This window comes from Macaca fascicularis, chromosome 12, assembly GCF_037993035.2.
Source record: "Macaca fascicularis isolate 582-1 chromosome 12, T2T-MFA8v1.1".
Classification (NCBI taxonomy): Eukaryota; Metazoa; Chordata; class Mammalia; order Primates; family Cercopithecidae; genus Macaca; species Macaca fascicularis.
Window position 1 is genome coordinate 83,776,007 of NC_088386.1, and position 72,089 is coordinate 83,848,095.

Below are 72,089 nucleotides of genomic sequence, written 5' to 3' on the forward strand. Positions count from 1 at the left end.
TTACAATATAGTGTAATAAAAATACCCTTAGAAGTATGCAGGAATGAGACAAGCACAGAAGTATCCTTAAGGAAGACTTCAGGACTCCAAAAAAAGTTACATGAATAAGGACGATGTGTTACAAAATGGCACGGATTATATTTATTAGCATTAAGTATTTATGGAGTTTGGAAGTTCAAAAATGATGTGGAGGACATAACTTAGAAACATACAACTTGATTTCTGCTGTCAGAAAATATAAAACAAAGGTATGAAGGGCCCAATATTTATAAAACTCTTAGAAAATAATAAAGTTCTAATTCTTGTGAGGTAGTATACAAAATTAGTACCTCCAAAAAGGAAGCAGTTAGTGTGCGCTGCAATAATAGTAGCTTCATAGAGAAGACAGGAATTGAGAGGAGTTTTAGAAAGAGAAAGGCAACTGAGGATGATAGGCCCATCAAGGCAAGAGGGAAGGAAGCACAAAAGGAAATCCTCCATGATAAGAATGAGAAGGAAGGTTGGAGCTGAGGCTGTGACACTGGGGCAATAGTGGCAGTATAAAATATATAAGGACAGATTTTGAAAGCAGAGAGGCAGTTGCAGTAGACACATTTAAATCAATGCTGTTTTTTTTTAAATGAGTACACTGATAGTTAAAAGTCTACTTGAATATAACTGCATAGCTAATATATAATATTAATGACAGAATCAAAGAAACTGGAAGAAAGTTTCAGTAATCCAGGGTGAGATGGCATGTCTAGTGACAATAGTTTGAACAAAAAAAAAGGGTTAAATCCAAATGTGTACAGTAAATATGTGCATTTTTTGTATATTAGTTATATTTTAATAAAGCTTTTGAAAAAGAATTGTAAATAATAGCCCTCAGTATCCAATGAATTGTTCTCTCTCCTTTGTTTCTTTGTCTAAAAATTCTGTAAGGTTTAGCTTTAAAGGAAATAATGACTACAGGAAATAAAACAATTGGAAAAATGAGGTGATGAAGGTAGAGGAAGACTGAACTAAAATAAAGAATCTTTGTCTGAACCATGGATTCGCAAATCTAACTGCATTTTGGAAGTATAAGGAGATTCTTAAAGATAGTGATTCTCTCAGCCAAACCCAGAGAAGCTTATATATTGACCAACCAGAGGCCCACTGCTGGTGTGTTATAAAACTTCCCGATGACTCTAATGTGCATCCAGGGCTGAGAATTAGTTATCTGGACTTACCTATGACTGTCTTCACCTGGAGTCCCTTGATACTCAAGCTTTCGTGAGGTACGCAGCTTGTCAGTAGATATTCATAAATGGTGAGCACTGGCTTTACAACCTTTCCTCTTTTGAAATATGCACTAATTAATGATTTTCAAACCTCCTTTCTTTCTTACATAAAATTAATATAACCATAAACTTCACAGTGAATCAATTCATGAGACTGGCAAAATCTACCAAGTATTTCTTGCCACTGGTGATAGTTTTCACAATTTTAGATATGAAATGTTTTGGAATAAAATTACAGTTTCTTCTAAGGAACCATGTTTGTCCTTTTCTTTCTGAATAAGAAAAATAAGAGTATAAGGAGAAAGAGGAAGAGCTATTCTTTTTTCATCTCACCCTGTTGATACATTTTCAATATTAAACAAACGTTTCTTGAAAGAAGGAAAAATTAATGATTTCATCAGGATGTATTCATGTCTATCCTTGTCCCTCTGCCTCTTCAAACAGTGCAACATATTTTCCTGATGAGTAAAACTTTCAGTGATGGTATCATGTGATTGGAAAACAATATGAGAACAAGATCTCAACCAAGGCTCTGAAATTCATGATGGGAAATGTGCAAAAAACATCCTACTCAGAAATGCAGTACCAAACATAGATGGCATTGTACTTAAATTAGAAATTCTCTCATGATACTTGGAATATACTTGTAATTATGTAAATTTACAAGGACATGTTTATTCACATTTTTCTGGAATGTTAAAAATTGGAATTCATTTTGAACCGGGCAATGGTAGGAGTGATTAATACTCATTAACCAATACTCTCCTTTGCCTTAAAGTGACTGGGTTGTGTTCCAATTAAATGTTTTTGGTCAAATTCTCTTTTTATCTACTCGGCAAAAAACAAACAAACAAACAAACAAAAAAAATTTTCAAAGACAAGGAAATGGTGGTTTTATAAAAATACAAATATGATTAGGTCATTGCTCTGCGTAAAACCATTCTGTGGCTTTGTATTGCTCTTGCTCTAAATTGCAATTATCTTAAACTAGCCTATAAGGCCCTTCTGACCTCTCTTATTTCATCTTACGCCACTTTCCCCTTTGCTTTCTGTATTTTAGCTATGCTGCTCTTTTTTCGCTTTCTCAGATGCCAAAGTCCGCTCCAGCCTCAGAACTTGAGCCTGCCAGTACCTCTCCTGGATTTCCCTGTACCCTCAGTTAACTTATCCTATTTAGGGAAGACTTAGCTGACCTGACAGATTACGGTAGGTACCTATATTGTCTACTGTCTGAGATCATTCCTTAATGGTGCCTCACTATGTACAATTGTATATTTTGTGTCATTATTTGATTTGAGACTCTCACCCATATTTGTGTTTAAGCATCCTGATAACAGGGATCTCACATGCTTATTGTTATATTCCTAACATTTAGCCCAGCGTCTGATACATGGTAAGCACAGAAATAATAACTTGAGGGTTGGACAGGGTTGTAAGAGTTGAGTGGGAGGTATTTTTTCCCTCTGAGACTCCAAATTCATGGCATAAAAGCAATATTGATTAAATTTAGCATTTGTGATAGTTTGGGTATTACAAGCCTGAGGTTTCTACACATCAAGAGGGCCGTGAAAGTAGTGGGGACTCTCAGGCTCCATTATTTGGAAAAGCCCAAGGGAAAGTACACTTATCCTAAAAAACACTGCACAGAATGTTTACGATATCAAATCTTTTGGATTGTAACCAATAATAATATATCAGCACCCTTGAAGTCATGCTCATCAGAGGCCTTGATTGGTTCTGGTTTACATCTGATTAATACCAAATGGGAAAAATGTAATCTAAGAAAAGCAGTTTAGAAGACAAAGTCCATTATAACAAGATCAACTAAGGAGAAAAACAATAGACGGGGTCTGTGGAGGTAATCAGGAGGTTCTGGCAATAAGAGAGTGGTAAGAACAGTAGCTCTTAAATCTCAGCTCTACCACTCTCAGCTATATAAATTTGGACATGTTTTTAAAACTTAATAAGCTCCAGTTTCTGATCTGTAAAATGGGGACTAAGAACATTCACTTTATATATGTAAAGTGCCTAACACAGTGTAATGTCAGAGAGAAGGCACTATAATGAGTGGCTAATGTGGGTAACAATAGTAGAATTAATAACACTATTGGATAGACACAGTCAAGAGTCTTTTTACTAAGATATCTTCAATGATAGCTGTAAACAGCATTTTGTGTATGCATTAGTATCTCTTCTCATATGTTTAAACAGATAGCAAATATGGTTCAGTGAGGGAATTGTGACACTTTTAATTGACTGAATCTCATGTCTTTAGTAAGAATTAAATAATAATTCTTACTTATTAAGAATTATTAGGTGAATAATAATCTTATTAAGAATTATTATATAAGTTATTACTTATATCAATTAAATGATAAATTAATTTATACCATTTTTCTTACATTCAAATTACTGTTGTCCTATGAAGTTTTGTCTGTAAGGAAGCAAATCTAAGCAAATTTACATATTTCACAGACTTTTCTATTGAGTTTTTAAAATTTGATAAAGTTATAAGTGCCATTGGTCTATCTGTTGTCTGATATGTGGCAAAAATTTTAATTACTGCTGGAAGTTACAAAATATTTTTCAATTTTATTTAATAATTAGACAATAATGACATTTTCAAGTGAGTATATTTTCTATAACACTTTATGCATTTCAATTTATTTAGTAAGTGATAAAAGTACAGAGATAAATGTTAATTTATAAAACGAAAGCTTTATTAAACTACCATCAGGAAAAGAAAAACTAATACAATGGTTTTAGCATTGATACAAGGCAAAAATGATTCCCTTATTTCCTTGTCAATGCACACATATATTTCTTTATGCTTGTGAAAAGAGGGCTTTCCATGTCTCACAGATCTATTAATATTCATTTAATCCTGTGTTCAATTATCAGCTGTAATAAGGATTTTATTTTCAAGTTCTCAAAAGTGATGCCATGCATTGAACATTGAACATTTACAATGTTCAGTACGATAGGAATTATATATTTCTAATCGATACACCAATATGGACCTTAAGAATGGGCTTCAGCGTGTCCTTGAATTATCTGAAAACTGTATTCCAATGGTTGCGCATGTTTGTATTTTTATAAAGAGAATATTAGGATTTTAAAGAGTCTCTTCCTATGGTATTTTAAAGTAATTCTCATTTGAGACGCTTGTAGCTGAGAAGACAAATTATTATGCACTTATGACTCTAACACCCTAGAGGACACTGACAAAAACTATAAGTAAATGAGTGTATAAATATGGCTTGTTAATAATGAAAAAGCAGCTACATTTACTTTATACTCATTTATTCATTAAACATCTATTAAGAATACAACATAGTAGACTCATGTCTACATGCTGAACATGAAGTTGCAAAGAAAAAAAGGGATGAAAATGCTACTATCGTGCTGCTATCTTCTAGAAGTGGAGACAGACAGTAAACAAAATTAATAAAGTAAATATATCATATATTAGGAATAGATTAGTGCTAAAGAGACAAATTAAACAGAATATCAACCTAGAAACTGTTTGGGATGGCAGTGGAAGGGGTTAGAACTTTAGACTCAATGGCCAGGGAGGATCTCACTGAGGCAAGGCTACCTGAAAAATGAAGAAAGTGTTTTAAAGCAAATTATTAGATATCTGAAGTATAAATCAGAAAAAGATAAAGAAGTCGAAGGTGTATACATGAATATACTCAATTTATATTGCTGCCATGACAAAGTACCAGAAATTTAGCTGTTTTAAAAATGACAGATGTGTTATCTTACAGTTCTGTATTTCAGAAGTCTATCAACAGTCTCACTTGGCTACAATGAAGGTGTCAGCAGGGCCACATTCTTTTGTGAAGGCCCTAGGGAAAATCCATTTCTTTGCATTTTCCCCCTGATTCTTAGAAGCAGTATATATTACTTGGCTCATGGTCCTCTTCCTCCATCTTCAAATTCAGCAATGAGTTTGCATATCTTCATGTCTTTCTTCTACTGGCACATTTCTTTGACCAGAGCCCAGAAAGGTTCTCTACTTTTAGAGACTTGTGATTATGTCGCATAATCTAGGATAATCTCTTCATTTTAGAGTACTTACCTTAATCACATCTACAAAGGCCCTTTTGCCATAGCTTTTTATGAAATAGGAGCAGAGTTCTGATTCTGACAATTTTGCCAGTATTTTTGTTTCTTTTTGAAATGGATTTATGGAAGTCTTCACTCTTCCACTCAAGGAGTGTCCACGTTGCTGCTGTCTGGAGTATGGAATAGAAGGAGTCATTGATGGAGGGAGCCTACAATCAGGTGGCAAATGCAGTGCTTCTAATGGAGAACAGTGATGCCTTGGATCAGGTAGTTGATAAGTTGTAAAAGGGAGAATTGGAGGGACTTGTGCTACCCTTCTCATAGACTTACTCTATACATCTTATAGCACTTATTTTCTATCTCATTCAATCAAAGATATAAGAGAAAGACATAAAATGTTTATGCTTTCACTTTACCAATATGACTAATTCGAGGAATAACAAGGTCCAAATCTTATGAATGTATCCAAATGTTAATAGCTACTTTTAACTCAGTTGATAAACAATAGAAACTTATATTAGCAGCATGTCCGCATGTAAACCGATCCAGATTTTTATTCGGATTTCTCTTTACCTGGACATGGGCTTTCAGTTATTGTATAATACCCAGGCACTTGTTATATTCACACCTTTCTCTCCTCGGTTCAGTTGCACACACAGTGTAGACGATTATCAGCCTCTCTGTAATCCTCAGTCTTTCTGGACTAGGGAAGCCCTGCTTTACATAATCAGCTATATTTATTTTGTTCTTCATGTCCTCTAAAAGTGAAATGAATTTTGACTCAGCTTGAGTCAAAGCATTACTGACAAAAACATTGTCAAATAGATTTCTAAATATAGAGTGACCAACTGAGGGATTTTCCACTCTAGAAACACATTTTGGTACACATTCCCTTGGAAACATATTCTCAAACACTAATATATTATTTTTTAAAACCAATGCCTATTCAAGTATCATGTCATCTGTTCCATTCTCTATATTGTAAACCTTAAACACTGATGACCTCACTCAATATTAAAGACTGACACAATATAGAGAGCAGAAATAATATTAGAATGATTGTATATTTCACTACTTTTCTTCTAATTTGGGATAAAGTTGACCAATACAAGTTTTAGTGGAATTGTACATTTTTTGAATGTATGGAGAAGTCTGTTCTAAGTCAAATCTATAAATGTTCTATATACAAATTATTGTAATAAAACCTATAAGATAATTTGAATAAAAGTTGAGTAAACAATTGTTTTATCTTGTATGACTTTACATTTATCTCTGATCATGACTAGATTTCTTTGCATTAAACAAATGATTTTGACCTTACAATTGAAGACTTTTCTTCAGACAATAGATGTTAAATGAGTTATTTGTTGTAGTATAATTTTTAAAACATAATAGTTATAAATTTAATAACCTAATGCCAGTGTTTAGTAGTATATTCATTCCATTTTATAATTTGGATAAAATATTTATCCAAATATTACAGTACGTTGCTATTCTGGAATGTTCACTGAGTGAGCAGTAGAAAGGTAAAAGCTGAGAGAACAGCTGACACATGGGGCCTAAAGTTCAACCAGAGCTGTGGTGGTAGAAGCCCTACCCAAGAAACTACCCCAAAGAGCCAACATACCAAGAAGTTTTTCTTCATTTTTATACCTTGTGTGTGTCTATGCTCGACCTGACCTTTGCGTCTTCCCCATCACTCATGTCTTTGGTTAAGTTTGGAGTCCCATAGCTGGTGTCTCTCCAGGAAATCCATGAATGCTTCTACCTAATACTTCTAGAACTCAACAGAATCCAAGAGTTAAAAAAAAAAAAAAAAAAAATCTTCCCACTTCTTTCTACTATAGATTATGTCTAAATCTATCACTTATGATATCCAGTCACTTAAAACGAAAGGGAATTTATTTGTAAAGCAGTGGCATATAGTGTGCTTGTCCATTCACTTCTTTTCTCCTCAGAACAAAGGAAGAGTATTTCATAAATTTTTATCATAGTTTTGTGGATAATTTTGTTAACTAATAATCATTATTAGTATGTTGGCAGGTAACATTTTGGGGATTAACTTGTGTGACTAAACATTACCAGGCCCTTAATCATCTTCTCAGAGAAGGCATCGTATGAAGAGCAGTAGTATGTTCTAAGCTGCTATCTCCTACATGAGCAGAAGAAAATTTTCCAATCATTTCTCCTTTGCTCAGTATTACATACTAATCATCACTGGCCTGTTCTTCATTTATTCTTTGTTAGAAGATCATTACTTATGGACAACTTGTCTCTCTTACTCTCTCTCTCTCTCTCTGTGTGTACGTGTGTGTGTGTGTATGTGCGTATGTGTGTGAGCTTTCTGCAAATTTCCTTGTCCTTACTATTTATCTCGGTGGAGCTTTGGTACTTAGTTAATCTAACACTCATAAACTGGTTAACAAGGGGATTTTTAATTGGCTTTGTTCTTCCTTATGCATTTCCCCTACTCCCTTGAATTTTTATAATCTTTATATAGAATATTTCAAATGTTTCTCCCAACATAGGAGACTTTTATACGTTATTACTGCTCTAAATGACCTCTGAGATACTAGAAGGCAGCTATCCAGAGGTAGCTTGGAGACAAGTTAGGCTCTTTTACAACAAAAATACTTAAACGTGGACAATTGCAGGAACTTGCCCAAGTTTTGACAATGTGTTAAGGGCAGTAGCAGGCATTGCCCTTACATCTACTTTAAAGCAATTCAGAGTTTATTAGATGACATGCCACTCAAATAACATTTACTCCAATGCCTACTCTTTAGTTAATGTACCAATTTAAAACTGTGCCAACGAACAGCAGGAAAGCATGCAAAATGTCCTCCAACAAAAGCCAGGTCCACTATGGTATGCATATGCACACTGCATGCATGAAGTGTAAAGGAAATGAGAGCAGTGTCAGTGTAACAGACATGATTGTCATAAAACCTATTTAACAAAGGAAGGTATTCCTAGAACTTTGACAAACTGAAAAGTGAAATCAAGAATAATAGCTACCAAACGTAATAAACCACTTACAGAAATGATTCACCCTAAAAGAACAGAGGGAAAATAGGTAAAGAAAAAACTTCCATCAGAGTAACTAAAGCAGTCTCAGTTATCACCAGCTTTAGCCTAACCATAACAAAAGAACAATGCTGTAGCTTAATCAATTCTAGAAGTGGATAGAGTGTATAATCAGTAGCAGTTATATTGCAACCTATCTGAAGAAAAAAAAATGTTACAATAAGAAGGTTCATCAGAACAGTACTATTATTTGTTTGTACTAAACTTTCTCATTAAAATTCATTACTTTGGCCTCATTCTTTTCCACATAGACTTCTTTATGAACATATCTGCTATGTTCTTTAACAGCATAAGATACTGGGAAGAAGGATCTGGTATAAAGAAGCCAGAGATTGTATGATCTATTATTTTAACCCGTGTCCATAAGAAACGTAAGTCTGTATATCATGAACAAAAATTTTTTCTTCTAACAAAGAATAAATGAAGAACATTAAAGAAGAATCTTCTATTCTGAGGCACAAACAATATATAAAGTTTATTTGTTGCCTGGATAAAATATACCTAATGACTGGTCACCTCTCCCTGATATTTCCATATTCACTGTACCTGTTCACCTCATTGCCAAGTTGGCCTTTCAGATGCTTTATTACTGGGAGCACAGTGATTTGAGGGGTAAGAGGGATCATCTAGTATTCTGGTGGCTACAAAAAAAGGTCCTATTATAAGTTAATAGGCATTTTGCTTAATATATTTTTGAATTTTTCTAGCATTAATAACTTTACATCAGTTTTCTTGCAACTCTGAGGTATAGCCCATGAAATGTATTCCACTCTGCATATCCCCACATGTAAAGTCCTACACTGTACCCTTTCAGCTCCTCATAAATGTTTCCATAAAACTGCTGCAGAGTTTTCTCAAGTCAAGAAGTCATGAAATGGATGTAAGAAATTTTTAAGTGCGAGGAAAAAAAAAAAAAAGCATAAAAAAGAAAAAAGAAAGCTGACTCTATTTATTTGTGTCTCTTAAATGCTCTCAAAACTCTTAAACTCTTTCCTTTGGCTTCCTTCTCCCTCATACAGGCTTTATTAACATGCTTTATTAACATGCTTGCCACCTTATTTGAGATGGTAAGTTCCTGGAAGATAAGAATTCAGTATTAATTTTCCTTCTTTTTCTATATTCTGAGATAATGCCTGACATATAATAGCTACAAAATAAATGCTTAATGTTGAGAAAATAAATGAATGAATCTAAGTTCCTGAGAGAATAAAACAATCCACTCTTACTTGCAGAGTTCATTATGCTTACAGAATCTCTGAATAATTGTTATCAATAACAAATTGAATGCCTATTAAATATAATCCTATTTATATAATGAGCAGTTATACTCTCATTCTCTCTGAACTAAAAACACTGTTTTTTATTAGCAAGTGTTGAAGCTTGAAATAACATTTGTGGTAATTTATTAATGAAGATACTAAAGGAGGAAGTATCTTCATTATTTTTATGCATAAATTTAAAAGATATGGGGAGAAGGGAGAAAATACAGATATTTTTCTTCTTGCATTGGATTGCTCCAGAGTTCTGATTCAAAATGCAGGAGTAATAAATTGGAAGTTGGCCTTGTATGGTTGATCAGAAATGTCTTGAAATTTTAAACAGCTTGCTTCATAATTAAGGAATATCGATGGTCTTTTCTTCTATTACTCTTGGACATTAGACACAGTATAATCCAATGTTGATCATTTATTGCAACATCTGCGTAATTACATAAGAGGAAACAGTCATTGTTGGACATAATAGTACTACATTATAGTACATTAAAATTGCAGACTATTGAAATTTAGCAGGTGTTTTCCCAGTAGATGTTTGTGATAAGAAAAAGATAATTTCTCTCACATTCAAGTAGGCTAATGCAATAATTAAGAAGATAGTAGTTTAAAAATGTATAAAGCTCCCATTCAGTCAAACTGCATCCTTGACTATGACTCCATAATCATGTCTTAATGGGTTTTGCTGAATGGCTGGATATCAGCTATCTGTGGTTTTCATAATTAATATTGTCTGACCATTAAGGACTTCCCAGTATTTTCATACTGCCTATCAACCTGCTTCTTGTCTTTTTTGTTGTAAAGTGACCAGACTATTCTGAGTATCATGTGTCCATCCTCCCTTTACATTCTACAGAAGGTATAAATGTTCTTTAAAAGTAAACATTCAGGAAAAGTCCTAGAGGAACTGATTGCTGGATCATTTCACTTACATTGAAAAAGTTTTACTACATCTAACAAAATAGCCATTTGAAGCTACCACAATATCAGTCCTCCTAGCTGCCTTTATGATGTACTTTTAAAGAATTTCACCACCATATTTTACATCATTGAGGGAAAATAACATGTTACAATTATTATTTTCTACTCCTTCTAGTCCAGGATCAATATTTTTACCATGACATTCTTGTATCCACCTCCCAGGTATTTTTGAAAATGTAATATAATATTTTAGTGACTTCTGTCTTTAGTAATAATCATGATAATAATAATAATAATAATATAATATCTCCAAAGCAGATATCCAAGAAAGCTCATGTTGATATAATTGAAACTGGTTTGATTTTTAAAGCAAGTTTCCATCTGGCCTAAATCTCTACAGTATCAGATAGTTGGCAGTCGTTTCCCCTACCTGTTTGGCTCAGCTTAAAAATCCAACATCAAAGCCTCAGCTGGAACAGCAGGTGGGAAAGTACAGTCTGGCATCTGTAGGTTTAGCCAACTCCAAATGCCAATGTGAACCCAAGGCCACAGTGCTCTGTTCAGATATGTCACCTACCAAACTTTAAAATTCACAACACATTTTAAATTTAGTAAATCACTACTGAGAAAGAAAAGGTTAGCCCTTATTCCAGGGCAAACTGAAATAGCTCAATTTAAATATTTCTGGTGGCTCTATTCAATTTGTCAAACACTTACTCCACATATACTTTGTGCAATATAATATGGTAGTTATAAAAGCGGTGGAGGTGGCAGGAACACAAAGCAGGAAAACAGAACAAAGCAAAGCACAAACCCTGACTTCAAGGTGCTTTCAATACAGTAGTTTCCTTGGTAGATACAGTAATAAAATACTTTATACAAAGTATAATTTGTATAATTTTCTTATTATTTGACTTTGTTGTTTGTTAGTTGAAGGCAAAATATACTAAACTATAGTGAAGTTTCACAAAAACAATAAGTAATCATAAATGATAGCTGGCTGATGGTAAGCTTTATGAATGAGGTGGCGTTTTAAGAAAAGGTAGAAATCAAGAAATCGAAAGAAGGTAAAAATAACACAGAGTAAGAAGTATAAAGCAGGACCATGAAAAATATGTGAAGGGAACATCAAGGTGTCCAGATTGGCAGGAGTGCAGGAGTGCAGCATCCATGGAAAAGAATAATGAGAAATGAATCTGGAGAAGCAGGTGGAGGAATCCAGATCACTGAGTGCCTTAAATTCAGCCTGACAAGTTTGAACTGTAGGCAATGAAGAGTTATTAGCTGTTTCTGTTTTGTTTGTCTTTAGCGGGTGGGTTAAATTATCAGGGTTCTATTTTAGAAAGAATAACTTCACAGTCTTGCACAGGGTGGAATAAATGGGAACGGAAGGAAAACAGGAGGCCATTACTCTATCCTGTGCAGAAACAAGCCCTGAATTGAAATGATGGTCGTAAAAACAGGAAGGGAACTAATGTGAATAAAATTATTTCCTTTTTTCAAACCTTGAAAGAAAATCTTTTCACATTTACATGTGCAACTATTACCTTGTCATATTTTAACAATGAAACTGAGTCACTAACATTCACTGCAGTAATTTATCTTGCAGTGCACTGAAATAGTTTGCTTGCAATGTGAAATTTTATTTTTTATGTAGTCTTTTGATATGTAAAAATGTTCTGAATTTTAAAAAATATTGGAACTTAAGAATGTATTTGGTGGCCAAGCATATTCATACTCAAGGTTTTATGTTTGTTATCTTTCAAATGTATTTTTAAGGACCAGCTTTTTATCCAAAACTAGTAGCTGAAAGGATACAATAACAGAGGCCATATGTAAGTGGGATAGAAAACTACTAGTAAAGAAGAAACTAAATACTGGAGGCAACGCTAACTTAAATGATGGACTGGAGTGCTAGTGTAAACTTGTTAGGAAATTGAGGCCTAAAGATGAAGGCTAGCTATCTGAAGTATAGAACTCAATGAGGTAGAGAGGAGTGCTTCATTCATTCATTTATTCATTTATTCACTATCATCTCATGACTTTGCCATGGCCTGTGCAAGGTATTTAGCACAAAGAAAAGTGACTTTAATATATTTGTGATCAGATGTATTAATTCTCTAACATAAAGATTTTGAAATGTTTTAATATTAGAGTATTTGGGGAGTTTTATTTATTTGATTTTTGTTTTTGGAGGTGGAGTCTCACTTTGTTGCCCAGGCTGGATTGCAGTGGTGCGATCCTGGTTCACTGCAACCTCCGTCTCCCAGGTTCAATGGATTCTCCTACCTCAGCCTTCCATGTAGCTGGGATTATAAGCATGCGCCACCACATCCAGCTAATTTTTGGCTTTTGAAGAGACGGGTTTTCACCATGTTGGCCAGGCTGGTCTCGAACTCCTGACTTTAAATGACCCACCCTCGTCAGCCTCCCAAATTGCTAGGATTAGAGGTGCAAGTCACCATGCCCAGCCTAATATTAGAGTATTTATAAAACATAAGAAAATGCATCAATTCAAAACAATCTTCCAAGTAATTATTTTCACTTATAAATCTATACAATGAATATATAAACAATGGTATGCCTTAGAATAGTCTTTAAAGTAGCAAACACTTGGGTAACATGTAAATTTCTAATTATTTTAGTTATATACATGCTATTTTCATATTAATTACACCCTTAAAAATCACTTTATGCTGGTCTATTTATCAATATCATAAAATATTTAATAATATATTAGTTTTATGTTATAAATATAACATTGTTTATGTTATAAACAATAGTATATTATTAATTATTTAAGACAGGCCTAAATTTTCAAGTATGATGTCTATATATTTTGTCTCTACTGTATGTATATATTTATATTTTTAAAATCTCATACATGGATATATGTATGTGTATATATATAAAGTGTGTGTATAAAACACATATATACATATATATAACATATATGTGTAAAACACATATATACATGTGTATATGTAAAACATATGTGTAAAACACATACAGGGTGTGTGTATATATATACATATGCTATGTATGTATTGTAAAATACATTAAAGTGACCTTTAGAATCTTAACAGAAGTTTTTTCTGAATGAGTGGTTTTAGAGTGATTTTTGTTTACTCTATATTTTCTAAATATAATTTTGCAACTAGAAAAATAAATACCGATTTTAACATTGTAAGTTTAAATAACTTCCTATTTTAAGGGATATTTGAACATGTAAAATTTTTGAAATTAAATAATGTGGGCATTCCTTTAGACCAATTTACATTTCACCAAAGAGTGAAAAGAAAGTCCGCAATACCTATTCTTACTCTGGCCTGTTTTACAGTGGGGGAAATCCATATCACATGTATAGAACAAATACAAATGAAATGAGAACATAACCATAATACATATATGACTGTCATGAAATCCATTTCTATCAATGTACCTGGGGGAAAATGGGGTACCCAAAATTTTAACAAGATAAAGAATGAAATCTATTACGATAACAATCAAATACAATAAACTACCTGTGGAGAGCACCCATTTTAAGGAACAATGGATAAAACACTTGGTTTGGTCAGATTTATCAGAGAGGCTATAGCATACTCATGAAAATATAGTTAAGTGATCTCCAGATATAATCTAATCTTAATAATAAATAAGGATATCTCATAGTTCATTCTATAAATAGATGGAGTTTAACATTGCTATAAGAGAATTTGCCCTATTAGAAATACTTTTCCAATATCATCTGCTCTTAGAGGGTCTTTTTCTTTTTCTTTTTTTTTCTTAATTTTTGAAATGGAGTCTCGCTCTGTTGCCCAGGCAGGAGTGCAGTGGCGCAAGCGATCTCGACTCACTGCCAGCTCCGTCCCCCAGGTTCACGCCATTCTACTGCCTCAGCCTCCTGAGTAGCTGGGACTACAGGCGCCCCCCACCACGCTCGGCTAATTTTTTGTATTTTTAGTAGAGACGGGGTTTCACTGTGTTAGCCAGGATGGTCTTGATCTCCTGACCTTGTGATCAGCCTGCCCTGGCCTCCCAAAGTGCTGGGATTACACGCGTGAGCCACCGCACCCGGCCGAGGACCTTTTAACTAAAATATTAAAGGCAAAAAATAGCATCCATGCTGAATCTCCTATTTTACAAAATACATTTCATTAACAATGTTTTATTACTTTTTTTTCTTTTTTGATATGGAGTATTGCTCTGTCGCTCAGGCTGGAACACAATAGTGCGTTCTCGGCCCACTGCAACCTCTGCCTCCCGGGATCAAGGGATTATCCTGCCTCAGCCTCCTGAGTAGCTGAGATTACAGGCGCGCACCACCACGCCTGGCTAATTTTTGAATTTTTGGTAGAGACGGGGTTTCACCATGTTGGCCAGGCTGGTCTCCAACTCTGACCTCGTGATCCACCCGCCTCAGCCTCCCAAAGTGCTGGAATTACAGGTGTGAGCCACCGCGCCCAGTCTCTTTTTAAAAACTTGTTCTTTTCAGAGAATTGTAGGGTTATATGTAGTTATAAGAAATAATACAGAGCATGAGCATACTCTATAGCCTTCATACAGTGTTCCCCAGTGGCAACATCTTGCATAACTATAGTACCATATCACAAGCAGGAAATTAACATTACTAAAACCCACTGAATAGATTCCACTTGTTTTATATACAATCGTTTCTGGGCACATATATATTTAGTTCTATGTAATTTTTCGCATGTGTATATTTGTGTACAGCACCATTACAGTTAAGATACAGGACAGTTTCATCAGAGGGCTCCCTCGGGTTACACTGTTATAGCCACAGTCACCTTCTTCCTCTCTTGATTCTGACCTCTGTCAAGCACTGGTCTCTGTTCCATTTCTATAATATTGGCATTTCAGGAATACTATGTAAATGTAATTTTACAGCATGTTACTTTTGAGACTGGCTCTTTTCACTCAGCATAATTCCTTTGAGATCCATCAAAGGTGTCATGGTGATCAATAGTTTGTCCTTTTGCTGAGTAATATTCAATGGTAGCAGATACAGTGATTTCTCCCATTTCATTAACCTTTTTCAAAACTGTTTTTAACTATTCTAGTTTCTTTGCTTTTCTATATAAATTTTATAATGATTAAATCTATGCCTATGTCTAAATAAAACTCACTAGGATTTTAATAAGGAATGCATTAAGCCTACAGACCAATTTTGGGTGAAGTGACATGTTTAATATGTTCCAATCCATGAATACAGGATGTCTCTTATTATGTCATTTATTTAGATTTTTAAAAATTTCTATCATTATCATTTTTAAATTTTACCATGAGGATTCTTTACATATTTTATTAGACTTGTATCTAAGTTTTCATTTTCAGTGGAGCAATTGTAAATGTTTCACACATACTCATAACCAGTATATAGAAGTGGATTGACTTTGTATGTTGATCTGGTAACATGCACTCTTGCTTAACTCACTTATTAGTTCAAGGAGGCTGGTATTTGTTTGTGTTTTCTTTTTGTAGATTTATTAGGATTATTTGCATAGACAATTATTCATCTATACATAAAGATGGTTATATTTCTCCCTTTTCAATGTGTATGCCTTTTTTTGTGCTCTGTTTTATTATTTTTTAATGTTTGATATTGTGGATAGGTAAGTAACAATACCAATATTTCTAACAATAATATCTGCAAAATTTAATTTCCTGTTAGAAAACACAATGATCAATTTGAATAAAATGAATTATGTAAAGGAAATAATAGTGTAAACATTCTCTAAACTGTTTTATTTTATAATCACCTAAAATCAGTACCCAAAATAACATTAGTAACATTGGGAATGGAATGGAGTTCAGTTAGCAGGTCCTGCTAAACTGTGGCAAGTGTGTATATATAAAAAAAAAAAAACCTTTCTTCTCTCAGTGACATTTAATTCCTTAGAAACAAATCCAAATAAATATATCTAGTACTTGAATCTATTAAGACTTATAATCTTAATAAAGAGGATTTTATTTTGATCACTTCAAATAGAAGTGAATATTACTGAAAATTAATTATAATCAAGAATTTGGATCTATTACAAAACTAAAACTCTACAAATTCTTATTTTTAAATGACTAAATGAGAAAAATAAATATTACAAAAAGTTTCAGTCTGTCTTAAAACATAATCTTCAAAAACGAAATTTAATATAATCCCAACTTTACCTTATATTAGGGAACTCATATATTGCCAAAAACTTGGAATCAGGGCTTCATACAGTGGATTTATTATTAATATGTACAGGAGAGCAAGTTCCAAAATGTGGTAGATAAAATATTCATCAACAGAGATGTTCTAAAGGAAAGATTTTCATTAATTAATTTAGTTTGTAATAGATATATAAATCATTTTTCTTAGGATTATTTCTACTACTTTATTAAATTATCTACACAAACCTGCACTACTGAAAACTGTTTAACTTTCTTATAAACTTCCAAGCTACAAGAGGCCTTTACAGTGAATTAATGTCATAATTTTATGTTATTGAGAACTGTTTATTTTGTTTCTATAGAGCTGTATGCCCAATATATTATTCTAAAGTAAACTGCCATCATTAAGGGATTATTTTGAACTACTTTTTCAGTTGTCCCTTCATTCTAATCATTCCTCTGCTATTTAATTAATATTCCAAAAATCAAATTCCCAAATTCCTCTTACCAGAACATTTGCTGCATTTTCTCTTTATACTAATGAAAAGTTAGTTAATGCATCTCTGTTCCAAACAGTATCACACCAATCTTCATGTGAAACTGTCCATGTTATTGTCTTAGCAATAATCAGTTGAGTCATCTTTTAATAAAGTCATATCAAAAAAGTTGACTCAGTTGAATGCAACCCCTGGCTTATATCTCTTTTGGAATGTCTTTGTATTTACATAGTCATTCCTAAATTTGCTAACTCCGGAACACACTGTTTTTGAATTTTTTTTTTTTTTTTTTTTTTTTTTTGAGATGGAGTCTCACCCTGTCGCCCAGGCTGGAGTGCAATGGCAAGATCTCGACTCACTGTAACCTCCACCTCCCAAATTCAAACGATTCTCCTGCCTCAGCCTCCCAAGTAGCTGGGATTACAGGCACTTGCCACTATGCTCAGCTAATTTTTATATTTTTAGTAGAGATGGGGTTTCACCATGTTGGCCAGGCTGCTCTTGAACTCCTGACCTTGTGATCCGCCCCCCTTGGCCTCCCAAAGGACTAGGATTACAGGCATGAGCCACCACGCCCAGCTTTCTGGCTTTTTATGACTAACCAAATCACCATTTGGAATTCTAAAATATAACAAATATTAAAAGCAAAATGAATTTTCCTTTTATACATATGTTTGAGCTTCAAAATTTTTCTTCTAGGGTTTACAAAATTTCACTTTCTGCTTACATACCTCTCAACAAAGAATTAATAAAGCATTGGTGAGACATATTAAAGACATAACAAGGTATAAAGTATTACTAACATTGTTATGAGGCAAAATGCACTTTACTTAAACTGATGTTCTTCAGTTACTTAAAGAAAACTCCTTTAATCATTCTAATACGTTTTGAATTTTATTTACAGATCACATAAGATGCCTTTCCTATTAGCCAAGGAAGTAGCTGTGTTTGCATCTGAGAAATATCTAGACCTCTTAGTACGTACAGACCTAGAGCAGATCATTCCATTAAATATTCAAGAGCAAGCCTGGTAAGATTTTCAAAAATGCAGGTATTGAGACCAACTAAGTATAATGGGGATTTTGCATGAATTTGCTCAAGAAATTAAGGGTTAGGAATTAAATGATGATTAGAGCTATAAGGAAACGTGTAGATAATTCTCTCATTCTGTCATGCTAAGGAAAAAGCTATGATTTTTGCTTGGTTATTTATAAATAAAATTAGCCTAACAAAGTTCATAGAAAAATTATCTAAACATACTAGCCTAGCATTCAGCTACCTCACTTGGAACCAGATATTCAGCCACTCATAATATTCTCTGGAATTCTTGGAATCTTCAAGCTGGAAATGTGATTGGGCAGTTGAGACTATAGGTTGGAGAGGCTCTGGATTTCACAATTCCTTGAAAAATATGAAGGTGTATTATTGCCACCATGTGTAAATGCGTCAAATTTAATGCTGAGGGTAGTTTGACTCTCTTATTTGCAAGGAACAAAAATGTGTCAACTTATCTCAAATAATTTAGAAGTTGTAAGAATCAACATTGTGGTGCATACATACTAAATTCTCTTCCCAGCCAATCTATTCCAAGAACATGTGTGTCACTCCCCAAATCTTTGTTCTTCCCAAAGAATCATCAATGGTACACCTACACAAGGTAGACTAATCAAATATTTTTTCCTATGAATAAATAATTTTAAACTAAATGATAGACTGGTTTTGCACGACCTGTGTTGTATTAATGTTAGCATATAAAGGAAATTTTTATAAAATTTTGCTTTTCCCCTGCCTGGTGGCCCAACCCTTTGATGGAATGGAATATATAACAGGCCCAAGTATACCACGATAAATTCATATTTTTACATAAGTCATTTGTAACCAAAAGAATCTTAAATTACACATATGGACATGCAAATTTATAAAATACTGAACAATCAAAGCTGAACAACATGAACTAAGAAAAATATGAAACCTGAACAAAACTGGAATCTATGGAAATGCTGACTCAAAAATTTTCACTCCACGCTCCACCACTGATGAGGCTCAGCTAAATTTTGTAGTCCTTCTTTGGGTCAATTTATGATAGGATATCTCAACCTCTACTATTTATTTTTCCACTGAAGAAGAATTTCAGCTTTTTAGAAATTATGATTTGTTGTAATCCCTTATAGTCCTGACTTTCTACCTATGACTTCCTCTTAGCTTACATTCTCATTGCTAACTTGTTTTCATTTTCATAAAACTAGTTAAATGTCTAAGAAGGAAAATTGCTATTTCTTGCCTCGGTTGCCACGGATAGGTGGCCAATCAGAGGACTGACGGTCCTTAAGTTAACTGATTGTCCCTTGTAGATTCAACTGTGAGAACTCAGTGTTTGTAGAGTTCACTCATTTCACCATAATCTAGGAAATAACTGGCCTTTTTGAGGCCTGTCTAGTAAAATGGCAAAGAATTATTAACTGCAGAAGTCGTAGAATTAGAAAGAGTTGAGCTTAAAGGAAAATTATTTCAAAGCTAAAATTAATTTTGTTTTAAAGTAGAATGGCATATAGTTCATTCCTTGATATTAGGGTTATAATAATTTTGCACTTACCAGATGTTAAGGTTTTGACTTAGCCAATAAATATTGAATATCATCATGGGGATCCAAGATTAGATAATTTCACAGATAAATTATTCTTCTTGTTGGTTTACAGTTGACTAGCCACAATTTTTAGCCTGTTGTCATCAAAACATTTAGGTCACCAGACAACTTCTGCTCCTCTAGATATATTTATATTGTTGGACAAAACTAGGAAAGAAAGTAAAAGAGACCTTATCCTTGTAGAACTTTTGTCTTTTTATTTGAGAATAAAAACCTTTTTTAGGGTTTGTATCTACACAGCATTGGCCAAAACTATGTCATATGGCCATCTATTGCTATGATGGACACTGAGAGGTCAAATACTTTGCTTTCTCAGTCAGAAGTATAAAGGAAGATAAGAGAAAGGAGTTAGAAATGACTTTGGGAAACCTAACCACAGTACCTGCTTCAGCATTATTAAGTTCCTCAGAAAATGGAAGATTCTAGTAGGAAGGTTAATGTCAGTAGACAAATGGAGTGTAATATGAAGAATGTGGTCTAGATGTGTCCAATATTTCTCATGTAAAAAATACCTGGTATCAAAAAAAATTATTGGGTTGCTTTTCAGCTGCATTTTAGATCTTGTAAGCTGAAGATGCATGTATCCAGGTGTCTCAAAATCACAATAAATATATTTTGTAATGCATATGAAAAGATAAAGCCTCTCACGAATCTTAAATTTATTGTTAGATGTTTGTTTTGCCTTGCTTGAAAAACACATTTATTTATTAAAATGGGTAAATATCAAAGAGTCCCATAGAACAAAGAAACAATAAGCTATAATCCAAATGTGGATTAATCAAACTAAATGTGGATGGTTTGTATACATTACTTAGTCCAATGTTGCATAAAGTGGAACTCCACATCTACACACTTCTTACAATAAATATATCATCGACTAAAATATACTACTATTTTTAAAAATTGTTTTATAGCACAAATGAGCACCTCAATGGCATGTTCCCTCTCTTAAACATTAGTAAACTGTATAATTTATTGAATTTTTGTGTGAAATAGAATATACCAACAGCCCAAAGCAGGCTCCAAATCCTTTCAAAAATTTTTGTTCTCCAAATTTCTTTGTAACCATGCTGCCACCAAGGATTCTAGCTTCCTTCACCTTACTCATGTAGCATATGGCCTTGCTTTCTTCAGTCTCCTTTTTACATTGGATTTTGTTGGAGGGACTTTGAATTTCTCTCCACTTACTACAAAGAGTTGTTCCCCAGCTCCTATCTAATACTTACATCCCCAGACCGATCATATTGCTCTGGAAACGCTCTCCAATTAACAGTATCTACTCTTCTTAGAAAACAGGGAGAAGTTATAAATAGGATTTCATTTGTTAAACTAGAAAATCAATCTTATTATTTCCCTTTAATAATTTTCTCTTCCACTAACTCACTACCTCATCTGCATGTATCTTGGTCAATTTTCTCTGGAGGGGTAACCAATGAAATCAAAAATAGGAAACAAATAGATGAAACCGAAAGCTGACTCTGAAAAGGCCAACAAAATTGATAAATCTCCTAGCAAAATCACAAACAAAAAAGAGAAATAATATAAATTATGAATATCAGAAATGAAAGAAGGGTATCATAATTAATCCCATGGACATTAAAAAGCTAATAAAGGAAAATTATAAACAATAGTATGCCCACGTAGATAAAACGGACCAATTCCTTGAAGACACAATCTATAAAACTTACACAAGAAGAATAGACTATTGGAATATCCATTACAGAAATTGAATCAATAATGAACAATCTTCCAAAATGGAAAGCACTAGTCTTAGATGACTTAATTGTTAAATTCTATCAAACATTTAAAGAAGAAATGATTTTGAGCACCTTTTCATGTACCTGTTGGCCATGTATATGTTTTCTTTGGAAAAATGTCTATTCAGGTCTTTTAATCATGTTTTTAATTAGGTTATTTGGCTTTTGCTATTGAGTTGTATGTGTTCCTTTTATATTTTGGTTATTAACCGCTTATCAGATACACCATTTGTAAATATTTTCTCTCATTCCATAGGTGGCTTTTTCAATTTTACTGTTTTCTTGGCTGTGCAAAAGTTTTTTAGTTTGAGTTGTTCCACTTCCTTATTTTTGCTTTTTTTTTTTTGCCTGTGCTTTTGGTCTCATGTCCAAAATAATAGTTACTGAGACAGTAAGATATCACCTCACACCTGTGTAGGATGGTTATTGTTAGAAGGACAAGAGATATGAAAAGATGTGGAGAAAAGAAAACCCTTATACAATGTTGGTAAAAATGTAAACTGGTATAGCCATTATATAAAGCAGCGTAGCGGCTCCTCAAAACAAGTAAACAATTACCATGTAATCCCAATTCTTGGTATATAGGCAAAAATAAATAAGCCAGGGTCTCATATATCTGCACATATTTCCACTCCTATGGTCATTGGCAGCATTTTTCACAATTGTTGAGATATCGAAACAGCCTAAGCATCCATCAATGGAAGAAAGGATAAATAAAATGAGGTACATATAATGCACATTATTCATCCACAAAAAGAAAAAATTCCTCCATTTGTGGCAATATGTACGACCCAGGAAAGCAATATGCTAAATGACATGAACCAGATACAGACAGACAAATACTGTATGATCTCATATATATGTAGAATCTAAAAAATTTGAAATCATGGGAGTAGAAAGAACAGTGGTTGTCAGGGGCTAGGGGGTGGGGAAAATAGAGAAGTGTTTGTCAAAAGGTACAAACTTTCAGATATAAGACGAATACATTCAGGGGAAGCTAATGTACAGCATGAGTTGATGGTTAACTAATGTGGTTGTGGCAATCATTTCACAATGTCTATGTATATCAAATCTTCACATTATATGCCTTGAATATATACAATTTCTATTTTTCAATGAAAGATTTCAAAATGAAAATATAAATTATGCCAATTCTCTATAATTCACTTTTATGTATGCTTAACATAGAATACTGCTTGTTTCAAAAAATTAAAAGAAAATTGAAATTTTGTTAGTAATTTCTTCTTAATTTTATTAATTTCCTAAGACTTTTTGGGAATATGTATAGTCTCCCTATTAAAGAAACCTATACCAATAAAAATTTGGATATATAAAAGAGAGAAAATGAATTATATATGTATGTATTAGAAATGACATATTTCCTCAGAATACCTCTCTTTTCAAGGTTTTGAGAAACTAATACATATAATGCCTGAAAACAGAGTAAGGAGAGAAATTATTCCTGAAGTAAACATTTCTGACTTTAAAAATAAGTTTTAAAAGAGTTAGATGTTACAAAGAAAACTAAATACACTAATGTTTTGTTAAGTCACATAGAAGCTGAAAAATGTCTCAATGGAATTTTTTTTTAGTTCTGTTACAGTAAAGTGTTATCACTTCACATTTCTGCTTTTCTCAAAGTTGATTATAGTGTGAATAAATCAATATACAACATTTCTTAACAACGACAATTGATGGAATTGCATATATTACTGCATACCATGAAAGTTCTACCATATTCAAAGTTATTAATGCTTACATAAAATATTATTTAAATAGTAAAAATAATATTTTTAGAAAAATATTGTAAATACATTGTACCTCTCAAACTATTTTTTCTCTGCTATGTGACACACAAACTCTCAGGTTCAAGGCCCTCCCATACAAATTTCAGTTTTGCTAAATATAACAAAACACTTTCTTTACTCACAAAGAATATCTGAGTGCCACTGAAGATGACATTATTGAAGAAATAACTTGAATAAAGAAAAAGGAGCATTAACCTTGACTATGCCTTTAGCTCCAGCCACCTTTTTAGGAGGAAATTGTTGGGCAGGTTGGGGAAGGCTAATAGCAGAACGAAAACTGTAAGCCAGATCGGGTGTCAGGAGGGGAGGTGATAGAAGGATTATAGGGTCGGGGAACGGAGCCTGAGGAAGGATTGGGACCTGGTTCTACCTGGCAAGGAGCAGCCTGGGGAGGAGGGGAGAAGTCAGTTGGGTCCGTAGAAAAGGAGGATTCAAAAGTCTCAGAGCTTGCAGTGGAGACTGAAGGAACAGACAGGAGAGAAAGAAGAAAGATTTGGGACGAGTCGCATTGGGAGCGGAGACTACGGAGGGACCAATGGGTAAAAGAATGCTTGGACATGGACTTCAGGCACCTCAGATCATTTGCCCATTTAATGTCAAGAATTATCTAGATCTTGTAGGATGGAGAAATTGAGAGTGCCGTTTTCTGGCTTTTTGGAACCACTGTCAAGTTTGTACTGGGGTCAAGCAGTATTACAGAAGAAAATAAGGTGTTTAGGTTTTAGGTCAGGTGTGAGTTGAAGAGGTTTTAAGTTCTTGAGAACACAAGCTAAGGGAGAAGAGGGAAGAATGGAGGGTGGGAGTTTGCCCATAGTGAAGGAGGCAAGCCCAGAGAAAAGAGAGGGTAGAGACACAGAGAAGGGGAGTGGTGAGCAGCCCTGGGTTGCAATGTGGGTGAGCAGCCAAAGTAGGCATCCCCACAATTGACTTGCCACCAAGGGAACATGGGTGAATGATGAAGGAAGGCATCCCTGTGGTGATCAGACACCAATGGAGTGTGGGTGAATAAATCAGGCAGGCATCACTGCAGTGATTAAACACCAAGGGAAGACTGTCTTCCCGAGTCCGTGACCAGTGCCAGAGTTTTGGGTTCACGGATAAAATGTGTCTCCTTTGTCTTTACTAGAGAGGAAAAAGAACTGGAATTGGAAGGACAGGGAGATTGAAGGGTAGCAAGAGAGGCTGGAGAAGAGAGTGAAAAGACCGCTTACCTGATACAAAATTGGTGAGATGTTCCTTGGGCTGGTTGGTCTGAGGACCTAAGGTCATAGGTGGATCTCCTCATGGAGTGACGATGAGGACAGGGGACCAATCTCCTGAAGGAGTCCTCCTGTTCTGGGTTTCGGCACCAAATGTCATGGACATCCATGTGAAGAGACCATCAAACAGGCTTTGTGTGAGCAATAAAACTTTTTAATCACCTGGGTGCAGGTGGGCTGAGTCTGAAAAGAGAGTCAGCAAAAGGAGATAGAGGTGAGGCTGTTTTATAGGATTTGGGTAGGTTGTAGAAAATTACAGTCAAAGGGGGTTGTTCTTTGGTGGGCAGGGGCAGGGGTGGGAGTCACGAGGTGCTCAGTGGGGGAGCTTCTGAGCCAGGACAAGGAATTTCACAAGGTAATGTCATCAGTTAAGGCAGGAACCAGTCATTTTCACTTCTTTTGTGATTCTTCAGTTGCTTCAGGCCATCTGGATATATATGTGCAGGCTTGGGTTCAGAGGTCTGACATCGACGGGTGTTGTTTTTTTTTTTTTTGAGTTCTGTTACAGTAAAGTGTTTTCACTTTACATTTGTGCTTTTCTCAAAGTTAATTATAGTGTGAATAAATCAATATACAACATTTCTTAACAATGATAATTGATGGAATTGCATATATTACTGCATACCATGAAAGTTCTATAGTATTCAGTTATTAACATTTACATAAAATATTATTTAAATAGTATAGATAATATTTTTAGAAAAATATTGTAAAAATATTGCATTTCTCAAACTATTTTTTCTCTGCTGTGTGACACACAAACTCTCAGGTTTAAGGCCCTGCCATACAAATTTCAGTTTTGCTAAATATAACAAAACACTTTCTTTACTCACAAAGAATATCGAGTGTCACTGAAGATGACATTTTTGAAGAAGTAACTTGAATCCACTTAAATATGTTTAAAATACAAATTATTCACTGTATTATTTATTTTTTGAGAAAGAAGAAAATTGCTTTCAACACAATTCACAATTGATTGAGCAAAAACCTGTAACACTTAATAAAAAGATTAATTGTAATGACACTGTCTAAAGTATTATATTTTTAAAGAAAAGTGAGTTCAAATAAGACATACCTATTTTTAAAACACATATTAATTATGCATATAGAATGTATGAAAAACTGCATTGATACCAACTCATATTCCTTTCACTTTTAATTTTAATTTCAATGGCATAAGTTCTTATATTTTATTATTTCATAGCCTCTCTAGAATTATTTCTATTATTCTCCTTATAAATTTTAAATCTTTACCAACTATGAGAAGTTGATATTTGATTATTACATTCCTGGAGACAAGATAATGAAAACATTCTTCAGCCACATATAAAAGAAATGAAAAGAATTGTAGTTAATTTTACATACAATTCAAGGGAGAAAGGTAGAAAAACAAATGTTAGTGACTAAAGATATCAGGATACCGAAACATATGCTATCGTCTATGACAAATTTGCTTTTGTTTTTGTTTGTTTGTTTTTTATCATTCAATATCACATTAGTTTGCTCGGGCTGACATAATAAAGTCCTACAAACTGAATGGCTGAAAACAAATGTATTGTCTCATAGTTCTAGAGGATAGGAGTTCAAAATCAAGGGACGAGGAGGGCCATGTGCCCTCCAGAGCCTCTAGAGAAGAGTCTTTCTTCATCTCTTTCTGCCTCTAGTAACCCCAGGGATTCCTTACACTGTGGCAGCACAATTCCCATCTCTGCTCTCATCTTCACATGGCTGCCCTCCCTCTGTGTCTGTGTCTCTGCATCTTCCCATGGGAGTCTCTCTGTTTTCTCTTAAGGACACCAGTCATATTAGATCAGGTCTCACTCTAATCAACTATGATCTTATATTAATTTGAATATATCTACAAAGACCTTATTTACCAGTGGTTAGGATTTTACCATATCCTTTTGGTGGGGGCACAATTCAATCCAGTAAATAGTATATATATTGTTATAAAAAAGCAACTAGTATGACTTTGTTAGTATTATTTTTCAAAGCTTCTAAGGTCAAACAACAAAAGCATTAACATTGGAATTTTTGAGCTTTTTAAAATTAACTCAGATGGGCATGTGCACAAAAAAGAATTAAGCTATTAAAACATGGTAAGAAGTTAACACATTTTAGAGGTCTAAGTTGTGTGTTGGCCTTTCTCTGACAGATTCACTCTTTTTCTGTACTGCTAACTGTACTCATTTACATACACTATAGGAGAGAAAGTAAAGAAAACTGGACTGTCTAAATTAGTGATTCTCCAACTTTAGAAAATATGTAAATCACATGGAGAGCTTGTTAAAACACAGATACGAGGTTTCTATCTACATGTTTTCTGATTCTATAGTCTAGGGTAGAATCTAGGAATTTGTACTAGTCCAGATTTATTGTAGGACATAGAAACCACTCTAACCATTTTAAACAGAGAGGCATTTTAATAAAATTATATTTCCAAAATACTTAGAATTAATTGAGGAGTGATAATCAGGGGGCTGCCACTGGACATGTGATTTCAAGAATATACTATTGCAGTGGCAATCCAGTGGTTCAAATGCTGCCACTCCACACCACAGTTACCATCATTGAAAGGGGTTATTAACTAGCAGAATGTAGGGCCCAGCCACTAGCAAAATGTTTGATCTTCACAGCATGTGTGTCAATTGGCAACAACACAACTCAACAGAAATATCACTTGTCCCTCTGTTATACAGGTACACTTCATTAGCAGAGCCCAAATCATATTCAGGACCTTAGACCTTAGCTACAAGGTAGAGAGAGAGATGCAGTTAGACTTAGAGCCATAAGGTGCCACAGAAAAGGAGAGAGATCGCCTAGATTCTGCACAGCACCTTAAGTGGTTCTAAAATAGCTGACCCTGAAGACCATACTGAAAAGATCTCAATGTTCACTCATTTAAAACAAGGCTAAACCAAAGTTTGAGTTTACTGGTAACAAATGTTTCTTTTTTATATTAGAATTAATAAAGTAACATCTATGGCGGGGTGCAGTGGTTCACGCATATAATCCCAGCACTTTGGGAGGCTGAGACAGGCAGATCACTTGAGGTCAACAGTTAGAAATCAGCCTGGCCAGTATGGTGAAACCCTGTCCCTACTAAAAACACAAAAATTAGCTGGGCGTGGTGAGGCATGCCTGTAATCCCAGCTACTTGGAAGGCTGAGGCAGGAGATTTGCTTGAACCTGTGAGGTGGAAGTTGCAGTGAGCCGATATCATACCACTGCACTCCAGCGTGGGCGACAGAATGAGACTCCATCTCAAAAAAAAAAAAAAAAAAAAAGGAAAGTAACATCTAAGCTGAGTCTAAATTTCAAAAAATTTAAATGGAAAAAAGAGATGTTGTAAACAAAAGCACTATCATGAATAAATAGTTTGGGCCCACCCTAAGAATATATGCTATTGTTATTCAATAGAAGATAGTTCTAAATGATACTTGGTGCCCATATTGTGAAGAACTTTGCATTTCCAGGCTAAATAATTTAAGTTTCATACCTTTATCTATTGGGGTTGTGCTAGCTGGTAAAACAAATAGAATCGAAAAATACAACAGCTCGAACAAAATAGAAATTCATTTCTCATTCTCATAACCATCTAAGATGGAAGTTTCTGGTTGGAAAGCAGCTTTCCTCCACATAGTGACTTGGAGACTGTGGCTTCTTATTTTGTAGTGCAATTGTCCTCTAGGGCCCCACCATTATCCATATACTACCAACCAAGGGGAAAAACACTGTGGAGATTGCACCATTCTTAAAAATCATGGCTCAGAAATGGCACATATACCTCCTTCACATTCTATTGGCTAGAACTCAGTCACATGACTTTATACAAATAAAAGGAATGCTGGGAAATACAGTTTAACCGTGCACTCTGGAAAAAATATTGTCGTTAAAAATCTGCTACAATTCTGTAGACACACATCCTCTCGTGGGTTCTCCAAGAAACATTAGTATTACGAGTTACTCTACAATAATTAAAACAAAACAAAACAACAACCAGTACCCAGCGAATAAAAGGCTCTGAGAAGTTTTCTAATAAAGAAACCTTGTAATTGTATTTATACAAAGATTTTATACTTGTTTAACTATTGAAACCCATTTTGAAAGAATGCTTCAGAAAACAATATTATAAGCAAAGAGCAATTAGTGATAATCTCTGAGTAGGGGAGTATTACTGTATGATCAGAGCTATTCCTTTGAATTATTAAGCTGGATAGTATTTGCAGGGTACATAGAAGAGAATTAGTGTGAGGAAGGCATGCCATGAGGGATGACATTTAATCATAAGTGATGACATAATAAAAGTAAAACATTATATAGCCTGGTTTAGGCTGATGACAGAATGGAAATGAGAGAATTTAAAAAAAAAAAAATCATTGATACTGAAATAAACAGACCTGACAACTAATTAGATGTAAGGCTACAGAAAAGAGTCACATATGTATCTACTTTGATGTGAACTAAGGATGAGGGAGAAATTATAGATGTCTCCAAGGTTTTATTTTCAAGGAACTAGAAACATGGTAATCAAAAAGAGTTGTTTTGGCAATTATTAACAGAAATAAATCAGAGAAATATAGGTAACAGTTGGTTTTGTTATGAGGCATTAAAAAGCCTTAAATTAGTGTAAATCTTGGAAATTTGAAGTTACCAAAGATAAAGTAAGCAACAAGAAATAAGGAGGATTAAAGCCTAGTTATTGAGGGTTACTGCATTTAGATGGGAAGAAAAAAAGATTAAAAAATAATAATAATAAGGAAGACACAATACCTAATGCTATGTATCAAAACCAAGGGAGGAAGAATTTGCAACCAGTCAGTGGTCATCCACCACAAATAGCATAGAGGTGACCAGTATTACTACATCACCAAGAGTGTGATACAAATAAGGTCACGTTCCATTTAACACTCAAATTAAATGCTCCAGGCAAAATTAGCAGGACAAGCAATTTTCTTTAGAACTCTTTTTTCACTTCAAAGGCTAAAAGAACCCTGGGTCTATACTCAAACAAACCTTACAGGCCAGCTTTTTTAAATACCAGGTGAAATGAAAATTAGAAATCCATCTCAGTACCCTGGGCACACCAGTTTTAGGTTACCTTTCTTTTTTTTGCTGAAATAGAATGCTGCCATTGAAAACAAACCTTAACCAATATTGCAGTGATCACTTTGCTGGTGCAGGTCTCCATGTAGGCCACAGTTATTCTTTGAGCTAGAAAATGATTTCTTCACACTCTAATACCAAATTATATTTTTGAAAATACATAGTAATATATCAGCTAAAATTCACACAGAAGCAGACTAAGGAAAAGACTAAACCCTCACACCCTAAAACATGAAAATTAGTAACTCAGAAAAGAAAGGGAAGAATCTGGTATAATATTTCTGGGCTGTTAATGCTGAAACTATCATTTCAGAATTAGTGTTCAGACAAGAGATTGATGTAATCAAATGCTAAGAATTCTCAATAACATCCTTAAATTGGAGAGTGGTGGACAGAAGAATGCATTAATAGTCCATAGCACATAAAGAAAAACAAAACAAAAACACTGAACTTTTGAATCTAGAAGTCCTACTTAGCCAGGACAGGATCTCACCAGAAATAGAAAGGTCAGTCAGGGGTGGCCTGCTCTTTTCCAAGGTTTTATGTGATCTGGCAGAATAGGTAAATTTAAGATTCCACATAATTGATTTGGCCTTGGTAGAGAACTTTTAGTAGGACCTCAGAGCACAGAACAGCTCCTGGATTTTCCAGAAGAGACTCAATGCTCTTAACTAGAAAAAGTATATGGACATTAACACCAAACCTACTATCTGTATCTCTGAAGGGAAGGTAAATTCCTAAATGAGGCAGATAAACATAAAACAGAATTTAAGCAAGGATATGGCCTTGAAAGTATCCAAACATGCTAAAGAAAAGACAGAAAAATACCGCCTGAATTATTGAGGTGTTGAAAGTGTAAAGAAGGAAATGTAATCAGCAAGAAACTAGGTTTTTATGAAGAGCCATATAAATGTATATTAATGTTAGTAATGTGGTTAATAGATTTCTCAACTTTTAGTATATACCTAAATACAATTATTGAACAGTTCATTATCTTACAGAATACAGAATAGATGTTACCAATGTGGTGTATTGCCCATATTGGCAAGAAGAAAAATGGGAAGAGACATGGAGGAAGCAGAAGGTCTCTAAAACCTCAAAAACAAGAAACACAAAACAAAACCAAGATGTAGAGTCAAAAGTTGATGGGAAAAGAAACAGAAGCATGAACGTATTATTTAAATTTTCAAATGTAACAAATTGTTAAAACAAAAAACTGATATACCTATCAAATTTGAGAGGGAGGAGAGGAAGTAAAGATGTATTGTATATTGCTAATAAATTATGGGAAAGGGGCATAAGAATTCTATTTAGCGCTCTAGCAGGAACTAGGAAAAGAACCAAAATAAAAACTGTTTTAAAGTGATGCCTCTGCAATACAGTGCTGATGTGGGAAAAAATAAAATGTAAGCCAATTGATTTCTATTTTAACCATTTAATCAGATTTCATCATTTACACATTTTATCATTATAATTTTGAAAGTCAATATTCCACTTGTTGTCCAGGTATTAATTGCCTGCCAAGGAATTTAAGATAGGCAAAAAATTTCAGCAAACTTTTCCCTGAGCAATAGGCACACTAATAGTACTAATACTAATATTAATAAATACTAATACTAAAAGAGGAACACCTTAAGTTCCTCTTTGGATAACAAACAATCTGATAAAAAGTGAGTTTCTACTTCACTTTTACAGGGAGAGATCTAGAAGACTTGTATAGCTGGGTTTTTTTGTTGTTTGTTTTTGGATTTTTTGGTTGTGTGTGTGTGTGTTTCTTTTCTTTTCTTTTTTTTTCTTTTCTTTTCTTTTCTTTTTTTTTGAGACAGAGTCTCGCTCTGTTGCCCAGGCTGGTTCATTGCAACTTCTGCCTGCCAAGTTCAAGCAATTCTTCTGCCTTGGCCCCTGGAGTAGCTGGGACTACAGGCGTGTGCCACCATGCCCCACTAATTTTTTGTATTTATAGTAGAGATGGGGTTTCGCCATGCTGGCCAGGCTGGTCTTGAACTCCTACCCTCATGATCCACCCGCCTCAGCCTCCTAAATTACAGGCATTAGCCACCACGCCCAGCCAGCTGTTTCTTTTAATCAAGTTTTACACACCAGGCACTCTGATGTACAGATCACATTAAAGGAAGAAGCATGGGAGACAATACTATTGAAATTCAATATTTTGTGGGCACAGATAACTTTTGTGTTTACTTAAGCAGAGTGTTGGTACTGGAAGACAGACTGAAAGAATTTATGGAATAAGTTAAACATAAAAAATTGTTGCAATATAGAGTTTGTTTACAAGAATAAGGAAGGAATAAATGTATAATGAAATATGCTTATTCAGCTCCTCCGGCATGTCATTGTACCCTCAATCCCACTCTGCTCTTTATTCCTCAAATCTTCCTTTCACACAGCCCTTACTCCCAATTTCATTTGCTTTCATTTACTCATCCTGCATGACTCATTTTAAATGTCACTTCCATTCAGAAGTCTTCTCAAATGAACCTGGATATGATTGCATTGCATGTGCGTATGTGGTACCATATGCTTCCTGTCTTAGAGGAATAATCAGACTTTAGATTAATTATTTACTTAATTGTCTGTCTCCTCTAGTTTATTCAAAAATCTTTTAAAGAAAAGCCTATGTCTACTCTGCTCTCCACTGCATTTCCAGGGCACAGAGAATGTCTGACACAGTCAATACTTACTAGAGAATAATTTTTTAATGAATAAATAAGTAAATGAATGTATGAATATATTACATTGTTTGTTTATCTGTTTGTTTGAGGGGAGAGAAGGAAGGCATTGAGGATGCTATTTCAGGATAAGAATTTTTATTTATTATTTTTTAGTGAAACAGAGTCAGCCAAGGGAGAGAATAGAGGTGCAACTAATAACTATTTAGTAGAGTAATGCCTTCAAGAAATGCTTCTCAAACCTTAAGTGCATACAAATGGCTTGAATAATCTGTTAAAAACACAGATCGGATTCAGGAGGTCTACATGGTGCATGTGACTCTACATTTTTTTTTTTTTTTTTTTTTTTTGAGACGGAGTCTGGCTCTGTTGCCCAGGCTGGAGTGCAGTGGCCGGATCTCAGCTCACTGCAAGCCCCGCCTCCCGGGTTCACGCCATTCTCCTGCCTCAGCCTCCCGAGTAGCTGGGAGTACAGGCGCCCGCCACCTCGCCCGGCTAATTTTTTTTTGTATTTTTAGTAGAGACGGGGTTTCACCGTGTTAGCCAGGATGGTCTCGATCTCCTGAACTCGTGATTCGCCCGTCTCGGCCTCCCAAAGTGCTGGGATTACAGGCTTGAGCCACCGCGCCCGGCCGCGACTCTACATTTTTTAAAAGCTCCCAAGTGATACTGATCCTGGGAACCAAATTCTAGGTAACACTGTGTTAGAAACAGTAGGGAAAGATGAGTCTAATTCCAAACAACAATAAGTGTGTTTAGCCTGCAAGGAAGAGAATTCCAATTTACATAGATGGGTATATAGACAGATGGAGACAGAGAAACCTAAAGGCAAAAAAGAAGACAAACAAAGGTACTCTCATTGAAAATCCTCTCTTCCCCCAGTAACTAGATGGCATACTACTTAAGTATTAAAAATTTGAGAGTGGGCTGGGCGTGGTGGCTCACACCTGTAATCCCAGCACTTTGGGAGGCCAAGGCAAGTGGATCACTTGAGGTCAGGAGTTTGAGACCAGCCTGGCCAACATGGCGAAAACCCATCTCTCCCAAAAGTACAAAAAATTAGCCGGGTGTTGCGGGCGCCTGTAATCCCAGCTACTCTGGAGGCTGAGGCGGGAGAATTGCTTGAACCTGGGAGGCGGAGATTGCAGTGAGCTGAGATCCCGCCACTGCACTCTAGCCTCAGTGACAGAGAAAGACTCTGTTTCAAACAAACAAACAAAAAAGGAAAAGAAAAGAAAGGAAAGGAAAGGAAAGGAAAGGAAAGGAAAGGAAAGGAAAGGAAAGGAAAGGAAAGGAAAAGAAAAGAAAAGAAAAGAAAGGAAAAGAAAAAGAAAAGAGAAAAGAAAAGAAAAGAAAAGGAAAAGGAAAAGGAAAAGAAAAAGAAAAGGAAAGAAAAAGTGATCTGGGCTTGCACAAATAGGAAAATGTTTTCAATCAGGTGATGTGGGAAAGGAGAGCAGTTCTTAACTTTCACCACTAAAATCACCTGGGGAGTTTTCAAAAGTTCAATGCTCAGACTACACACCAGGACAACTAATCAGAATCCCTTGGGTCTTTCAGTATCAATATACTTTAGAGCTTCTTAGGTGAATCCACTGGACATCCAACGGTGAGAACTGTACCCCTATCAATTTGACAGCAGCTAACAACTTGAAGCCAGTGGGACCTGTAGTTCTCCTCTCCTAGAACCTCACTACTGGGAGGTATGCTACCATCATAGTAAGACTCAGGCTGAATTATTACATGTTTAGAAGGTTCAAAAATAATTAAAGTCATACTAATGTAAACTAGATGAAGTCTTAGCTATTTAACCTCTTAGGCAGTCCAACTGTTGTTGACTTCACCACACAGAAGAATTTGAGAGCAAGCCCAAAGTAAGAGTAGGCAAAGTTTATTTCAAAGCAAAAGTACACTCTGAGAGGCAGAGCAGGCTGCTCAGAGGGAGAGACAGCAGCTAGTTCCTTAAGAGGAATTCCTTTTATGGCTATTGTTTTATGGGAGTTGTTTATGCATATTCATTCATAAAATACTAATGTAGTCAAGTTATGCAAAGGTGGACCTGTGGTTGGTGGAGGGCCTTAGCATCTACATATGCCAACACACATCTCATGCCTCGTTAGCATAAAAAATCTCACCTAGGGGTGTGTTTTCTACTATCAAAATGAGGAAAAGTTCACTGTAAGCTAAACCTTGAGCCTAGCTGCATGTGTGGACAAAGTCCTAGCTTCCACCCACCTCCAGGCAGGAACTTGTGGTTTCTTGGGCTTTGGGTGTTGACTGGCTGGAGAATGGGGAAGCTACATCTAGAATAAAAGGCTTTTGTTCTCTTTCCATGGCTGTACTAGGTATCAGGAACTTGTAACCACCTGGCGGTCTTGTAGGATTGTTTATCTTGCAGAAAAGTTGCTGAAGCAGGTGGGTACAAGAGAAAGGAGCCTGCTGTGAAAGGGGCTTCATACAAGGGGACAAGTTAGGATCATCTAACTTTGTAGTTGGATCAAGAGACAAACTCTCCTAGCAAGTGAAAGGGACAAGTCTTAACGGGTCACTGGAACTAGTGTGCTTGCTGAGCTCCTCAGACTTTTAGATCTCATTAATGATAACTGTACTTTTTATTTTTAACCCATCATATATGTTGTACAACACTCATTTAGATAATGAAAATTTATTTTTACCATTCCTTATGTTAATTAACAAATTCTCTAGTGTAGATTAAGATAACACTAATTGAATGGCTTGCTATACTTGTGGCTGGTATGGGCCTTTGATTAAAATCTTTCAAATGCTAATTAAACACCCTTGAATTGTAAACAACTCATTCTGTTACTTAAAATTTAAACACTCCCTAAAGTGTTGATTGAAGTCAGTCGCAGCAAGTATCATTGTTGAGTGCTCAGTGATTGAGGGCCAGAGTTGCAAGACTTAGGACAGTATCTTACAAAGCAGAATCAGATTGAATCCCACACAATTCCAAATGATCTATCAGACAGACAATTCTCGTGAGAGATTATCTTATTTATACATATCTGAACCCAGGTTTCATCCTTGCTTTACATAAAAATATAAAGTGTTTCTGCATTGTGTTAGGGAACTCTTAATTTTTCAATATTGCAAGTGACATGTGAGTCAATGGACAATACTTTGTATTGTTCAAATATTTATCAAGAATTGCTTATAATTTCAGAAACAATGTCACCAACAGCAATATTATTTGTACTAATTGAATCATTAATACAGCATCCCTGTATCAGTCTATATTTGGGACTGTTGCCATCACAGTAATATTAAACATTGGTGAAACATTTAGCTATTTCATTATGCTTTCCAGCACAAATTGTACATGATCGTTTTTTTAAAAAAAAAATGCACTTAGCTGTATTATAACTTTTCTTTTATCTCTTTTTTATGTCACAGCTATGTTTCATTCTATGTTGCAATAATTCAATTTTTAAAACATTCTTTGTATAAGTAGGTCATACATTTGTGAATTCTATTTCATAATAGTAAAGGGAGAGTTAAAATATTGTGCTGTTTGTTCATACTGAGCTATTTTAAGTATAGATAATATGAAAGTTTTAAACAAAGTTACTGAACAGAGGTGTGCACACTGTGAGAACTCAATAAAAAAAATAGAGAGCGTCCTTTCAAAGTGGAACTAATTACATTGTTTCGTGATGTTTTTCATCAATGCTCATTACTTGCTCCATAAATACAGTGTTTCCTGAAGAATATGACAGAAAAATAAAAGATGAGAATGATTTTGAATAAGCTCCCAAACTCATCTAACAAGTTTAAGAAGTATGTTAGAAATAATAGATGGGTGGGTAAGTACGGAGAGAATGAATTTAAAAATTTTTCTTCTGTGAAAGCAACACCAAACTTAAACAGGCAAGAAAGATTTCATTGAACGCGATTGCAATAAAATAGAGAGAGACCAGAATACAGTACAAAAGCCTTCCCCCCACCTTATCCACAGAGGATAGGTTCCAAGACTCACAGTGGATGCTGAACCTCAGGATCGAGCCCTTTAGGTAAATACAGTCGTGTATTGCTTAATGTGGAGGACATACTCTGAGAAAAGTATCAATCGGCAATTTTGTTGTAGGAACATCATAGAGAGTACTTACACAAGCCTAAATGGAATAGCCAACTACCACCCAGGCTATATGGTGTAGTCTACTGCTTCTAGGCTACAAATCTGTACAATATGTTAATACTGTATAACATGTTAAAACTGTAACACAATGGTATTTGTGTATTTAAACATAGGAAAGGTAATGTGTTGTGCTGCAACATTACACAGCTTGAGCCTAGCTGCATGTGTGGACAAAGTCCTAGCTTCCACACACCTCTAGGCAATAGGAATTTTTCACCTCCATAATAATGTTTTTTTTAAGAGACAAGGTCTTTCTCTGTCACTTAGGCTGAAGTGCAGTGGTGTGATCATCACTCACTGTGACCTGCAACTCCTGGGCTCAAGCTATCCTCCCACCTCACCATCCCAAATAGCTGGGACCACAGGCATGCACTACCATGCCCAGCTAATTTTTAAATTATTTTTGGTAGAAACAGGGTTATGTTTCCCAGGCTGTTCTCAAACTGCTGGCCTCAAATGACCTTCCCACCTTGACCTCCAAAATGTTGGGATTACAGGTGTGAGCTACCTCACCAGGTCTCCATTATAATCTTATGGGACCACCATTGTGCATGTGACCCTTCATTAACTAAAACTTCATTATGTGGTACATGACTACTGTTTTCCCCTATACATACATATCAATGATACAGCTTAATTTATACATTGGGCACTATAAGAGATTAACATCAATAACTAACAATAATATACAACAATTATAACAATATGCCAGCATCACTACTCTGCTGCTTTGGGGTCATTATTAAGTAACATAGGGTTACTTCAACACAAACATTGGGGTACCTCGACAGTCGATCAGATAACCTAGATGGTTTCTAGGTGACTAATGGGTGAGTAGCACATACAACGTGCATATGCTGGGCAAAGGAATGATTCATGTGGTGGGTTGGATGAAGCTGGGTGACACTGTTATGGGTGGGTCTTTGTTCTTAGAGCTCCCAAGATGGTGGCACCTACTCCCAAGATGACAGCAAGCCTTTTGTTCTCTGACCTGGGGTTCTGGGCCTCAGGGATTCGAAGGAATGGAACCTTGGGCCATGTGGTGAGTGTTACAGCTCTATTAGAAGCCGTGGATCACAGAAGAGAACTGTGGAACCCAGCGACTAGTGTTCAGCTTAATTAGGATGAACCTGGGCACTTAGCCACACAGGAACAATGGTGAGCCTCCAGCCCGAATGGGAGCAGCAATGGGTACCTGGCTGGGTCAGAAAGACCACAGATACCCCGCGGGATCCAGAAGGGTGGAAGTCAATGGTGGGTCTGCAACAGCGGCAATCGGCAGTGGTGGATGGCAAGCAAAACCTCAGCTCCAGCTGGAACAAACACAGACCAGAAGAGTGTGCAGCTGCAAGATTTAATAGAGTGAAAACAGAGCTCCCATGCAACGGGAGGGGACCCAAAGGGGGTTGCCCACTCCCAGGTCGAATGCCTGGGATTTGTATCCCAGTCACTGTCCCTCCCCCTGTGCTTTCAGATGATAGATGATTTGATTGTTTCTTTACCTCCTGCTTTTAGCCTAATTGGTATTTTAGTGAGCCCTCTTTACGACCTGATTGGTTGGGTGTGAGCTGCATTACAAGCCCCATGTTTCAAAGTGGGCGTAGTCACCTTCACCAGCTAGGCTTAGGAATTCTTAGTCCGCCTAGGACATCCAGTTAGTCCTGTCTCTCAGCACGAGATTTTTATCATACTACCCAGAACACTATGTAATTTAACACTAACAAATTCTTTATTTCTGGAATTTTCATTTAATATTTTTGGACTGCAGTTGACTGTGCGTGGGTAACTGAAACTACGGGAAGTCAAACTATGGATAAAGGGTACCTATAGTATGAACTCAACTGCATTGAAAGCGACGGCAGGAGAGTTTTGGAAAAGCCAGGCATGAAGATCATAGACAACGTGTGTTGCCAACTGATCTTACCCAAAAGAAAAGTAAACTATCTCATATTTTCATGAAAAGAGGTAGTTTTATAACTTTGAGCAAGGCAGTCACCTAAGTTAGGCTACTACCCTCCCACAGAAAGTAGGAGATGGGGTGCTATCTCTCTTAATGTTTACATTTTAAAGACATGGCAAACAGATCCTTCAGACTTTCCTGAGTTGTAAAACTGACCAGAGGCTTTTAAAAGGATTTACTTCTCAAAGGGGCAGAGAAATAATTAACAATTACAGATTTTCTAAGTGAAATGCTCTAAGGAAAGGGAGATCAGGACCTGGAGTCAGAAGGAAGGCTGCCTAAAGTTTAGTCAGGCAGAGGGAACTACAAGGCCACCTGTAAATTAGTCACCCTGGAAACCATAAACTTATTCCACTCATCCCCAATACCTTCCTCTCAGCCCCAAGGTATTGAGAATTTGTTTTTGGATGAGGACAAAATTGTGTTTTGAATAATTGATCCATTTTTTGTTGTTATTCTTGTATTTATTAAAATTTAGAAAAAATAAAATAAAATAAAACTTAGAAGATAAGACAAAGTGTTTCCCATATAATTTTTGTCAACTGTGAAGAAAATACCATGACTAATGAAAATGTATGCATGGATAAGTTTGGATATGTCTGTTAAAAATTTTTGTTGTGTGTGTGTGTATATATATATATGTTAACATACAGGATAAATGTCACATTTTATTGATACGTAAGTATTGTCCTAAATGCTACAATTTTATCACAATTTGCCCTGTTATCATAAACAATATAAATAATCATTTAAATGACTGAGCAATACAATTAATTTTCCATTATAAAATTTATATTCAACAGGCAGCATGAACATTTTATATACTCCCTTAAGCTAAATATATTTCTGCTGTGCTTTCATTTAAAGTAGATTTTCATTTATACAATACTCTATTGCTAAAGCACTGAGGGCTTACTTCAGAAATATGCATTTCATTTTTTAAGTACATGAAAGTATATTAAAAATCTCCCATTATTATCTCTACTTATGAATATCTGTTTGTACAAGACTTGAAGTTGAACAAAATGATTTTTTATGAAACCATTAAGCAAAGATTCATTTAGCCCTAAGGATAGAAATAATTGTATCTGTGTAGATCTGGTTTTGTAATAGATCTAATATTTCTAAATTTGCAAATAAGTTCTATTAGAGTTTTCCCCAAGCATATCCCTAGACACTAATAACAAATATTTGAAAAAGATACTGCTATTTTTTCTCTCTGCATTTCTTATTACTTATGTGCATCATCTACCCTTCATATTTTCCAGTAAGTGATTGGTTTAAACACAATTCTTACAATATAGCGTTTGTGACACAGAGTGCATTTTATGAATAAAGGAACAAAAATGTTTGTTTTCCCTTTCAAATGTTTTTGCTAATCTTTCTTATTTAGTCTTTTGAGTGAACATCATTCTATAGGTTGCAATAATCTTTAATGAATCATAATGTATAAATTTAAAAATTATAATGCATATAAATAAGTTGATATTATTTATGTCCTATAAGAATCTGTTAAATTATGAAAAGCAAGATCTCCTTGTGCATTTGATCATTCTTAAAAATTCAATTTATTCACTCTCAAACTTTCAGAAATAATAAAACAAAAAAACATTGTTTAACGTGAAGCAAATCACCTGTTCTTGAAGTGGAGGTCTGAGCAACCATGAGGCAGTAAGAGTGACTTCAGCAAATCTGAGGCAACCTGTGGAGCGGCAAAAGCAGTAGATTTAGAGGCAGGAAGACCTGGATAGGAATTTCAGCTATATCATTTTTTGGGCACATATTGGAAACAAAGAATAACTTATTCTCTTTCTTGCCTATGTTAAAATATCTACATATGATTATTAAATTGCTCTTTGTAGTTCTCTTAGTATTAATTATATCAGAAATTTTCATTGTGTAACCCTATTTATTCTTTTGCAGTCATTTTCCTATTTACATCTGTCAATTTTCATTTTTTAATGTCCCCTTTCAACTTTGTAGTTCACATCAGAAAAGGAGCAATGTGTAAAACACTTTTAAATCAGAAATGGATGATCTCACAGATCACCTTTAAAAATATGATATAGCAGCAACTGCATGGTTCTGATGTTTCCCTTGATCCAAATCTATTTTCTCCATTAAATGTCCAAAGATTAGAACTATGTGATAGCAGACAGCTTTTTTGTGGCCTTACCTCTTTTTTGTATTTTCCAAATTTGCTATATGTAATTATATCAAGTCAGTAGCTTCATTGTGTTTAAGCAGATGACACCAACCCGGGCATATTCATAGAATCATAATAGCGTTTTTGAACAAACAAAGACGATTTCTCTTGCTTTGTTTCTCTCATTTCTGCAGGAATGGCAGCTCCCCCAAATTCCACCCTGATAGTTTTTTTTTAATCTTTAGGACAGTGTCTCCTACCTACTCACCAAGTGTTTATCAGAGTTATCTCCTTCTGTGTCTGTGGTTTTTCACATTCCTGCTCTATTTTCATGTGGTATCTACTGCCACATCATCAAGACCTGCACCAAAGGCAGCACCACTCATGCTCAAAGTGCCAAGACCCAGTTCCTGTTTTCTATTCTGAAAGTAAATGGGTCTGAATAGACACTATGTGTTGCACTTGTACTACAAAAATTGTTCTCAGTTATAAAAGAACAAGTAGTGCTTTCATTGTCTCACGTAAAATTTAAAGTAACTGCCACTAAAGCTTTTCTTTTGCTTTCATTGCAGCTTTCTCTTTCTGGAGTTTAAACATAAGTTCAGAGATGTGGGCACAGGCACAGGATAATCTAATGAGAGTCAACAGCTTTACAGAAGAAGCAATCTGTCTTTTTCCAATACAGATGCCATGTTTTTAAATCAATTGTACTTCTTTACTCTTTTATTTTAGGTTACTTTTCCCCCAAGGAATGTATTTATTCTTGAGTATACAGATATTCAAGGAGATTAATTTCTCCTATGTGACTTCGCCTCTCACAGCCCCTTCCATGAGAGGTTAGACAAAGAGACAGGTCCAAGTTCTATTCTGAGCTGCTTTAGGGCATGTATAGCACCCTTCAATAAAAGGACAAAGTAAGCCCCATATAGCAGTTTATTGTCTGTTGGTTGGTTTTGTTTTTCCCCCAGGTAGACATAGCAGCAGTCAGCAGGGAAAGAAAATAATATCTACTTTTTGATTCCTGGGAATTCTCCATCTGTGATGGACTAGAGGCAAGATCAGATCACCTCTGGTGCACTACAAATAGAAAGGATTAGAGAGCTCCACTCTCAAGGAAGCAAAGGACATCTATCCTGAAGTGAAAGTAAATTAAACCTAGTAAATTAAACAAATTGACATCAAAATTGCAAAGACAAACTGAGTTTATACTGTTGTATTTTATTTCATATTCTAATTATTACTACAGCTATGATAACTCTATACTTACATAATTACCATTTTCATAATTTTCATATTTTAAAGATATGAACATAAAGTCTAAAATTACCCCAAATAATGAAAAATCGATTGAATTAGTGGGTTACTAAAATTATTTTAATTTAATAATATGCAAAAACCTTTGTTTCTTGGGTAAAGACACCATGGATTCAATCGAACTACTTATCTAGAATTGATATGTAACTTTATTGTCTAGTAGATGAGGGCTATAATGTGGCCATAAATTATCAAAACTACCCTACCAATGCTAAGGGAATAAATTAACCTAATGGATGATTTTGTGGAAGATGACTTACTTCGGGGTGAGTATATTCTACTGTGGCTCCTCATTTCACCTTTTTAAAGCAATTATTCCTGAAATGAAATAAAGTATAACTTTAATTTGTATACCTACTCATATATACCTAAAATATCCCACTAGAAACCATCTCTGATGGTTTTACCTTTCCCGTCTTTGATCAATATCCTGGAGAGAACCTACAGCAGCTATCTAGTCACCTGTGGGTACTGCAACTGTCTTTTGTCAGATATTAAAAACTCTAGTCCAGTTTACTATTAGTTAACATCAAATCTGGCTTTTTCTCTTGCAGGACACTTTCTTAGGCTCTTTGGAGCATCTCCTTGTGTCAATTAGTTATTGTTGTATTACAGGACAGCCTAAAACTCGATGGTTTAAAACAACAACCAATTATGATCTCTTAGAAGTCTGTGGTTTGACTGGTATAGTTCACTAATCTAGATTGGTTTATCTAGGAGTGACTCAGCTCCACCTCTCTTTCATCTTCATCCTGTCTTTGGGATGAGTGGGCTTTCTGAGTCACATTCTTCTCTTGATAATGCAAAGGCATAAGGAAGGATGGGTTAATGTGAGTGTACAAGCATATTTAAAATATATGTTATAGCATATCTACTGTCATTTCAAAAGTGAAAGCAAATCACATGGGTAAGCCCAACATCAATGGAGAACATATTCTTTCCTTGAAAGTGAGGACAAGAGAATGTGAATATTTCTGGGTAATAATTTAATCTACCACATTCTCTTTAATTCCTATATCCTGTCCTAACACCCCCAACCACCACCGCTCCATAACACTATTCACTGAATTAGTGATGAAAACACTGGGCCTTACTACTTTTTCCTCCATCTTTTTGTGCAGAAGTGTCACACTTGCAAGGCAGTCCTTTCAGAATGATTCAAACCTGTTACCTTATATAGGGTCTTTATGACCCACAGGGAAACTCAGCATCTTTGGGCCACCAAACTTTAAGAGTCATGGTCATTTCTACAATAATCCTGTTTCTTTGCCTCACACTAAAAGGCACTTCTAGGGAGTATTGTGTCATCATGATTTCCAGGTAACATGTGGTCATCGATTTCTGTATCTTTCCCAAACCCCAGGGCACATGAATCAAGATTCATTAACATAGTCTCACCATGTTGGCACGAGGGAACCTGGGGCTCTTTTATGTAGCTCGATCACTGAGGTAGGGAAGAAAAAGTCCAAGTATCACAACTTATGCTAAAGGTTTAAATATCCTTAGTTTCTACTGTCTTGATGGTCACCAAGCAGCAATGTACCATCGTCAGAGCTCCATTGCCCTTGTGTGCTGCATTGTGAGTTTTCAATTTAGGGTGTCAAACTGTGGTTGAATAAATAAAAATGGGAAAGTTTCCATGTTCATGATTATGCTACTATTTTCTCCTTTGACCCATTATCCAGTACTGATTTATATAGGTAGAAGCCTACTTGTTATAACTTAAACAGTTCATAGAATGCCTCAGCACCTAAGCATATTTTTCCTATCTGGATGCCATAATAAATAAAACAACACTATTAAACATGATTTCTTCAAGTCAGCATCTCATCTGTAGGAAGCTCATACTTTAGACTTATGTACTTTGGGAAGATTACTGGACATTGGTTAGGAGTACAGATAAAGTAGGAGTAGATATGTTGTGAAAGGAAATCAGGGATCAGAAAAAGACTTCCCTTTTTTATTTAAAGCTACTCCCAGTTAATAGAATTGTTCACATTGTCAGTACTGCCATATTGGTGCATAGAGTTTCTTAAAATTAGACACTTTAAACATGAACATATTTGCAAAAAACGAGATGAAAATCCTTGTGTTTAGCTTTTCCCCTAAGAAACTATGATACTCAGAGCAAAGTTTAGTACCCTCATTATTTTATTTATGCTTGTTTTACATGTATAGGGTATTATAAGCCAGACATTACAGAGGGCATGCAAAATTGCTTTAAACAGCAAAGTACTATGTGATGAATTGATTATATCACTGTAATTACTTCTAATGTATATATTTAATCAAAATGTATATTTCTAACTTCAAAGGCTAAAGAATTATAAGGCATTTTGGAATGTAGTACTTCGGACTTATTACTAATGAAGTACTATTAAGTGGATACTACATTGTAACTTCCATTATTTTATACTTATTTTGAACACTAATTTCATATAAGGGACCTTTTAGGACATGTTTTAGGTGTTATGAGAATAATGTAATTTCCAAATCACTCTGACAATCTTGGAAACATGATGACAAAACTATTCTATCTTTTATTAAAAAATATTATACTTGGGGATTTTGGGGGTCTGATTCCTTGTTAAAGATCCCCAAACATTATATATAAAATCTCCAAACATTACATATTTGTAATATCCAAAGTATTGTTACATATATTTTAGTCAGTATATTTACAGTTAACTGTTTTATGAGGATCACATGTTTAAAGAATAATTATAATGCTCAGTTTGACAAGAAGAGTACATTTCCTTTTACTTCCTTCAGTAGCAGCCCAGAGATTATCAGAACAAAACTGTTGGCCTTTATGTTTATTTCAAATTATTCTGATATCATTTTTAAAACAATATTAATATGTACATGTATAGAAGACCTAAATATAGTATATTTTTAATTTTGCAGTACGTGCACTAATATAATAAATTTTATAATGTACTATTTTAGCTTCATAGGACTGACAAAGTCTCATACATTGGGTGGTTTAAAACAATAGAACTTCATTATCTCACAGTCCTGGAGACTAAAAGTCAAAAATCTATTTTTGTAGACAAAGCTAATCCCACTCTGAAACCTGTAGAGAATCTTTCCTTGCCTCCTTGTAGCTGCTGGTGGTTTGCTGATAATTTTTCGTGCTTCCTGGCTTGTAGATGCATTCCCTCAATCTTATTGTCACATCATGTTCTTTCTGCCTTCAAAGAGCCTCCGCTGTGTGTATCTGTCTCTGTATCCAGATTTCTCCTTTCTATAAAAACATTAGTCATATTGAATTAGAGCTTATTCTAATAACTTCATTTCAACTTGATTAGCTCTGTAGAGTCTTTGTAAAGACTCTGCTTCCAAATATTATGAACTACTTGGGATAGGACTTCATTATTATTATTTTTTTTTTGGTAGGGAGAGCGTAATTCAACCAATAACATGCACATTAGTCTTCTTAAAATTATACATGACAAAAAAATGGTAACAAATGTGGTAAATCTGTGTATAGATTTGCACCACAAAATTAAATGCTAATTGAAATGGTTTGGCTGGGTCCCCACCCAAATCTCATCTTAAATTGTAGCTTCCATAATTCCCATGTGTCATGGAAGAGACCCAGTAGTAGATAAATGAATCTCAGGAGTAGGTCTTTCTTGTGCTGTTCTCGTGATAGTGAATAAGTCTCAAGAGATCTGATGATTTTATAAAGGGGAGTTCTGCTGCACAAGCTCTCTTTTACCTGCCGTGATGTAAGACATGACTTTGCTCCTTCTTTGCCTCCTGCCATGATTTGTGAGGCTTCCCCAGCCACGTGAAACTGTGAGTCCATTCAACCTCTTTTTCTTTATAAATTACCCAGTCTTGGGTATGTCTTTATTCACAGCAAGAGAACAGACTAATACACTAATGAATATGTTAATAATTCATGATTTCTCATAAGGAATTTGTTATATTAACACAGTCATGATTTATTTGAAAACTATGACTCGTCTTGAAGAAAATAAGCACAGAGGTACAAGACAATGAGTAAATTTGAATTGGTAGATAATATACAAAGCTTACACACCAAGATAAAAATGATAGTCTTGCACATTTACCTTTCATATTTAGTTATTTAATTCATTTGGAATTTTCTAGGACTTACAGTTTCAATTTCTCTTTTCTTTATATACCAAGGTGGCTTCCCCAACACCGTCTATTAAATAATCCATCTTTCTACTGTTTGTGTGTGATGTCATGTATATCATACACCAAGTTTCTAAATATGCATGCTTCTGTTCTGAATTCTTTATTATATTCCATCATGATATGTTATTATATTATAGTCTCAGGACTATTGTTAATGTTACATGACTTTTATTGATGTTATTATTATTATGGTTTGGTAGACTGTTTTAACATCTTCCCACTCTATTCCCTTTTCTTTTTAAAAGGTGTCTTTGGTGGTTATATCATGTTTCAACTCGGTTAGGCTGAACTGTTTCCCAAAATTTGCTTCCTGGTATTTGTCCAGTAAGGTTGGGCCACAAGAGAAATTTTTGTTTAAGATTTGGTGGATGGAACTGAAAGGGCTTCTATTGTACAGTTTATGCTTAATATAGCTTACTTGCTGACTCATCTCATTGTTGTGGGACAGCCGTGCAACTGATTCACCTTCCCCTCTATCCTCCTGCTTCTGCATGTATTAGGAATTATGTGTGTTTTTAGCTCCATGACAAAAGGCATGAGCTTCCCCTGCAGGCTATCCGTACAACCCAAGTCAAGGACAAGAAAAGCTGACACAGGCTTCAGACCATCTTCATGGGTACAGCTTATGTTGTGGGTTGCAATTTATCCTTGCTCTTCCTTACTTTATTCATCTTCCCATCCTGAGAGCATATCCTGTGGAATTCAAGACCCACCGGTTACAAAAACTACCTAAATAGGGCCTACAATTGCTTGAGGTTTGCTCACTCTAACAAATATATTCACCTTAGGCCCTGGCAGCAATCTAATTCCTGTCTCTATGAATTTGCCTATTCTATATATTTCACATAGATGGCAGTCATATAATATGTGGCATTTTGTTATTGATTCTTTGACTCTATATTGTGTTTTCAAGGTTCAGTCATGCTATATATTGGTACTTCATTCTTTTTTATTGCTGAATAATATTCCATTGTATGGGTATGATAAATTTTGTTCAGCAATCCATTCATCAATTTATTGATGTCCAACACCATTCATTGAAAAGGCTATTTTCTCTCATTGAATGAAAATGAAATGATCACAAATGTGAGGGTTGCTTTCTTGATTTAAAATTTTATTGCACTGATCTATATGCTTATTTTTATGCCATTACTACATTGTCTTAATTACTATCACTTTGTAGGAAGATTTGAAATTAGGTGTGGGAATCCTTTAATTTTGTTCTCCTTTCTCAAAGTTGCTTTGTTTATTAAGAGTTTCTTGTGGCTGGGTGCTGTGGCTCACGTCTGTAATCCCAGCACTTTGGGAGGCCAAGGTGGGTGGATCACCTGAGGTCAGGAGTTCAAGACCAGCCTGGCCAACATGGTGAAATCCTGTCTCTATTAAAAATGCAAAATTAGCTAGGCGTGGTGGTGGGTGCCTGTAATCCCAGCTACTCGGGAGGCTGATGGAGGAGAAATGCTTGAACCTAGGAGACAGAGGTTGTAGTGAACTCAGATTGCACACTGCACTCCAGCCTGGGTGACAGAGCAAGACTCCATCTCAAAAAAAAAAAAAAAAGAAAAGAAAAAAAAGAATCTCTTGCATTTTTACTTGAATTTTAAGGTCAGTTTGTCAATATCTGGAAAAAAACAGCTTGAATATAGATACATATTAAATATGGATTTAAATAAGGATAGTACTGAACTATATATACGTTTAGAGAGTACTGATGTCTTAAACAATATTAAGTTTTCTATTCATTTATTCGTCTTTAATTTTTAAGTTATAATTTATAGTTTTCAGTAAAAAAGGCTTACACTTCTTTATTTATTTATTTATTTTTTATTTATATTTGGAGACAGGATCTCAGTCTTTCACCCAGGCTGGAGCGCAGTGCCATGATCATGGCTCACTATGGTCTCTATCTCTTGGGCTCAACTAATTCTTCTTAGCTTCTCAAGAAGCTGAGACTGCAGGTGTTCTCCATAATGCTGGGCTAATTAAAAAAAAAATTTTTTTTTGTAGAAACGGGGTCTTGTGATGCTACCCAGGCTGGTCTCAAACTCCTGGGCTCAAGTGATCCTTCCATGTTGGATTCCCAAAGTGCTGGGATTACCTGCATGAGCCACTGTGCCTGGTCTATTGAACTTTTTAAAATATATATATTCATAAATATTTTTATTTCTTGATGATACTATACATAGAATTATTTATTTGTTTTTTTTTAGATTGTTCATTGCTAGTGTATAGAAATACTATTGATTTTTGTCTGTGGATCTTATATCCTACAATGTTCTTAAACTTCTATAATTCTTGAGTTTAGTAATTCGAGTCTTTTTGCTTGTTTCTTGGTGTCTAGATAAAGGTCTGTCAATTGTGTTGATCTTTTCAAATAACCAACTTCTGATTTTATTTCCTTTTATTGTTTTTCTGTACTCTATGTCATTTATTTCTGCTCTAATCTTTATTATTTTCTTTCTTCTGCTTCCTTTAGGTTTAATTTGCTCCTTTTTTCCAGTGTTTTAAAGTGGAAGTTTGAGTTATTGATTTGAGTTTTTTCTTCTTTTTAAATATAGGTATTTACAGCTATAAGTTTTCTTCTAAACACTGCTTTAGTTAAATCCTATAAATTTTGATTTTTTTTTAAGACAGAATCTTGCTCTGTTGACCAGGCTGGAGTGCAGTGGCGTGATCTCAGCTCACTGCAACCTCCACCTCCTGGGTTCAAGCAATTCTCCTGCCTCAGCCTCCTGAGTAGCTGGGATTACAGGTGCACACCACCACTCCCAGCAAATTTTCTTTTTTTCTTTTTTTGTATTTTTAGTAGAGACAGAGTCTCATCATATTGACCAGGCTGGTCTCAATCTCCTGACCTTGTGATCCACCTGCCTCGGCCTCCCAAAGTGCTGGGATTACAGGTGTGAGCTACCGCCCCCGGCCTTGGATCACATTGTTAAAAAATAAGCAGCCTGACCCAAAACTTCTATATATAAAAAGTATATAAGATATATATGTTTCAGCCGGGCGCTGTGGCTCACGCCTGTAATCCCAACACTTTGGGAGGCCGAGGTGGGCGGATCACAAGGTCAGGAGTTCGAGACCATCCTGGCTAACACGGTGAAACCCTGTCTCTACTAAAAATGCAAAAAATTAGCGGGGCGTGGTGGCGGGCGCCTGTAGTCCCAGCTACTTGGGAGGCTGAGGCAGGAGAATGGCGTGAACCCAGGAGGCGGAGCTTGCAGTGGGCCGAGATTGTGCCACTGCACTCCATTCTGGGAGACAGAGCGAGACTCCGTTTCAAAAAAAAAAAAAAAAGATGTATGTATCTTTCTCTTTCTCTCTTTCCACATATGCACATGCACACATACACGCATACATGTATTTTTAAGACATTACAGAGTTATTATGGTTAGGCTTGGAATTAGAGTGGGAATAAGGATTAAGAAACAAATAATAACAAAATAAAATAATGGCTTCTCATGACCTTTTATGTTAGTATGTCAGAAAGTGAAAAATGTGATTAACTGAAACTTATGTACTAAAGTAAAATAATTTAATTGCTAGATTTTTTTTTATGATTTTGACAATTTTTAGATGCTAACAAATTTTCATTATACCCAACTGGTAACAAATAGAAAGAATCAGTTTCCTCTGACTAATTCGACATGTTAACCCCTTTAAAGGATTAAATGATAACAAACAATAGCAGCTTTAAAACTAAAAAGAAAATGTTCCTTATTGAAGGAGCAGTAGGAGAAGCATAGAAAAAAATATATTTTTCTACTTTGGTTCTGCAATGCTCAGTAGCAACATTTCTTAGTTTTAACTAACATTCAGACACTTATGTCACACTTTCATAGCAGTCTAGTAAGAAGAGTTTAGGTCAGGAACCACGCTTCCAGAAAGAAAGCACATCCTTTTCCATGGTAGTTTTTTTCACAACAGTCTCTGCAGCAATTCATTCATAAGCTATTTCTTTTTCTTTTGAGCTGATATAGTTCAGGTAAAAAGGAATGAGATTCACATAAAGTAGGCGTGGGAGTTGCTCTGGCTTCAACGTCTCAGGATAACATACCTCTTGTAATATCTTCCGTTGCATAGCTTCCAGATTCTTTACGAGTGATATACCCACTTCCAGAAATCACTGTTACTGGAGCAATGTCAAATGACACAATCCCTTAGATTACCAAGGGAACAAAGACGGAGAATAAATTTGGTAACTGTTCAACAGGCAGAATAGAGTACAAAATAAGCAACAAATGATGCAATGTTGCATTCAAGCTGAAGACGATATTTTTTATTCCCTGTGTTCTACTTCTTGCCTTCTTATTGGCCTTTTTCTTACCAAGGCTTCACCTTTTGTTCCTAGGCTGTAGTTACCCAAATCAGACCAGAGTGCTCATGTGTGCTTCACTCAGTTTAGAAGCAATCACATTTATGCTAATATAAAAATGGATACAGCTAAGTCTCACCACAAAAAATAATCAAATTATTCATTAAAGACATAAAAAGATTGACCACTAAATATTTATTTGAATAACTCCTAATTCTTAAAAAAAATTACTTTAATTTTAACTTAACATTGCTTTGTTCTTCCTTGAATGAGAGCATTGCTGCAATACTCTCTTGTTCCCTAAGTAGCTTTTTCCTCAATTTTCAGTTTATTGTCACCTACACCTTCTAAGCCACCTATATCTGGCATCATTGCTAATTTCTCTCTTCCCTGGATCTTTCTTTTTTTTTTTTTTTTTTTTGAGACGGAGTCTCGCTCTGTCGCCCAGGCTGGAGTGCAGTGGCGCGATCTCGGCTCACTGCAAGCTCCGCCTCCCGGGTTCACGCCATTCTCCTGCCTCAGCCTCCCGAGTAGCTGGGACTACAGGCGCCCACAACCGCGCCCGGCTAATTTTTTGTATTTTTAGTAGAGACGGGGTTTCACCGTGGTCTCGATCTCCTGACCTTGTGATCCGCCCGCCTCGGCCTCCCAAAGTGCTGGGATTACAGGCGTGAGCCACCGCGCCCGGCGGATCTTTCATTTTTAATTAATCAACAAATATTGCCAATTTGTACCTCACATTTTCATCCACTATATTAGTTTGTTTTCACACTGCTATGATGAACTGCCCAAGACTGGCTAATTTATAAAGGAAATAGGTTTAACTGACTCACAGTTCAGCATGGCTGGGGAGACCTCAGGAAACTTAAAATCATTTTGGAAGGTGAAGAGGAAGTAAGGCACCTTCTTCACAAGGTGGCAGGGAGGAGAAGAGCTGAGCAAAGGGGGAAGAGCCCCTTATAAAACCACTGGATCTCATGAGAACTCATTCGATATCGGGAGAACAGCATGGGGGAACCATCCCCAGGATTCAATTACTCCTACCTGGTCTCTCCCTTGACACAGGGATTACAATTCAAGATGAAATTTGGGTAGAGACACAAAGGCTAACCATATCATCCACATACTCCCTTTATTTTCCATTCACTCATTTCTTACTATCTAAAGCTAATATATATGTTATTTTTGTTGTTTCAAGAAACTGCATTATGTAAAGAAGGGTTTCTAGATAGTGGTGTGAACCCAGAAAATCTGAGACAGGTCTCAGTTAATTTAGAAAGTTTATTTTGTCAAGGTTGAGGACGTGCCTGTGACACAGTCTTAGGAAGTCCTAACAAAATCTGCCCAAGGTGGTTGGGGCACAGATTGGTTTTATACATTTTAGGGAGACCTGAGACATCAATCAATATATGTAAGTAGTACATTGGCTTGGTCTGGAAAGGCAGAACAACTTGAAGCAAGGGCAGGAAGACTTGAAGATTCCAGGGAGGGAGATTCCAGATCTCCTAGGTAGGTGAGACATAACTATTGCATTCTTTTGAGTTTCTGATTAGCCTTTCCAAAGGAGGCAATCAGATGCACATCTATCTCAGTGAGCAGAGGGATAACTTTGAATAGAATAGGAAGCAGGTTTGCTCTAAGCAGTTTCCAGCTTGAGTTTTCCTTAGTGATTTTGGGGGCCCAAGATATTTTCCTTTCACAGTGGTATATAAATTTTTAAAGGGGAAGGAAAGAATAACTCTAGTATTATCTGGTGGAAAAACCAACCTACCAACACTGACTCTTCAATGAGGTGCTGAAGTTATAGTCAGTATGTTCACTCTTCACCCCTCTAGACGCTTCTTCTATGCTGTCCTTCACCCTCCGGGTCAGCAAGAGGTATGCTCTGGGATTCTTTTGCTATTAAGATGGTGAGTTTCAATAAGTAATTGATATTGTTTTTTTGTGCCTTACATTGTGGCCCCTTTAAAAGGATGTCATTGTAGCTTAGGTATTTAACTCACTGGTTGAATCTCAGCCACTGGAACCTATGACCACAATGGCATCAATAAGGCCTTAAGAATAATCTAGTTTTCATAGGTCAAAAAGGATAATTAACTAAAATTAGAGCAGTATCTTCTAACTTATGAGTCATCTACATAATATAATATTTTTACTTCAGGACTTAGATTATTCAGTGATAAATTATGCATAAAATTATGGTTGAAAATAAGAAATTAAAAAGTCCTTCTTGAACTTAACATTGAAAACCCAGCCCAAGTTATACATTAACTCATATGTGAACATGGTTTCTAAATTTCTGAAATGTAGTCAAGAGTCGCGGCATACACCTGTAGTGCCAGCTACTTGGGAGGCAGAGGTGGGAGGATCACTTGAGTGCAGGAGTTCAGGCTGCAGTGAGCTATGATTGTGTCTATGAAGAGCCACTGCACTCCAACCTGGGCAACATAGCAAGATCCTATCTAAAAAAGAAAACATTCTGAAATGTAGATCATAAACTATTTTAATATGTTAAGATGGAGAAATTAAGTAACTATTTGTTTGTTTTCTATTTAAAAAGTTAAGCTTTTGCCCACAGAAATTATATGCATATGCCCTTTATAGAGGATGATGAACCTTTGTGAGCAAAGAGCTCAGAAGTCAAGCTGAAAAACTAGCCAGAGGAATAGGCCTTCTCTCAGAAACAAAGAAATGAACAGAGAAAACTGTTATTTTATAGGATTTGCCAAAAGTTTAAAAAATAAGAATAAACCTGGCTTTCTGGGCCCTCTAAAAATAGTAAGTATTTATAGCACTAGGTTGAACTCACCACTTGGCCTTGAATTGAATATTGAAAGCTTACATAACATCTAGAAAACATCTCTTCATTTCAAAGGAGAAACAAACAAACAAAAAACAAAAACAGATATTTAAAATTTAGTAGTCCTAGATAACTCAGCTAGTTAGGGGCAGAACAGAAACAAGAAACAAACTTCTTGACTCCAAATTCAAGTCCTTTCTGCCCATTTTACTTTCTAAAAATAGGAAAATCAGGTTAAATATTCCCTAGACTGAATTCCTGTCCTTGGAAAGGGTGAATTCCTAGTCTACTACTTAAACTTGCATGTGGATCTTCAGTATGTTGATCAAGAGATAATGACTCATTCCCTATTAAACATGGTTATTCTCCCTCCCCACTCTTTGAACAGCCCACAGTCATTTCTGTTATTACAGATTTGACTCTCTGCTATCTCTGTAAATCTCATTTTTAAAATTCTCTTTTCCTTGGTCACTGTATCCTGGAATACCTCCTTGTTGTCCCTTGAACCTCAGGGGCATTATGCTTCTCAGTTGAAATGTTCTTCCTCCAGATACTCTCACAGCTCACTCCCTTGCCTCTATCAAGTTTCTATGCAAATGTCAGCCTGTGAGGACTGTCTCAACCATTCTATGTAACGTAGGTCTACCCTAACTCTAAAAATCCTCCTCTCTTTTCTGTGAGACATAAAAATATTTTTTAAATCTTTTATATATTTGTATAGCCCCATCATTTGACATACTACACTTTCTGCATATTTATTTCTTAATTATCTTATTCACTAGTAACACAACTTCCATTAGGGTAGATTTTTGTTTGCTTTGTGTACTGCTGTATGTGCAGGACCTAGAACAGTGCTTGGCGTACAGTTTGTGTTCAATACATTTGTATGACTAAATTAATCAACACTTAATGCTTCTTCCCCAGGTGCCCATTTCTCCAACTTCCTTCACTCCTCGACATATATCACCACTGCCTTTCATCTAGGACTGTTAGGCCTTCCAACCATAAAGAAATATAAAAAATGAAAACTTTAAATTATTCAGGGGAAATTGCACCAGGAAAATGGCAACAAGGCAATGAATGGGTCTCTTTTGGATGTGCACACATCGGAGGGAACGAACCACTTATGTCAAATGTAGTAATAAGCATTCCTCTTTCTCTACCTTGTTCTCAATGGTATAGAATCCGATCTTTTCTCAAAACTCCCATAACAAGTTAAAAAAAAACATTTATCTTAACATTTAACACACTTTACTTTATGTTTGTAAATATTGCTCTCTCTAATCTGATTATGAATTTCTTAAGATCAGAGACAGTTCTCCATCTTTCTTTTCCTCAGGATGATTAAAACATAAGAAATGCTAGTAAATTTTTACTTAATTGACTTAAATTAAATATTACAGTGAAATTAAGACAAGAGGATCTCCATGAAGCCAGTGATTGCCTTGTATCTCTAGAATTCCAATGCTTGGAGCAATGCTTATAGATAGCAGGAAATCTGTAAAGGTGAAATTAATGAATAAAATAATGAGACAGAGTTGGGAAAAAGCAAAAGTTCAGAGTAACAGGAAGACTGATTAAGTGATTCATGCCAAAAAGCAAAGTAAAAATATTTTTAAGCCTAAGACAAAGAGACAGAAAGAGACTACCAGAAAGTCATCCAGAAGGAGACTACTTCACCAAAAAAGGTGTGACTCACTTTATTACGCTATTTGATTTATTGTGATGCTTTCGAACCAAACTCACAATATCTATGAGGTATGTCTCTACTTAAGTACCTATTGGTAAAGTTTAATTCATAAATTAGGCACAGTAAGAGATTAAAACAATCACTAACAATAAAATAGAACAATTATAATAATATACTGTAATAAAAGTTGTATAAATATTATCTCTGTCTCAAATTACTGTAATATTTTTGGACTGTGGAAAGATAAACCATGGATAAGGGGAGACTATTGTATTCCAAATTTTATTTCACTTATTTTTTATTTTCCTAAACACTCTCACTGCAACTTTACTTCACAAATAAGTTCAAAGGGCCTAACTTCCCTACATGGTTATTAATATTTTAATAACTCATATTTATATACTCTTGCTTCAAATAATATTCACCTAAAGGAAGCTCTCCATAAGTCTTTAAATCTAAACACTTATAATTTATTAAGCATGTTATACTAACAGATTACTATCAATTTGCCTATGTAACAGAAGCTTCAAGTTCCAAATATTTTTTTTTGTTAAGAAATCCAAATATTTGTGTAGACTGGCCCTGGAAATCTGTTATTCTATTTGAGGACTGTTAACCACTGTGAAAGAAGATAAATGTGTATAGGCATTGAAATAGCTACTTATCCTGAGAAGCCAAATCCCATTAACCCAGCTAAATTGACTCTACTCAAACTGATTTGATCAGAGAATCACTTACCAGAAATCAGAGGCATTTGACACTATGGGCGAAAATAGTATCCTAAACTGCTTTCAAATTTGAATCAAGGACAGCAATAGGATATAAAGGAAAGTATCAACAGTGAACAATTGTTCAATTGTTCAATAGGATATTCAAAGTATCAGTGAATAATTCTGGGTCATTCTTCCCACTGCTTCTGAAGGAATGTAGGCTGACTTTATTTAAGCTATTGTAGGTATAATTGTTAAATAGCATTGCCCAGTAAAAAAAAAAAATCAATAGTAAACCCCAAATGTTTAATTAGTACACATGCAACTTGAGTGTTAGAAATTTTTAGAGTTGCATTATTATATGCATATATACCATAAAAATTACATATTACAAATTCCCCAGAGTTTAGATGATTATTCTATAATTTTAAAAGTTTGTATTTGTTTCATTTTATTGTTTTCATTATCACTAGTAACATTTGTTAGTCTTTCTTGGTGAGAGTCGCTATGGTAAATACTTTAAACAGATCATCACATTCAATCCTTATAAGAATCTTTAGAAGCAAATTACCAAATTATCATTATTTCCCTATAAAATTAAAGAAAGAGGCACGACACAACTAAGAAAAGGTTTCTGCTCACCACACATTTACAGTTTTAAAACAGGTTAATAGGTTGATAGGTTTAAGTTATACAAATACTAAGCAAGTGCTGGGCACAGTGGCTCATGCCTGTACTCCCAACACTTTGGAAGGCCAGAGCAGCCAGATTGCCTGAGCCCAGGATATTGAGACCAGCCTGGGCAACATGGTGAAGCATCTCTACAAAAATACAAAAAATTAGCCAGGCTATGTGTAATGCTCCTTTATTCCCAGCTATTCAGGAGGCTGAGGTGGGAGGATCACTTGAACCAGGGAGGTTGAGGCTGCAATAGGCCATGATTTTGCCACTGCACTCCAGCCTAGCAACAGAGAGAGACCTGTCTAAAAACAAATAAATAATAAAAATATTAAACAAAGCAAGGCATAATTTAGTACTAACTTGATTGATGCAGAACCTCTAGGAGTCAAAGTATTTAGTATCCCCAAATCTTGTATCATTATCCAAAATATTTGTTTATGTAATTCCCTTTATGAAATGTGCTTCTTTGGATTGTAGCAGTTTGTATTCTTCGTTAGTTGTATGAATAAAATGCATTCTTTTCACTCAATAAACTAATTTTGAACCATGACTTTTGTTTTGTATGACCTTGTAGTTTCATAATCTTTGTAAGGAAAATAAGCAAGTTTTTAAAGCAGTTTTAAAGTACACATTTTTTAACAGAGAAAAAGAATATTTATTTACAATGTGTACTCTTAGTTCATATACTAAGAACCTCTATCTACTGGACAAATGGGTAACATAATGAAGAAAGGCAAATAGGTTTTTGTCTAAGGATTGCTAATTGTTTGAAAAGCTTCTTTTCCTTCTTTGGTTATCTTACCTGTTTTAAAAGAACATAGTCTGCCCATAAAAACAGTATTTTATGCTCCGTTTAGAGAACAAAGCCACAAATCTTTCTGGGTGACTGAAGACTGTCTCTGGGATATATAACAATAAGTCATTTTTTGAAGCATAACCATTTTGAGTTCACTCAGCTATGCTCCTACACTTTTTTTTTTCCGCTAGGAGAGGGTTCTAGAAACTAATCCCATCCACAGCACAGCTGACCAAGGATGAACAAGGATTTCTTCAGATTTTCCATAACAATCTCCTCATATATTTCTGTATAGAAGAAAAAACAGAACTGTTTGCTAGTATCTTTATGCCCCTGAGCACAACCAAACCCTCAGCTTACACTGAAATGGCAGTGTTACATAATATTACAAAGTCAGCTATTCTCGTCATGCCTCATATCCCTTTAATGTCTGCTAGTGTTCCCCACTGACTATCTGTTCTTCGTTAAATATATGAATATTTAGGATAGATAGAGAGAGGAAGAGAGAGCGAGAGATTTGGATGAAGTTCCTCCCCTCTTTTTCTCTTTTTCTTTGACTTATCTAAGCCCTGTCTTTCCTGAAAGTATTTTTCACTCTGCTCTCTGGAAATCAAATGTCATGTTTCCTAAGCTTCCCTATGAGCTCAAACTTTTCACAATAATTCTCTGTCTCCAATTTTTGTGTCAACTTAAATCTTTTATAGGAATAATGTTTTTACTTAAACTTTTTCCAAAAGAAGTTATTTTTGTTTTGTGTCTCATAAGCCATTTGGCAATATCAATCACTCACTCATTGTCCAGCTCTGCCATTAACCTACATCCTTATCAGCCTCCCAAGGTCACTTGAAAATTTTCAAGCAGGCAAAACAATTTCTCTATACCTAAAATGCCAGCATTGTCTTGACACCTTGACCACCTTAATCCATTAAACTGGGCTTCTATCTCCTTAAGCCACTTATATTCGCAATCACAGCCTTTCGTTTTAGTGCCCAGAACCACTTAACTTCCACTGTACATTTTTACAACTTGATGGTAGCATTCTTGCTGTTCCCTAAATATGACAAGCTTATTCTCACCACTGTGCCTTTGTACAAGCTCTCTTTTCTCTGGAATATATGTGTCAGTCAGAATGATTTTAGTTGCAAGTAATGGAAAAATGCAAATTGTCTTAAACAATAGAACACATAATATAATGTAAATGAAAGTTGAGGGAGATCAGGCTTTAAGGTTTATTGACCCAGAGCTCAACAATGTAATAAAGTTATTAAGTTCTTTCCATTGTTTAGTTCAATCATCCTTTATGCTGGCTGCATTCTAAATTCAGTCTTCATGTTCTGAGAATGTCTGCCAGTTGGAATTATGATAAGATGCTTTCTCGTTGACATCTAGAGTTGGATTCTTTCACCCTCCAGAAGAGTGATTGACTTCCCTTCCAAGAAACCTTCATAAAGCTGCCTTTTCATCTTATTCTCCAAGTAGTGACAGGGGGAGACATATCGCCATCCCTCAATCAGTAACTGTGGAAAGGCAGAAGGGATTACTTTACTTGGTCAACAATAATTAGACTCTAACTTTAAATCTAGGGATGGGGGTTGGTAAGATATTTATGTATACAGCTAAATGAGTGTTCCCTATTCATCTAACATGACACAGGGACTGAGTTCAAAGAATCTACAGAAAAGAATATTTCCTAAGATCCTTATAGCAATGATTTGTAAACCTCATTTTTGTTTGAGAAATATGTTCTCCAAATAAATGCTATGCAGGGGAAAGTAGTTGATATTAAAGCGGAGCTCTCCTTCTTGCAGAAGATAGGAGTTAGTGATGTTTCCACACCCACCTAGGAAGTTTCTAAATGTAAACTTGAATCTCTGAAGAAATCCTGGACTTCTCCAGGGGCATAATTTGAAAACTGCTATCTTAGATTGTTTCTTGAGTGATGTTCAGTATGTCAGCCAGGTTAGTAAATGTAGCTAATTGCTAATATGAAAATTATGGGCCAGATATGGTGGCTTATGCCTATAATCCCAGCACACTGGGAGACTGAAATAGAAGGATTGCTTGCGGCCAGGAGTTCAAGATCAGCCTGGACAATAAAGCAAGACATTGTCTCTACAGAAATTGTTTTAAAAATCAGTCAGGCATGGTGGTGTGCACCTGTAGTCCTAGCTACTCTGGAGGCTATGGAGGTAAGATCACTTGAGCCCAAGAGTCCAAGGCCATAGTGAGCTACTACCGCACCATTGCACTCCAGTCTGGCGAATGTGGTGATGTTGTCTCTTAAAAAAAAAAGAAAAGAAAAGAAAGAAAAGAAAATTGTATCTAAAGTTCCTTGTTCCCTTGTTATTGATTGAATAAAATCTATTATTCTAAATATCAGGAATGCTTCATCATCGTTGATATTTAATTATGAAAATGAAGAAGCTAATTGTGATTCTACTTCACATACAGCACTTTTTAACTCTACAAAAAGACAAATATCAGGACTGCATATAGATAAAGTCCATATATTTTTCATGAAGATGTAGTCATCTACATAAAAATCAAACCTAGAGTTAGTTTGCTTATGCTAGGAAGTGGCTTAACATACAAAAAAAATCTTCATTAAACTATTTCATTTAGAACCACTATCTAGACCTTGTTGGAGTATGTCTAATACTACTAGGGTTTTTTTTTTTTTTTTCTATAGCCAAATCCATTACTATATTGAGCCTGAAAGACTCATTTACATGTTGAGTTATTTACATTTTGGATTCTTGACATTTTGATTAAAAGTTTAAAGACCAAATCTGCGAGCACCTACATTTATCTGAACCATGCATTTCCACTATTCCCTTATTGATTGAGTTATGGGAAAAAGGGATAATAAATGTCATGTATTTTTAGTAATCAGGTCATACTCCCTACAAGGACATTGCTTTTCTAGAAGAATAGTCAGAGCTCAGCCACATGGAGGGTTTCATAAAGTGCATTTCATAAAGTGAATTTCATAAACTCAGATATCTGAATTGACTTTTTGTGAGCTAGCATGTCTTGGTACTGCCTGCTAACCTCTTATCATGAGCAACCACTGTGATGTAAGAATAAAGTAAGCAGTAGATTTGTTATACTTTTGAAAACAACTGGTTTCCATTTCTTAGACTTCAAAAGCTGTGCAAAACTTCTGCTCTGCTCAAGTTACTTCAGAGTCCCTGGATAGAAGTAAATCCAGGATTATATTTCAGAGGACCAAACTCTCAATTTGGTTGTTGTTAGTGGTGCACATTTTTTATTGTTGCTCATCATAAACAAAGTCAATAAGAAGAAGAATAAAATTCTGGGTGTGTGCGCCACATTTCTCATCTTTTTGTTCATAGCAGCCATCATTAATCAGAGCTGGCCCCTCTGTTACATCTATTTTCCTGATTTAATACATTAAACATAAATTTAAAAGTGAGATGATTTTGAAATATATAATGCATAAGACAGACAAAACAGTAACTGTATAAACCAAATAGAATAAAAGAGAATAGATTGCCATTAAAATAAATAAGCATTTAAAAACTGAAGAAAGATACATAAGGAAAGCATGAGAGAAGAATAAAAGTTCATAAAGGTATTAAGATATTGCTTCCCTTAAGAAACTAAGGTTTAGTTTGGGTGCAGTGGCTCAGGTCTGTAATCCCTTCACTTTAGGAGGCTGAGGTGGGAGGATTGCTTGAGGCCAGGAGTTAGAGACCAGCCTAGGCATCGTAGCTAAACCCCCATCACTCCATAAAAAAAGGAACTAAGGTTTAAATGAATGTATAATACAAAAATAAATAAATGTGAAGAAAAATGGGAAAAAAACAAGAGTGGATATTAAGGAAAAAGTAGAATCTTGAACAAGTTTATCAAATGACATAGAATAAGCAAAATAAACAGCTGAAAATAAATTAGATAACTGATAAAATGATAAAGTTTTAGAAGTCAAATGTAGTTCAGAGAGTGGAGAGTAGGAATGCAATTTAATTACTAATGAATGATAGATTAGCTGATATATCACAAATTCAGGCTGACAACTACAATTGGCCCTTACGTTTCACAGTAACATAGGTGTCTCTCTAGTCAGTTTCCACTATACTAGTACACTCTGCAAATGTCAATGCCTCCACTGAACCTTGTGATTATTTAGCCTAGAATTCTAGAGAGCACTGTTCTACTGTTCTCATGATAACTTGCTTAAATGGCAACCCCTAGAGGTCAGCAGGCACAACCTGCTCATCTGTGCGTGGCTGGGCTGCCCTGCCTTCCATGATGTTTTCAAATCCCCTCCGCTCTCCTTTGCAGTCTGACTACTGCTGCCATCTCTTAAGTCATTTTCAGCAGCAGATAACTTTACCTTTTTCTTTTCTTTTTTTGAGACAGCTGGAGGGCAGTGGCACGATCTCGGCTCACTCTGCCTCCTGTGTTCAAGCGATTCTCCTTCCTTAGCCTCCTGAGTAGCTGGAACTACAGGCATACGCCACCACCCCCAGGTAATTTTTTTTAGTAGAAACGGGGTTTCACCATCTTGGCCAGGCTGGTCTCAAACTCCTGACCTCAAGTGATTCACCCGCCTTGGCCTCTCAAACTGCTGGGATTACAGGCATGAGCCACTGCACCCGGCCTTACCTTCTTTTTATGACAGATAAAAAACAGCAAATGGAACTACATCAAAATTCTGCCCCCAAGTCCACAAATATTTCTGCACCTGTCTCCATCTTTTCCTATCATTCTACAGATGAAAATATTCTCTTAATTCTTGTCTAGAGACAGTTACTCCACTATCAAGTATCCCCTTTTTCTCAATGTCTTCATATTGTATCCATTTATGGTTTATATTATGAGAACTTAATTACATCAAAATCCTCCCTCTTCACCCTTATCATCCTCCAGCTTCTGTCCCACGCTCCACATCTTCATGGCAATGTTTCTCAAAAAGGCTTGCCATTTCTACTCACAGTAAATGCCCTTCAATCTGCTGTAAGTTAGGTTGATAGGGAATTCTATGTTACTAAACACAGGGAGTACTTTTCTTGCCTAAGCTAAGTGAGTGTAAGTGACATGTCTAGGTTCCAATATCCTTAAAAAGAAAGAAGCAACCTCTTCACTTCCCTTTAATTCAGGCTGAAATGCATTCATGATGCCACAGGCTGGAGTAGCCACTGTAATAAAACTTTGCCCAGAGATAAAACCTTGAGTTGAAATTAACAGACTTGCCTGGCCAGCCCTGTACCACCTTTTTCTGTATTGCCAAAGAAGATAGAAATGGTTTTCTGTCTTGTTTAAACTATTGTGTTTGGAATTCTTTTCATTGTATCAGCTGAAACTAAACCTTGACTAATATACTATATTGTTGATGAGGACTCTCCAACCTATTTCTCCAGTTTAATCTATAAATTCTTATATTTAATGACTTAATTGATGTGTCTCAGAGACACAAAAATAAATAAATCCAAACTTTTAAACTTTTGATCTCCATCTGCAAACTTTATTTTTCTCTGGTTTCCTGGTCTCTGATACTGACACCATCAACTACTGCTCTTGGAGTCATTCTGACCCCTCCCAATTCCTCATGTACTTGCTCTCACCCACATCCAATCCCTTTCTGTTGATCTGCCTTACAAATGTATCAGTCGTCTATTTCTTTTTATTTTCACCACCATCAGCATAGTCAATCCTCTCTCACCTGACTCTTCCAAAGTCCTTACCATGATCTACAAGGGCCTACATAATGCAATGCTTCATGTTACTGAGTCTTTTCAGAGGACACTCTATGTTCTCTCCATGCCAGCTCTCCTGAGCTTTTCTTATTTACTCACTACTATTGGACTGTTTGTCCTCTCAAAGCCTTTGCACACGCTTCTGCCTAGAACACTCTTTTCTTCTTGTGTGAGTAAGTGCTACTCCTAGGTAGGTGCTACACTTCATGACCCAACATCACTTTATAAGGGGAAACACTTCCTGAACTCCCAGGTGAGGGGCTGGGATGGGTTTTCCTGTTCTATACTCCTGTGGTCTACTGAAAATCTAGGTGTTTGATGATTTGTTTGTTTGAGATGGAATCTCACTCTGTCGCCCAGGCTGGAGTGCAGTGGCGTGATTTTGGCTCACTGCAATCTCCACCTCCCGGGTTCAAGCGATTCTCCTGCCTCAGCCTCCTGTGTAGCTGGGATTACAGGCGCACGCCACCATGTCTGGCTAACTTTTTTGCATTTTCACTAGAGACGGGGTTTCACCATGTTGGTCAGGCTGGTCTCCAGCTCCTGACCTAGTGATCCTCCTGCCTTGGCCTCCCAAAGTGCTGAGTTTACAGGCATGAGCCACTGCACCTGGCCTGAAAGTCTAGTTTTAAACATTAAACTTGTCATAATTTAATTCTTTATTTACTTGAAGTAATTGCATATCCCACTTTCCTACCTAGAGTGACAGAACCATGTCTCTAAGCCCGCACTTGAGATCAGGCACAGTTGCTTGTACATACTTTAGGTACTCAATGACAAGTTTTGACTTCTGATTTTAAAAATAATAAAGGATGGAAAATTCTAAAGTATTTTAAATTGTAGGGTTTATTTCAAGTATGTTTCACTGGGGCTTAAGAGACCTTATTAATTATTATGTACTGATACAATGAATTGCATTCACTCCCCCACTTGTTTAGTAAAAGGAAATATCCTGGTTTATACATTTGAGAATATGGAACAACAAATTATTTTTAGAATTTCTCTTCTAAGAGTAAAAATGCTGATGCAAACTTTGTCATCAAAAACACAACAAATGAGTTACGAGTAAGAATGAAAAATACCAGATAAGAGAGAATGCAGCAGGGACAAATCTATGTAAGACTAGCATTTGCTCTTTCAGTGACCTGATAGTTTTCCTCCAATCACTTAATTTGGCAAGGCAAGTAACCGCAGTGTGATTTTTTTAAAAATCCTATCTATTTCTCCAGTTTGGTTTTTCAAATAAGGGTATCAGCTGCTATTTTGTTGTTGTTTTTGTAGTTGTTTATCTCATCTACTTTGCACAACTGGATGTCTGGGCTCAATGCCAAACTCTGAAATCTAAAATGGCTGTTGTGTGACTCTTTTATATTCAGAATTCTCTACCCTACAATTTTTAATATATTTGTGTCAGACTGGCCATCTAATAAATTAAAAAATCCCATTATACTCTTGATGAGCCCCTGTTTTTTGATCTAATTACTTTGTGCTGAATAGTTAAGACATATTCTCATTTGAGAATAACCCTTTTAAATTTTTTTTGTATTAAAGAAGTATCTGTCTAATTTTTTTTGTTGTTGTTGTTGTTTTTGTGGAGACAGAGTCTCACTCTGTTGCCTAGACTGGAGTGCAATGGTATGATCTCGGCTCACCGCAACTCCACCTCCAGGGCTCAAGTGATTCTCCTGCCTCAGCTTCCCAAGTAGCTGAGATTACAGGTGCATGCCACTACCACCTGGATAACTTTTTGTATTTTTAGTAGAGATGAGGTTTCATCGTCTTGGCCAGGCTGGTCCTGAACTCCTGACCTCAAATGATCCACCCGCCTCAGCCTTCCAAAGTGCTGGAATTACAGGCGTGAGCCACCGCACCTGGTCTGTCTAAATATTTTATAACAATCCTACAAAAAGAACTCTACCACCGTGGCTCCCACAATTAAGTTTATGTGTATGTATACTGAATATATTTAATTATATTTATTCATTTAACTTAAAGAAGCAACAACTTCAAAGGTCACTAAAAATCACACGAAAATCTAAAATGTCATAGGAAAATTTCCTTTTAAAAGAAGAGTGCTGACTCTGAAAGAACAGTGAAAGTGGTTTAAATTATTTATCTTCCAAGAAGAGGACCTTTGGATATCCCAAGATAAAAGTTATATTAATAGTTGTTTCATTCGATCAATATCTCAAAGTCATCGGCAGTTTGTTCTGTAACGGAAAACAAAAAAAGTCTATTTCTTAAAGGACAGCAGCACAGAACAACTAAATAGAAAAAATCTGTGATAACTAAACACTTTAGGATTCAGACAACTGATTGAGAGAACATAAATAAGAAGGTTTGTAAACTATACACATACACACATGCACACATGCAGATCTTCATCCATAAAAAGATAGCATCATCCACATTTATCTGACCATGCCGTTACACAGATTGAAAACTGAGGTGAGGGTAGTACAACAGATAATTCTTTAAAAATGTAAACGTTAGTTGAGTCTGAAGAATAAATGGTCTTTTATGATACTTCTGCTTCATGGTTCTGTTTCAGGTTTCATCTTGAGAGATATAGGGGAAATGAAACAGAAAATCCAGTCATTGACATTCAAAACAAGGTCTTCACTTCAGGGACTTACTCCTCCATACAGCAGCTTTTTAAATTTCAAACTATTCAAGTTCATTTGAGTTTTCTATATAGTAAATGGTGGATTAAACAAATGCACAGAGAGCAAAACTTTCTAGAATGTCTGTCAACAAAATACAAGTCATAGTTGAGTATCAAAGTAATTGTAGGAAAGATAACTGAAGTGAAAGTCAATCAAATCTGCATTGCTCTTCTCTGAGGTTTAGTCAGGAACATTCTAGACCTCAGAAGGTGGTGCTTTTCAGCCAACCCAACTCCACTTATATAAAAAGAAAAAAAAGTATGTATATATAATGATCCAGGGTAATGTAAGATGGTGGGGGCCACTTAAAAGTACGAAACTCAAGCTCATTTTTTAAAATAACTTCATTTTTCCTCTTATCCATACATCTTCTTTACTGAGATGTCAACAAATATAAATTGACTTACATAAGTTCATATCCTACAGCTTTCTCTAAGCACTCTGGATAGACTGATGTTAAGAAAACTTTTGAGATTAATTAAACTTTTGTCTGACCTTGACCAAAGGTAAAAATTGCAAAAACAAAATTAATTTACTCCAAGCCAAAAGAAGAAATTGTGGGTTTCCACTCTGTATCTATGAAATAGAAACGCTAAAAACTATCTCCTATTCCCTGTGCCTCAGAATGAAGCTTGATAAATCAGGAGAAAAAAAATGGATGCAAAAATCTTCACAAGCATAAGGAACAAAATAAATTCTAAGTGTTAGTATTGCTCCTCTTTTCAGAGACTTCATCCAACTTTAAGCATCATGATAAATGAAGGATAAAAAAATGTGGTGTTATTGTTATTCATATGAACAATTTCACCAGCACAACTTGATTAATCAAAACTTCAAGGAAATGTATTATTTTAATCATTTAATTAGATTTTTAAAATAAATTTTATGTTTTAGAGCAGTTTTAGGTCCACAACAAAATTGAGCAAAAGGTACAGAGATTTTACATATACAGCCTGGTCCGACACATGAATAGCCCACCTCACCTCTTATTGTCAACATCTCTCACCAAAGTGGTGCAACTGTTACAATTAATCAAACTACAGTGGCATTTCACCCTCATCCATAGTTCATAGTTTACATCAGGGTTTGCCTTTGGTGTTGTATGAGTTTGGACAAATTTATGACACATATACACTGTTATAGTACCATACAGAGCAATTTAACTTCCCTAAAAATCCTCTGTGCTTCACTTTTTTATTCCTCTCTTCCCCTTAATCCCTAGCAATAATTGATCTTTTTACAGTTTCCATATCTTTGCCTTTTCCAGAATGTAATATAGTTGGAATCACACATTAAGTAGTTTTACAGTCTGGCTTCCTTCATTTAGTAATACGTATTTAAGTTTCCTCCATTTCTTTTCGTGGCTTGATAGCTATAATTTCTTTTCCTTCCTTCCTTCCTTCCTTCCTTCCTTCCTTCCTTCCTTCCTTCCTTCCTTCCTTCCTTCCTTCCTTCCTTCCTTTCTTTCTTTCTTTCTTTCTTTCTTTCTTTCTTTCTTTCTTTCAGACTGAGTCTAGCTCTGTAACCCAGGTTGGAGTACAAGGGCACAATCTCGGCTCACTGCAACCTCTGCCTCCTGGGTTCAAGAGATTCTCCTGCTTCAGCCTCCTGAGTAGCTGGGATTACAGGCATACGCCACTACACCCAACTAATTTTTGTATTTTTAGTAGAGATGGAGTTTCACCGTGTTGGCCAGGCTGGTCTTGAACTCCTGACCTTGTGATCCACCTACCTCGGCCTCCCAAAGTGCTGGGATTACAAGCATGAACCACCATGCCCAGTGATAGCTAATTTCTTTTATAGCATTGAATAATATTCCATTATAAACTGGATATATTTCAGTTTATCTACTCACCTACTGAAGGACATCTTGGTTGTTTCAAAGTTTTAGCAATTGCAAATATAGTTGCTATAAAGATCCATATGCAAATTTTTCAGTGGACATACGTTTTCAGCTTTTGTGGGTAAATATCAAGGAACGTGATTGCTGAATCATATGGTAAGAGTATGTTTTTTTTTGTTTTTTTTTTTTAATTTATTTATTATTATTATACTTTAAGTTGTAGGGTACATGTGCATAATGTGCAGGTTTGTTACATATGTATACTTGTGCCATGTTGGTGTGCTGCACCCATCAACTCGTCATTTACATCAGGTATAACTCCCAATGCAATCCCTCCCCCCGCCCCCCTCCCCATGATAGGCCCCGGTGTGTGATGTTCCCCTTTCTGAGTCCAAGTGATCTCATTGTTCAGTTCCCACCTATGAATGAGAACATGCGGTGTTTGGTTTTCTGTTCTTGTGATAGTTTGCTAAGAACGATGGTTTCCAGCTGCATCCATGTCCCTACAAAGGACACAAACTCATCCTTTTTGATGGCTGCATAGTATTCCATGGTGTATATGTGCCACATTTTCTTAATCCAATCTGTCACTGATGGACATTTGGGTTGATTCCAAGTCTTTGCTATTGTGAATAGTGCTGCAATAAACATACATGTGCATGTGTCTTTATAGCAGCATAATTTATAATCCTTTGGGTATATACCCAGTAATGGGATGGCTGGGTCATATGGTACATCTAGTTCTAGATCCTCGAGGAATCGCCATACTGTTTTCCATAATGGTTGAACTAGTTTACAATCCCACCAACAGTGTAAAAGTGTTCCTATTTCTCCACATCCTCTCCAGCACCTGTTGTTTCCTGACTTTTTAATGATCGCCATTCTAACTGGTGTGAGATGGTATCTCATTGTGGTTTTGATTTGCATTTCTCTGATGGCCAGTGATGATGAGCATTTTTTCATGTGTCTGTTGGCTGTATGAATGTCTTCTTTTGAGAAATGTCTGTTCATATCCTTTGCCCACTTTTTGATGGGGTTGTTTGTTTTTTTCTTGAAAATTTGTTTGAGTTCTTTGTAGGTTCTGGATATTAGCCCTTTGTCAGATGAGTAGATTGCAAAAATTTTCTCCCATTCTGTAGGTTGCCTGTTCACTCTGATGGTAGTTTCTTTTGCTGTGCAGAAGCTCTTTAGTTTAATGAGATCCCATTTGTCAATTTTCGCTTTTGCTGCCGTTGCTTTTGGTGTTTTACACATGAAGTCTTTGCCCATACCTATGTCCTGAATGGTACTACCTAGGTTTTCCTCTAGGATTTTTATGGTATTAGGTCTAACATTTAAGTCTCTAATCCATCTTGAATTAATTTTCGTATAAGGAGTAAGGAAAGGATCCAGTTTCAGCTTTCTACTTATGGCTAGCCAATTTTCCCAGCACCATTTATTAAATAGGGAATCCTTTCCCCATTTCTTGTTTCTCTCAGGTTTGTCAAAGATCAGATGGCTGTAGATGTGTGGTATTATTTCTGAGGACTCTGTTCTGTTCCATTGGTCTATATCTCTGTTTTGGTACCAGTACCATGCTGTTTTGGTTACTGGAGCCTTGTAGTATAGTTTGAAGTCAGGTAGCATGATGCCTCCAGCTTTGTTCTTTTGACTTAGGATTGTCTTGGAGATGCGGGCTCTTTTTTGGTTCCATATGAACTTTAAAGCAGTTTTTTCCAATTCTGTGAAGAAACTCATTGGTAGCTTGATGGGGATGGCATTGAATCTATAAATTACCTTGGGCAGTATGGCCATTTTCACGATATTGATTCTTCCTATCCATGAGCATGGTATGTTCTTCCATTTGTTTGTGTCCTCTTTGATTTCACTGAGCAGTGGTTTGTAGTTCTCCTTGAAGAGGTCCTTTACATCCCTTGTAAGTTGGATTCCTAGGTATTTGATTCTCTTTGAAGCAATTGTGAATGGAAGTTCATTCCTGATTTGGCTCTCTGTTTGTCTGTTACTGGTGTATAAGAATGCTTGTGATTTTTGCACATTAATTTTGTATCCTGAGATTTTGCTGAAGTTGCTTATCAGCTTAAGGAGATTTTGGGCTGAGACAATGGGGTTTTCTAAATATACAATCATGTCATCTGCAAACAGGGACAATTTGACTTCTTCTTTTCCTAACTGAATACCCTTGATTTCTTTCTCTTGCCTAATTGCCCTAGCCAGAACTTCCAACACTATGTTGAATAGGAGTGGTGAGAGAGGGCATCCCTGTCTTGTGCCAGTTTTCAAAGGGAATTTTTCCAGTTTTTGCCCATTCAGTATGATATTGGCTGTGGGTTTTTCATAAATAGCTCTTATTATTTTGAGGTACGTTCCATCAATACCGAATTTATTGAGCGTTTTTAGCATGAAGGGCTGTTGAATTTTGTCAAAAGCCTTTTCTGCATCTATAGAGATAATCATGTGGTTCTTGTCTTTGGTTCTGTTTATATGCTGGATTATGTTTATTGATTTGCGAATGTTGAACCAGCCTTGCATCCCAGGGATGAAGCCCACTTCATCATGGTGGATAAGCTTTTTGATGTGTTGCTGAATCCGGTTTGCCAGTATTTTATTGAGGATTTTTGCATCGATGTTCATCAGGGATATTGGTCTAAAATTCTCTTTTTTTGTTGTGTCTCTGCTAGGCTTTGGTATCAGGATGATGTTGGCCTCATCAAATGAGTTAGGGAGGATTCCCTCTTTTTCTATTGATTGGAATAGTTTCAGAAGGAATGGTACCAACTCCTCCTTGCACCTCTGGTAGAATTCAGCTGTGAATCCATCTGGTCCTGGACTTTTTTTGGTTGGTAGGCTATTAATTATTGCCTCAATTTCAGAGCCTGCTATTGGTCTCTTCAGGGATTCAACTTCTTCCTGTTTGGTCTTGGAAGAGTGTAAGTGTCCAGGAAATTATCCATTTCTTCTAGATTTTCCAGTTTATTTGTGTAGAGGTGTTTATAGTATTCTCTGATGGTAGTTTGTATTTCTGTGGGGTCGGTGGTGATATCCCCTTTATCATTTTTAATTGCGTCGATTTGATTCTTCTCTCTTTTCTTCTTTATTAGTCTTGCTAGTGGTCTATCAATTTCGTTGATCTTTTCAAAAAACCAACTCCTGGATTCATTGATTTTTTGGAGAGTCTTGTGTGTCTCTATCTCCTTCAGTTCTGCTCTGATCTTAGTTATTTCTTGCCTTCTGCTAGCTTTCGAATGTGTTTGCTCTTGCTTCTCTAGTTCTTTTAATTGCGATGTTAGAGTGTCAATTTTAGATCTTTCCTGCTTTCTCTTGTGGGCATTTAGTGCTATAAATTTCCCTCTACAAACTGCTTTAAATGTGTCCCAGAGATTCTGGTATGTTGTATCTTTGTTCTCATTGGTTTCAAAGAACATCTTTATTTCTGCCTTCATTTCGTTATGTACCCAGTAGTCATTCAGGAGCAGGTTGTTCAGTTTCCATGTAGTTGAGCGGTTTTGATTGAGTTTCTTAGTCCTGAGTTGTAGTTTGATTGCACTGTGGTCTGAGAGACAGTTTGTTATAATTTCTGTTCTTGTACATTTGCTGAGGAGTGCTTTACTTCCAATTACGTGGTCGATTTTGGAGTAAGTACGATGTGGTGCTGAGAAGAATGTATATTCTGTTGATTTGGGGTGGAGAGTTCTATAGATGTCTATTAGGTCTGCTTGCTGCAGAGATGAGTTCAATTCCTGGATATCCTTGTTAACTTTCTGTCTCGTTGATCTGTCTAATGTTGACAGTGGAGTGTTGAAGTCTCCCATTATTATTGTATGGGAGTCTAAGTCTCTTTGTAAGTCTCTAAGGACTTGCTTTATGAATCTGGGTGCTCCTGTATTGGGTGCATATATATTTAGGATAGTTAGCTCTTCCTGTTGAATTGATCCCTTTACCATTATGTAATGGCCTTCTTTGTCTCTTTTGATCTTTGATGGTTTAAAGTCTGTTTTATCAGAGACTAGTATTGCAACCCCCGCTTTTTTTTGTTCTCCATTTGCTTGGTAAATCTTCCTCCATCCCTTTATTTTGAGCCTATGTATGTCTCTGCGTGTGAGATGGGTCTCCTGAATACAGCAGACTGATGGGTCTTGACTCTTTATCCAGTTTGCCAGTCTGTGTCTTTTAATTGGAGCATTTAGTCCATTTACATTTAAGGTTAAGATTGTTATGTGTGAACTTGATCCTGCCATTATGATATTAACTGGACTTTATTTTGCTCATTAGTTGATGCAGTTTCTTCCTAGCCTCGATGGTCTTTACATTTTGGCATGTTTTTGCAATGGCTGGTACTGGTTGTTCCTTTCCATGTTGAGTGCTTCCTTCAGGGTCTCTTGTAAGGCAGGCCTAGTGGTGACAAAATCTCTAAACATTTGCTTATCTGTAAAGGATTTTATTTCTCCTTCACTTATGAAACTTAGTTTGGCTGGATATGAAATTCTGGGTTTAAAATTCTTTTCTTTAAGAATGTTGAATATTGGCCCCCACTCTCTTCTGGCTTGGAGAGTTTCTGCTGAGAGATCTGCTGTTAGT

The 72,089-nt window shown here is 35.7% G+C and overlaps 1 long non-coding RNA gene across 1 annotated transcript; it reads right to left on the reverse strand.

Moving 5' to 3' along the window:
* Window positions 1-17,934: 17,934 nt before the first annotated feature.
* LOC135966442 (uncharacterized) lies at window positions 17,935-40,367 on the reverse strand. The gene is made up of 3 exons (XR_010579759.2): window positions 40,292-40,367; window positions 24,701-24,931; window positions 17,935-20,071 (listed from the first exon to the last, which is right to left on the reverse strand). It is a non-coding gene; the product is annotated as an uncharacterized lncRNA (long non-coding RNA).
* Between the last annotated feature and the right edge of the window lie 31,722 nt (window positions 40,368-72,089).